This window comes from Vigna unguiculata, chromosome 7 (assembly GCF_004118075.2).
Source record: "Vigna unguiculata cultivar IT97K-499-35 chromosome 7, ASM411807v1, whole genome shotgun sequence".
Classification (NCBI taxonomy): Eukaryota; Viridiplantae; Streptophyta; class Magnoliopsida; order Fabales; family Fabaceae; genus Vigna; species Vigna unguiculata.
In genome coordinates, this window is record NC_040285.1 from 4,151,649 (window position 1) to 4,223,737 (window position 72,089).

General features: G+C 30.7%; 3 protein-coding genes and 1 long non-coding RNA gene across 17 annotated transcripts; 1 reads left to right on the forward strand and 3 right to left on the reverse strand.

Moving 5' to 3' along the window:
* Positions 1 to 3,877: 3,877 nt before the first annotated feature.
* On the reverse strand, positions 3,878 to 6,342 carry LOC114190026 (F-box protein At2g32560-like). The gene is made up of 6 exons (XM_028078774.1): positions 6,280 to 6,342; positions 5,691 to 5,863; positions 4,575 to 4,643; positions 4,289 to 4,467; positions 4,143 to 4,221; positions 3,878 to 4,014 (listed from the first exon to the last, which is right to left on the reverse strand). The coding sequence occupies exons 1-5, from the start codon at positions 6,333 to 6,335 to the stop codon at positions 4,156 to 4,158; spliced, it is 543 nt and encodes a 180-aa protein (XP_027934575.1). The 5' UTR covers positions 6,336 to 6,342; the 3' UTR covers positions 3,878 to 4,014; positions 4,143 to 4,155.
* Positions 6,343 to 16,109: 9,767 nt separating this feature from the next.
* On the reverse strand, positions 16,110 to 24,523 carry LOC114191803 (transcriptional corepressor LEUNIG_HOMOLOG-like). 5 transcript variants are annotated; one of them, XR_003606024.1, is made up of 14 exons: positions 23,634 to 24,523; positions 23,477 to 23,538; positions 22,607 to 22,779; positions 22,394 to 22,462; positions 21,490 to 21,671; positions 21,073 to 21,262; positions 20,880 to 20,989; positions 19,990 to 20,139; positions 19,714 to 19,869; positions 19,507 to 19,623; positions 19,212 to 19,409; positions 17,860 to 17,961; positions 17,669 to 17,740; positions 16,110 to 16,428 (listed from the first exon to the last, which is right to left on the reverse strand). XR_003606024.1 is itself a non-coding variant. In XM_028081199.1 (13 exons), exons 2-13 carry the CDS (start codon positions 24,078 to 24,080, stop codon positions 18,607 to 18,609), a joined length of 1,998 nt encoding a protein of 665 aa, XP_027937000.1. In that variant the 5' UTR covers positions 24,081 to 24,131; positions 24,232 to 24,523; the 3' UTR covers positions 18,530 to 18,606. The 5 variants fall into 5 exon arrangements, 4 of the variants coding, with proteins under 4 accessions (XP_027937000.1, XP_027937001.1, XP_027936999.1 ...); XM_028081199.1 differs by lacking the exons at positions 16,110 to 16,428; positions 17,669 to 17,740; positions 17,860 to 17,961 and adding an exon at positions 18,530 to 18,750 and having other exon boundaries at positions 23,634 to 24,131; positions 24,232 to 24,523; XM_028081200.1 differs by lacking the exons at positions 16,110 to 16,428; positions 17,669 to 17,740; positions 17,860 to 17,961 and adding an exon at positions 18,530 to 18,750 and having other exon boundaries at positions 21,073 to 21,256.
* A 6,883-nt stretch (positions 24,524 to 31,406) lies between these two features.
* Positions 31,407 to 33,572, forward strand: LOC114190921. The gene is made up of 3 exons (XR_003605885.1): positions 31,407 to 31,932; positions 32,221 to 32,279; positions 32,382 to 33,572. It is a non-coding gene; the product is annotated as an uncharacterized LOC114190921 (long non-coding RNA).
* A 1,945-nt stretch (positions 33,573 to 35,517) lies between these two features.
* LOC114191503 (transcriptional corepressor LEUNIG_HOMOLOG) lies at positions 35,518 to 58,277 on the reverse strand. Of its 10 annotated transcripts, none has more exons than XM_028080699.1 (18): positions 57,863 to 58,277; positions 57,677 to 57,734; positions 57,445 to 57,542; positions 57,119 to 57,228; positions 56,715 to 56,995; positions 56,555 to 56,630; positions 56,349 to 56,460; positions 55,395 to 55,444; positions 55,034 to 55,303; positions 50,247 to 50,321; positions 49,881 to 50,108; positions 39,985 to 40,132; positions 39,794 to 39,903; positions 38,363 to 38,512; positions 36,743 to 36,898; positions 36,542 to 36,661; positions 36,234 to 36,431; positions 35,518 to 36,033 (listed from the first exon to the last, which is right to left on the reverse strand). In XM_028080699.1, exons 2-18 carry the CDS (start codon positions 57,706 to 57,708, stop codon positions 35,890 to 35,892), a joined length of 2,358 nt encoding a protein of 785 aa, XP_027936500.1. In that variant the 5' UTR covers positions 57,709 to 57,734; positions 57,863 to 58,277; the 3' UTR covers positions 35,518 to 35,889. The 10 variants fall into 10 exon arrangements, with proteins under 10 accessions (XP_027936500.1, XP_027936497.1, XP_027936498.1 ...); XM_028080696.1 differs by having other exon boundaries at positions 56,349 to 56,463; positions 57,899 to 58,276; XM_028080697.1 differs by having other exon boundaries at positions 56,349 to 56,463; positions 57,677 to 57,737; positions 57,899 to 58,276.
* Positions 58,278 to 72,089: the final 13,812 nt, after the last annotated feature.

Here is a 72,089-nt window from a genome sequence, read left to right on the forward strand (position 1 = left end):
AGGGAGGGGAAGAATATGTAGATATCACAGAGAATGCTAAATACACTCACAAGACAAAATCACATAACCCTAATCAGGGGTGGTAAATCATTCAGTAGAACCGTAATTAGTAGAACTCAAATCAATTAGAACAATCACACAACAAAACTAGGGTGTGGGAAATCAAAAAAATTAAGGGATAAATAAGCGATCGTGCTCATGATGCTGGCCGTTGTCGCCGTTGGGGAACCACCATTGTGCACTTCCTCTCTCGATCTTGCTCTTCCTAGCGTCGCGTGGTGCATTAGTTGTGTTGAGGAAGAGAAGATGAGTGAGACTAGACTGGGGTGGCTTTCTTGACAGTTTGATTTGTTGAGAATATTACTTAATATCTTTTTTATTTAAATTAGTTTTTAGGAAATATTTCAATTTTATAAATTAGTTATTATTTTAGATTAGGAGTGAGATATTTTAAATATTTTCTACTTGATATTTGTTACATTTTTTTCTCTATATATAGAGTATATCAATAAAATACAAAAAATGTTCCTCCGTATAACATATCACATATATCTCTCATATATCTCATATCTCTCATATTTTCAAAAGCCCTACAAATCCCAACATGATTGAACCTTTCTCCAACTCTCTCGCAAGACAGAAATGAAAATGAGAATGCCTCTTTCACGAAAACAAACAACAACATATAGTAAATTCTCTACAAATGGGTTGCTGTTGAAAGGGGGAGCTACTCCAACTCATATGAAGATGGTTTTGATGATGTCCAAGGCTACACTTCATGTGCATTACCAGTTTAGAATTATTCATGTTTTAGTTAGGTTGTGCATTAGACTGTTTGTATGAAATTATCATATGTAAATCAAGCCTGCATTAAGTTGTAATTAACCATCACACTCTTGCTTGTGCAATCATGAATTGATTAGCTGTTTAACTAATGGATTAGCTGTGAGTACTGCACTAAGGCAGTGAAAATACACTCACGATAATCGATTAGGTAAATTCCTAATCCATTAATGACAGCAGAGAACTCTGTATAAAAGTTGTTTTCTGAAATTTGTTTCGGTTTGGAAAAAATTACAAGTCACTGAAAAAAATTCTGAGAAACATCCCTCTGAGATTCACAGAGTTCTTAAGCATTCTTGAAGATCATTCAAGTGAAGATTCAAGGAGATTGATGGTTGATTCTACCTTGATGGGTCTAGCTTGAATCTAGGAGCAAATTGACAAATCTGCACAATAATAGGTGTATTTGTTTCTTGATTCTTTTTTATTGTATTTCTGATTACAGTTGCTTCATTGGTGAAGTGTAGGCCTAGGTGCAATTGCGTGGATGCATTGCTCCTAGGGGGAGTTCTTGATTGGTAGATCAAGTTCTTTGGTTTTTTGATTTTAGAATTATATAGATGTTCTTGTAATTCTTGGATCCTAATTGTATTAGTGGAATCCTCCTAAGTGGGTTTACTTAGGAGAAAACTGGACGTATATTCATCTTGAATCGAACCAGTATAAACTGTTGTGTCTTGATTTATCTCTTCTCTTACAATCTTTTTTAATTGCGTTAAACAGTCCATTAACACAGAACTGCGAAATTGATTAATTGGGTTATAAGACTTAAAGATTCTTTCAAGATTCCACTTAACCAAGTGAAAGACTCATTAATCAATTCTGATCCCTTTCTAGGTTGAGCTATTAGACAGTTATGATTTTAACAGTTGCGAGTTGGCCTGTGCAAACCCGCCCTTTGAACTCGTCAGGTGGCCATCTTTCTTAGGTCGGTCTGCAACGGGTTCGCAAGTTAAATCATATGATTGGATCCACCATTTTCAAAATCAGAGTGACGAGTCGGCCTGACATGGATCAGGTCCGCGTTGAGATCCTTTAAGTGTTAAATGTTGAATCCAAAATTTAGTTCTCTTTTAAGATATATTTTATAATATAATAAATATTAAGTTAGTTTTGGATAACTTTTATAATGTTATATTAAAAAACCAAGTATTTTTTTTTAGATATTAGGTTTCTTCTACCTTGTAGGAATATTCTTCCATATTCACTCCTAACTCAAATAAATATAATAATAAATTAAATTTTTGTTAAGTTTCAATAATAAAATAATGAATTAAGTTTAAGTTATTTTAAAAGTAATGTACTCATTTGTAACTTTTTGAATATATTTCATTCTATATATTTCTCTTCAACACATGTATAAAGACATTTTAAACGAGAAACTCTTGTAATTAGAGAATGAGAACTTTCCATGACAACTCTTATCATTATTAGAAAATAAAATTGCAACTAAAGATTAAAATCTAATTATAAATACCTTTTATGAAATAATTACACTCATTAATATTACTACAATCCATTATACTAAGGACTCAAAGTCAATAACACTTGTAAGAATAAATTTGTGACGGAACTTCAGACTTCAAAGCAGACACAGTACCTCAATGGTTGACCCTAACAATGTTATCTGAATCTATACTCCAAAGTAGACAATACCTCAGATACAATGATTGATCATATTCTTCTTGTTACGTGAAGTCATAATGTGTGTATAACCAAATGTGAATGCCATGAAATTAAACACATCTACTGCATAATTGTGTAAATGACATGTTATAGTTTTATAAGATGCACACAAAGGTTGGAAAGCTTTAAGTATATATTGTGAGTTATGCAACTTGAGAATGATGAAATGAATACTAAAACATGTACACTTTCCCCTACCTTTGTTGCTATTTTGTGTTTTAAATCCATGCTATAAAGAGAGTACGGATTGATATGAAAGGCTTTTACAACAATGACTAAATTTTAAAAAGAAATTACGAAACTTGACAGATTTTGAAAATATTACAAAGAATAGGCAAGACGTGTAGATGGGTCATGATTTTACACATAGAAGTCACGTACCCCCTAGTTTCATAAGTCAACACGTCAACACCCAAATGAATTGAAAGTTGTGTGGGGTATGCGACTTCAACAAGAATGTCATAAGGGGGTATGACTTCCAATTTGAAATTGAAAGTCGTTATAGTTGATTTTTTTTTTCCGTAATGGATACAAAAAGAGAATTGAGGCCTAGAAAAATTTTTAATGGAAGATCTTTGTGATAATCTTGGGATAGCTTTCGTGAAGTGAGGATAAGGAACATTATTAATTCAATGACATAGAAGCAACTATTTTTGAATCCATTGTTGCAATGTTGGTCTCTAACAGTAGATGGGAAAAAACCAACTCTAACATAAGTTGTGTCCCCCCAATTTCAAATTGAAAGTTGTTTACCCCAAAGATGACATATTTGTGAAAGCCAAACGACTTCTAATAGGATAAATCTCGTGTGCACATTGATGTATTGACTTATGAAACTTGTTAGAGGATACACGACTTTTATGTGCAAAATCTTTTATGTGCAAAATCGTGACCTCTCTACACGACTTGCTTCCTATTTGTAATATTTTAAAAATATGCCTAGTTTTGAAATTTCTTTTCAAAATTTATCCATTGTTGTAAAAAAATCGCCAAATCACTATGCTCTCTTATCATTGTAAATTTAGGTTGATTTCACTTTTAATTCTAATAACTAACATGAATCTATATAAATGGTAACAGGAGCTTGATTATGAAATAGGGTAGATGTGCCTCCCAAAATTTACAAAAAAAAAAAATTACTATATAATTATATAAGTAAAAGATTTTTTTTATTTTATTAAGTACCTTCAAATTTGTATATATTTATAAAAGAAAATTTTGATATCCCAAAATATTTAATGAAAATTCATCAGTAAATAATAGTTTTTTCTTTTATCGAAGGGTGATGTTTGAGTATTGGTTAACAAATATATTTTTTAAGCACAAATTATATAGCTGAAAAGTATGTCTCCTTTCAAAATACAAGAGAAAGAGTTTCTTCTTAAATTCATGTTCCAACCTATTTTAGATTATATATATATATATTACAGCAGCAATGTTTCTTCAGCAACAATCAGCTTCAGCAGCATTTTAGTCACAAACTTTCTGCATAAGGAGCATTGCAATGTATAAATATAACTAATGAAATGAGATTCTGTACAAAATCATAAATCAAACAAAAAAGACCACACTGTATGATTTACTTTTTATTCGTTATATATATATTGTCATACCTGAGATTTACTTTTAGAGCCTTTGGACATGTCCTATTATTGGAGGCCCCGTTGGAGACAAATGTAACACATGTATCATCTGTTAAAAACCGAAAATCAGTTTAAACAGTTAAATAACGGAAATTTGTGAGAGTAAAATGATGTACCTGAAGTTGAAGTAAGAGGTTGTTCCATTTTTTAATCTCATCTTCGTTCTCAAGCTTTCTGATTCCTCCACAGTAGCCACCTATTCCATCATTTTGGTCTTCCTTCTTCCTTCTGCACAGTTTTATTCGTCTCAAGTTTGATACTTTAGGAAATTGCCTGAACTCCACTATCAATGTATCTATGTCACACAATATAAGTAACAATCTTGTTATCTCTTTCATCAAAAAATTAAGTTTAAAATATTTTCAACATTCAATAAAAACATGGAATCAACAATTTTCTTACCACTGTAAACACACTCACAACAATTTTCATTACACGACTCCAAGTGCCCAATCACACCGTAAAACCAATCTGCAAACATTTCACAAAGCCATTCAATTTCAAATATTTGGAATTACTTTTTCTATTCTTAAATATAATAAAGAAATAGTTGTTTAATAAAATTAAATATCATTATAAAAAAAAAATTGACACAATTAAAATTAGTCCATGTCTCAGACTTTGTTACAGTTTGGTTCTTAAACTTTAGCAATGAATAAAGGAGAATGCTAACCAGTGCTCTTAGGAAACTGGTTAAGGAATAATAAATGTGCTTTGATATCATCATTTTTACATTGAAAGCTGAAATAATTAAATACAGTAATTAAAATAGTATAAATGCACATAATAAATTTTATAAAGACAAAAATACCCTTTTAAATATGTAGACAATAACTTACTGTTACAAAACAAGTTTTTGGAATTTTTAAGGTCTCTACTAAAAAGAAAAAAAATCAATTATGTCTTAAATTGACACTTTAATTATTCTTTTTTTGTAACAATTTTTAGATGTTTAACGGTATTTTTTGTTGATTTTTCTGTTAATTTATACTTTCTTATATTTTTTTTAAGTTTTAGATGTTTACCACTATTTTTTTGTTGGTTTTTTGTTAATTTAAATTTTAACAACATTAAAATATTTATTTTATTATTTAATTAGTTTTTAAATTTTATTTGTGAACATTAAATAAAATATTAAATACACATGTACAATATTTATGCACATTTTTGTCTTTTAAAGAAAATAAAGTTGCATTAATGGTTATTAGGTCAGGTTTTATTTAATATTACACTTATCTATGTATTTTTGTAGGATCTAATGTATATTAATTATCCTTAACCAGTGTCCTTGTGTTTCAGATATATGATTGAGCTGTTTACACAATTGTAGTGATGTTTAAGCTTTAATGACCATTTAACACAAAACAAAATTTAATACAATTGAGTTAAAAGGGTCATATTTATTTATTTAAAGTTTGAGAACCAAAATATATCAAAGTTTGGAAGAGAGATAAAATTATAATTTCACATCTGAGTTTAGAAAATAAAACATATTGGCTTAAATTTAGAATGATATACCATAAGGAGATTGTGCATTTGGTCTCCATTGAATCTCAATATGATCCTCTGGTTTCAAGTTTTGTAAAGAGTGAGAGACATGCAGAAGATATGGAGAAATCTGAAGTGAGGGAGCTCTCACCATATCCCACTCGATGTTCTTCCCTATAAGTTTCCAACTTCCATTTTGATCCCTAACATAACATAAATCATATCCACTTAATCCTTCACAAAACAAACCTCTTTTATGGATCTATGAGTAAAAACAATTTATATTTGATATTGCACATGCATCAAGCTTTTGAATTTTATAGTAAATAATGTTCTTTCTCTATTGAATTGAAACAAGAAGAATATATGTTCTCTATTGATTATATAATGCTACTAAAGTATTTCATACATGCTTATTTTCTAACGGATCCGTTTTTCTTTTCTAATTAATGTTATTTGCTCCATAAATTTTTTTTTAATTTGAGAAACTAAAATAATATGCTTTTTTTTTTCAGTTTAAAAGATTCAAAATTCATTTTTGTCTCAAAATTTAGGACCTAAAAGGGTAATTTTCAGTTCATGCATGCATACTTCAAAGATGTCTCCATTTTGCACACACCTTGCTTGAAAAGTATTAGATCGTGAGTCATAGTTGACCAGGGCATTGTTAATCATCAGTCCCTGGAAAAACACAATATTCATTATATATATAATAAAAGTATTAGAAAATTTAGACCTGAAATATAAAATCTAGTTAGTTTTTACTTTGTAAACATGAGCACGAAACCAAAACCTACCATTTCTAGATATAAATACAAAGACATCATGAAGTTGCTAATCTTAAGAAAGTTATATAAAACACGGTTTTAAACTGAATTTTTTTGTTAAAATATGTATAAATTTAGTTTATGAACAAAAATTCAACTTTTCAAAATAACCTGAAAACCTAAATCCTAAACCATAAATGTAAATCCTAAAACTTATTTAATTTTGTTATAAAATTTAGACTTAAAATATACAATGAAGTTAGTTTTTTACCTTGTAAACCTGAGCTGGAAACCAAAACCTACCACTCTCAAGAGAGATATACAAAGACATCATGAAGTTATTTGATTGTTCACCATTGAGAAACTTGAAATCTTCTAAGTATGAACAAAGACACATGTTAGGCCAAACACCAATGAAGGAACCCATTGAGCCAGTTTGATTGGTGTGTTGATTCTTCAACAAAACTCCATTTTTTGCAATTGCTATGTGCCATTTCCACTCCTTGTAAACAGCATCAGAAATCACTCTACCCCATTTTTCTTTTATGTGATTTTCCCAAAAGCTATCACTTTGGCATTTTCTCTTCAAGAAAACACAAACCTTTGACATTGTGAAAAGATCTTTTGGAGAAAGACACTTGAGAATGAAATCCAAGGTGGATTGAGGCAAATCCAAGAGGGACATAGGAAGAGGATCTATTTTACTATTATTCTCCATCTTTAACATTGTAATTAGGCTAATAATATTTTCTGATATTAATAGAAGGTGAAACAATTCACCCTTGATTGAATGTGGCAAAGAGGACCTATTTGATTATTATATCAACCAAAAAAATTGGGTTTTTTTTTTTTTTTAATAGATAAAGATATGATTATAAATACAAGCACATAGTCTCTTCAAAATTCAAAGGAGTATAAGTATGTATATAATATTTGATGGGGAAAACAACAACAAACAATATACCAGAGAATGCAGCGGATATAATTTCCCCTAACTTGCAAGAATCTATGAGGAGCAATAATCAAAGAGCAGCAATAATAAATCACCAAAAGCACAAATAAAGGCACCAAGATTTTTAACGTGGAAAACCCCTCAAATCAAGGGTAAAAACCACGAGTCGTCCAGACCAAAGAAATAGCTTCACTATGATCAACAAGAGTACAAAAGAGTCTCAATCAATAGCACAAATTAGTGCCAACACCCAACCAAATAACAAAGCAACAAAGCTTTCAAATAGAGAAGAACAAGAGAGGAAAACCTCTACAAATCACTGCTGCAGTGCGAAATTAATATCTCCCAACTCAGACCTCGTATCAAAGATCCGACCGGTCAGAATGAAGAGCAATGAGTTCCGAACCTGCTGTAAAAATTTCAGCCCGATCCAACGGTGAACGAATCCGCAGCGCCGAATTTACTGCGACAGCTCTATGAAAAACGTGAACAGAATTTTCCCTCTACCTCTCCCTCTATGTGTTAGGGCTTTCAGTGTATTCTGACTCTATTGTTCTGCCTCTCTCTTTATTTTATAGCCTCCTCTCCACTAGGTTTAAGTGAGACATGGGCTTCTCAAATTTTGGGCCTTTTCTCCACATAGGAAGGGAGCCCAATACCCAACAAATCTCCCCCTCACAACTATGTGGAGATAACCGCCAAACCGGCGATCTCACAACAAACTTCAAACTTTCCTCTTGGCAATGCTTTAGTCATCATATCAGCACCATTATCATCTGTATGAACCTTTTTCAACTCCAACAACTTAGCATCCAAAGCATCACGTATCCAATGATACCTCACATCAATATGTTTGGATCTAGAATGAAAAGTTGGATTCTTACCAAGATGGATAGCACTTTGGCTATCAACAAACAATGAATAGTTATCTTGCCTAAAACCAAGCTCCTGCAAGAATTTCTTCAACCATAACACCTCCTTGCATGCTTCAGTAATAGCAATGAACTCTGCTTCTGTAGTAGACAACGCTACACACCTTTGTAGTCTTGATTGCCAAGCCACAGCTCCCCCTGCAAACTTTATCAAATAGCCCGAAGTGGACTTTCTGGAATCAATATCCCCAGCCAAATCTGAGTCTGAGTAACCCATCAAAGTAGGTTTATCACCTCCAAAACAAAGCTTCATATCAACTGTACCATGAAGATACCTCAAAATCCATTTCACAGCATTCCAATGCTCTCTACCTGGGTTTGACAAAAATCGACTAACTGTACCAACAGCATGTGCAATATCTGGTCTTGTACACACCATCGCATACATCAAACTGCCCACCGCAGATGCATAAGGAACTCTACTCATATTGGTCTTCTCAACTTCATTTGAAGGACTCTGTTTAACACTCAGTTTAAAATGAGTAGCAAGAGGAGTACTCACAGCTTTAGCATTTTCCATCTGGAATCTCTGCAACACCTTCCTAATGTATTGCTCTTGTGATAGATAAATCTTCTTTTCTCTCCTATCACGTGAGATATGTATGCCAAGAATCCTTTTAGCAGCTCCCAAGTCTTTCATGGCAAAAGACTCGCCAAGTGTCTTCTTTAACCTGTCAATTTTGGAAATATCTTTTCCAACAATAAGCATGTCATCAACATATAATAACAGGATAATAAAGTCATCATTAGAAAAACTTTTAACAAAGACACAATGATCAGAAGTAGTCTTCATGTAACCCTGCTCACACATAAAAGACTCAAACTTCTTATACCACTGCCTTGGAGCCTGCTTCAAACCGTATAGACTCTTCCTTAGTCTACACACATATTCTTCCTTGCCTTTAACAAGAAAACCATCAGGTTGCTTCATGTATATCTCTTCCTCCAAATTACCATGAAGGAAAGCTGTCTTCACATCCATCTGCTCAACCTCCAAATCAAGAGTAGCAGCTAAACTTAGCACAGTTCTGATGGATGACATTTTCACCACAGGTGAGAAAATCTCATTGAAATCAACACCCTTTTTCTGTCTGAAACCTTTCACCACTAATCTGGCCTTGTACCTTGGAAGTGTAGAATTTGAATCTTGTTTCACCCTGAAAATCCACCTAGTTTCCAATGCCCTTTTGCCCTTAGGCAATTTCACCAAGTCGTAAGTGTGATTATCATGCAAAGATTTCATCTCATCTTGCATTGCATCCAGCCACTGTTTCTTCTCTTCACTATCCAAAGCCTCTTCAAAACACTCAGGTTCTCCACCGTCAGTCAAGGTTATGTACTCATCACAGGAATACCTTGTAGAAGGTTGTTTTTGTCTATTAGACCTCCTGAGTTGGACTTGAGGTGATTCAGGTATATCACCAAGATCGTCATCATCATCATGTTCCTCTTGAGCATCATCAATTGGAACCTCTACTCCACTTCCAAACTGTCGATCATCAACATCACCATGTTGCTCATTGTCTTGAGCTTCCGTTTCAACATTCTCCAAATTGTGAGTGGGCAACCTCATCGGATTACCATCAGTGAGATTACTGTCTTTCTCGGGTGTGGTCTTCTTCACCTTATCAATGTCTTCAATGGTCTGATCTTCCATGAATTGTACATCACGGCTTCTAACAAGCTTCTTCTCAACAGGATCATAAAACCTGTAGCCAAATTCATCCTCACCATAGCCAATAAAGATACATTGCCTTGTCTTTTTATCTAACTTGGATCTTTCATCCTTAGGAACATGAACAAATGCCCTGCAACCAAAGACACGCAAATGATCATATCTAACATTCTTACCAAACCAAATTTTGTCTGGCACCTCAATATTCAAAGCAACTGCGGGACTGAGATTAATAACATGCACAGCTGCAAGCAATGCCTCTCCCCAAAAGTGCTTAGGCAACTTTGCTTCTGAAAGCATACATGTAACCCTTTCAACCAAGGTCCTGTTCATCCTCTCCGCTAGACCATTCAACTGAGGAGTTTTAGGAGGAGTCTTCTCGTGTCTAATACCATGCTGCCTGCAATAAACATCAAAAGGTCCACGGTACTCACCACCATTATCACTACGGATGCATTTCAGCTTCTTGCCTGATTGCCTCTCAACCATAGCATGAAATTCCTTGAACTTTTCAAGTACTTGACCTTTCCGCTGAAGAGCATAGACCCATAGCTTCCTGGAACAATCATCAATAAAAGTAACAAAGTAAACTGCACCACTAAATGACTTTACCTTTAATGGGCCACAAACGTCAGAATGCACCAATTCAAGTAATTCTGACTTCCTTGAGGGTGGATGCTTCTTAAAAGATACTCTGGTTTGTTTACCAGCCATGCAATGAGAACATTTCTCCAATTCTGCATTTCTCAATCCCATAAGCACATCCTTTTTAGCTAAGCAGTTAAGCCCTTTCTCACTTATATGACCAAGCCTCCGGTGCCACAAAGATGCCTCCATATACATAGCATTCACACTGTCTTTAGCAACCAAAGCTTTAGTCCAATACAATTTAGATTGTTTCTCCCCTCTGGCCATAACCAAGTTACCTTTAGTGAGCTTCCATTTACTAGAACCAAAGTGATTGTCATAACCACAATCATCAAGCAACTGCACAGAGATTAAATTAAAACGGACATCCGGAGCATGTTTGACTCCTTTAAGCAACAACTGCACTCCCATGTTGGTTTGCAGGCAAACATCACCAACACCAATCACTTTAGACTCACCATCATTACCCATCTTCAACACTCCAAAATCACCAGAAGTGTAAGATGTGAAGAACTCCTTCCTAGGTGTAACATGCAGTGTAGCACCACTATCAATAATCCACATGCTCTCATCAGATACAAGATTAACGGACTCAAAGTCACGAAGAAGAACAAGATCACCATCTGTAGCAGTAGTGACACGATCATCATCATCATGATCATTCTCTCTCTGTTTGCCCTTCTTGTCTTTGTTCTCCTTTTTCCACTTAAAACAGTATTTCTGAATGTGTCCAGTTTTATGACAAAAATGGCACTCTAAATTCTTGTATCTTGACTTGGACTTGCTCCTACTCTTCTCTCTACCACCTTTATGTTCCTTTTTCTGACTTCTCCCCCTAGCTTCTGTAACAAGCATCTCAGACTGAGATGAAGAACCATGTGCCTTCCTTCTCATCTCTTCATTAAGAGCACCGCTCTTTGCCATCTGAAAAGAAACAACACCATTTGAGGCAGAGTTCGTAATTGAAACCCGAAATACCTCCCAAGACTCTGGTAGAGTATTAAGCAACCATAATCCCATAACTTCGTCATCAAACTTTATGCCCATTCCTGACAATTGATCTAGGAGCCCTTGAAACTCATTTAAGTGATCAGAAATAGAAGAATTCTCCCTGTACCTCAAATTCATCAAGCAATTTAACAAATACAATTTATTATTGCCCGACTTAGAAGCATACAAAGACTCAATCTTCTCCCACAAAGCTCTGGCATGTGTCTCATTAGCAATATGATTATAAACATTATCTTCAACATATTGCCGAATAAAACCACATACCTGTTGGTGCTCAAAGTCCCATTCTTCTTCAGACATAGAATCTGGCTTCTGTGTAGCAAAGACCGGAAGATGCAATTTCTTGACAAATAATAAATCTTTCATCTTGCCCTTCCACAAATGATAATTTGTACCATTCAAAGCAACCATCTTTGCATTTGCCTCCATCATTCAAGCAAGTAAATATAGCCCAACCAAGAGCTCTGATACCACTCTGATGGGGAAAACAACAACAAACAATATACCAGAGAATGCAGCGGATATAATTTCCCCTAACTTGCAAGAATCTATGAGGAGCAATAATCAAAGAGCAGCAATAATAAATCACCAAAAGCACAAATAAAGGCACCAAGATTTTTAACGTGGAAAACCCCTCAAATCAAGGGTAAAAACCACGAGTCGTCCAGACCAAAGAAATAGCTTCACTATGATCAACAAGAGTACAAAAGAGTCTCAATCAATAGCACAAATTAGTGCCAACACCCAACCAAATAACAAAGCAACAAAGCTTTCAAATAGAGAAGAACAAGAGAGGAAAACCTCTACAAATCACTGCTGCAGTGCGAAATTAATATCTCCCAACTCAGACCTCGTATCAAAGATCCGACCGGTCAGAATGAAGAGCAATGAGTTCCGAACCTGCTGTAAAAATTTCAGCCCGATCCAACGGTGAACGAATCCGCAGCGCCGAATTTACTGCGACAGCTCTATGAAAAACGTGAACAGAATTTTCCCTCTACCTCTCCCTCTATGTGTTAGGGCTTTCAGTGTATTCTGACTCTATTGTTCTGCCTCTCTCTTTATTTTATAGCCTCCTCTCCACTAGGTTTAAGTGAGACATGGGCTTCTCAAATTTTGGGCCTTTTCTCCACATAGGAAGGGAGCCCAATACCCAACAATATTAAAAGGAGTCGTGATGTAATTTTTTAAAACAAGAATAGAATGTTTAGATAGAATTTTGAAAAACTTAATTGAGAAAAATCATGATTGTGAAAAGTAATTTAATCTAAATAATTGTATGGCGTGCCGGTTTGGTAAAACTTTTTGAAATGAGTGGCATTTTTATTTATTGAGGAAAATAAATGTTTAAATATATAGAATGGTATATCGGGGAACTGAAAGGTTTATATATTAAAAAAGATTGCTACAAGACAATTAAGAATAAAAAAAAAATGCTATGTTATGTATATATCAAACAACGAAAAGTTTCTCAGAATTTTTTTTTTTACATCAAAGAAAGATATCCCGAATAAGTTAGAAAATGATGCCTTGTAAATCAATGTCAATATTCAAGAGGTTTGGCTAAGTTGATTCAACATGTGTATGTGTATGTGTATGAGTTAGACCAAAATTAAAATTTTATAAAAATAAAGTAGGCCAATTTTTTTAGAAATATAATTCCTGAATATAACTTTTTGTGTTATAATAAATTATAATTTTCTATTAATTTAGTTTTTCAAGTTATGAGGCCAAACACATTTATTTAGTCAAGGATTTAATACAATTCGAATCTTTTGGCAACAATGAGGGAACCATATAGGAGAAAATTTTGGGTAGAGTTTCATTATTTATTATTATAAGTTTTTTAATCCATATTTTATTAGTTTTATTTTTTTTTAAGTAAGAAATGTTGAGATATCTGAATGTGAATTTAAATTCTATATTAAATAAAATGAAAAAAAATTAAATAATATATAAGAAAAAAAAATACATAAACGTAATGTTTTAAATTTTTGATTTGAAAATACTAACGATCTCTTATTATATTTCAATTAAACTCATGTTTTATGAATATTAAATTTATCTTATGATTTTTTATCGAAAGAATAATCAAAGGTATCAGAACCAAAGAAAACAAGTAAAGCAACAATGATTAAAAGGGGTTAAATATGTTTTTATCCTTCAACTTTTAGTAAAATCTGAAATTAGTTCTTCTTGAAAATATCGAACTAATTTAGTTTTTTAACTTATAAATGTGTGAATTTAGTCATTTTAATCCAATTTTATCAAGTTTATTTTACGTTTTAAACATATTTCATTATAGTATTTTTGTTTGTTTACATCAATATTAGTTGAGAAACACATTTAAAACTCAAATAAACTTGAAAAAAAAAAGTTAGTTTAAAGGACTAAATTGGTTCAAGATTTTAAAAATGACTAATTCCAATTTTTACTAAAATTTTAAGGACAAAAACATATTGATCCTTAAAAATAAAAATTATTATAGCGTTCTTCACAAATTGCTTTCCTCTAAACCCCGAAACTTCAATATATCATAGTTTATTTGTTTTTTCGTTTATATAGCCGAGGAAATGCAAAGGAGTGAAGAAAGTGATTCTGAAATATTAAACTCACTACTGTTTCTGTGTTTCATCAAAATGAATTAGATAAAGAAAAAAAGAAGGACATTGCTTCCTCCACCCATGTATTCTTCCAGCACTCCATAGACATGTTGAAATGATAATTTTATCTTTAATAAAAAGATTTTTTTTTTTATAAATTGTATAATTTAAAATATCTATTTTAAAATATCTAAGAGACTTTTAGGTAATGCGATTTCGAAAACATAAAAAAAAAAAAAAGAAAAACCAGTGTTGAGAAACTCCATTTTTCACCATAACTTTCCAACCACACACTAAGTTTAACACATTGTGCTTAATTAACACTCTTTGTCAACCATTGCACCATCCACTATTAGCCATCACCAAGGGACAATAATGGAGTCTCGTTGCAAATATAAAAAATAAAGGAGGCGAAAGATTGGGGTGTAGAGAGAGATTATGAGGGTGTAAGAAGTAGAAACCAGAAAAAATGATTGAGTAGTTTTGTAACAATCCTACTACAAATGAGACAAAGTTGGTTAGCGAAAGTGAGGGCTAGCTAACTATGAACAAATAGAAATTAAAAAAAGCATTGAATGTTTGCCCTAAAGTTATTACTAAGGGGTGTGGGTAGTCATTTTCAAGATTTAATTCAAAGCTTATAGTCTCCCATGTAACACCTAAGAGAAGACATGGTTATAATATCATAAACAATGATATTATGAATAATAAAATTTACAATGAAAAGAGATTTACATAGTATAAAGTTTTATATATCCAAACTAATAAGACAAAGGAAAATTATTTTTTAACAAAGTTTTGTCGACAAACTTTTGACAATAACCCGTGATGAGATAAAAGAAAGATTTGATGTGACTTAGAGAAAGAAAAAAAAATGTTTGGTGTATATTGAAAAGTAAATTTTGTAAAAAAAAAGAATTGTTAAAATATCACAGTTTCTAGAAAATATACAAAGATCCTTATAAAGAGATGTCTAAAAAACTTAAGAAGTTGCATGAAAACTCAAGTTCAACTTCATTCTTCAAATGTATAATTTACTTTGAAACATGTTTATTTGGAATACATAATACATAATACTAAGTGAAATTATCAGTGATGATAACACTCTCATGTTTTGACAAATCCACTACATAAATGCTTCAAGAAAACTTCACCGGTTAAAGGGTTTCCACAACTACAGTTTCAACGGGCAATGAATGGAAGCAAACTCCTGTAGTTGCAGGTAGCAAACTGAGTACACAGGAAAGTACTTTTTGGGCTTGGAGTTATTGAATGAAAAATTATATTTATATCCACAATAAAGATTAATAAATAAATAAAATGGTGTGTAAATAATTTCAAGCGATAAATAGAGACAAGTTTTAAAGAGCCATTCTAACCTATGGAATTTTCACATTAACTAATGGTAAAACTAGTTTAAAGTGTATAAATGGATATAAATTTTCTTTTACAAATTAATTTTATAATATTAAATTAAATTTAAAATTCACTTATTAACATTAACAAAAGATAATCTATTATATGTGAGACAGACTAAACCACATTTTTTATGCTGGATGAGAGAACTCGTTTTTTGCATGACAAATGAGGTGAGTCGATCCATATTGTCATTTATCATTTATGTCGAATGTGATGGTGTTGTCACGACAGTGTAAGCTACTCGTCAAAACTTACCATCAAATCTTATACATGATAGATTTTTATAGAGTTTATCAGAAATAGATGACACAATTATGACATGAGTGAAACTTGAAAAAATTCATAAAATAATGAATTTATGAATTTTTTTTTCAGATAACAATTTTAATAAACTTAAAAATCCTTGGAGAACATTTCGACAAAAAGGTTTAAAGTGTTACTGTGACATCCCATTTTAATAGATTACATTACTAAATAAAACATCACACAGTTATAATAACGAGAAGCACTCAGATGAACATGAAGCGTACGAAAGGTAACTATTACAGTCATCCTGAAGTACTTAAAAGGAAACTTAGGCATACCACATAGCCCTAAGCAAAAGGAAATTTTTAAAAGTTTAACAGTCTTGCAAAAGGGTTGCCCTCAAGGCAACTAATACAAAAGGCCTCATGGCCATGAAACTACTCCTAAGACATCCAGACAGGGAATCTAGGCCGCACCACTCCGTTTCTCAGATCCATCTCAAACCTCCCTCTCATCTGCTCCCACCAGAAGGTGATCATCGCAAAAGAGGAAACATAACAGAAACAACACAAAAAGCAAGGGTAAGCTAGTGTAACATGAAACTTATCATAGAGTAAAAGAATAAGTGCATAAACATACACAAGCATACAACACAGAGACACATAAATCATATGATGGCAAACAAGCAAGACACCTATGACTCTATTATCCGGATACATATATTAAGATCGGATTCACTGGACGCTTGCACTTGTGGTGGCCTCTACTACTCTGCAGAGCCATTGTCAATGGGTTTCACCCTACCACACACAAGGTTAGCCTTTAAGCATCTAAGGCCATTATCCTGCCAAAGACTAGGGCCTCCCGCTACTCTCACCACTTGGGTCAGTTTGCTCTACTTGAGACTCACTGACCCTTTAGAGTTTCGGGATGCAATCCTTACTTGAATCCTTACCTTAATATATACATTACACGCCACCATAAAGTCTCCCCACGAGACTCATGGAATTATGCCTATTTCACACCAATCTCATGTTTCATATCACATAACCACCACTTGTTACCTCAACATTAATTTCTCATGCTCATTATCAACCATCCAAACACAACTTCATACATTACTCATGCTATCATACAGATTTTAGTGCATATAACTCATACAACTCATGAAATCACACCATAATCTTGCATGTTCGAGAGAAATAGCCACACTCAAGTAAACATGAATTCAAAAACATAAAACTACCCTATTCTCGCCTGGGCTAGAAGACCTCGCCTAAGCTAGGCCATCTCGCCTAGGCGAGGCCTGGAATAGGGCACTCTGCGAGCATCTCGCTTGGGCGAGACCAGCTCGCCTGGGCGAGACCGTCCTTCGCCCAAAAATAAAACACCTCGCCTGGACGAGGCTGCGAACAGAGCACACCAGCTTCTCCTTCGAGAACTCGCTTGGGCGAGGTACTCTCACCTGAGCGAGACAACTCAAAGACAAGGGCCTTTCTCCTGGGCGAGCTGCTCGAGTAGAACCTGGGTGGGTCTCAGACACTCTCGCCTAGGCGAGACGAGCTCGCCTGGGCGAGATTGACAGTTCTTGCAACTGTCCACATACATGCAACAGAGTAACAGTTCAATCCAACAACCAAAAACACATGCACCCAGTTTCAATCGATTACACATACTTCTCAAGCATATAAACATGCAACAAACCAAAATGGCACCCAAAAACAACTTTAAACGGTTAAAACTAGCTTCCCTTACCTTGCTTAGATGCTAAAACGAAATAAACCCGCAACTAAGAAGTATTTCAGCTCCAAGGGCTAGAGCAGTGAGCTGAAACATGGAAATCAGCACAAAACGAGGTAAATAAACGGAACCCTAACTGACCAACATGCTCAAACAGCGGGAAAAAAGGGAAGAAAGTAGACCCAAGGCTCAAGAGTTCGACTTACCAGGAGGTACAGGGTCGATTTTTGTTAACTCAGGATGGAAGAAGATTGTGCCCTAGCAGAGCACCTTGTAGGGGATCAGAGGGGAAGAGGAAGCTGCTGTTTCTGAAAAGGGAGACAAGATGCAAATGAGGCAACTGAGTGGGGTATAGGGTCCTACTGAAGGGCTGGCCCTGGACCTCCGAAAAGGCCAAGCCCAAAACTCTATGACACTGAAAAAGGGCTTACAGTTATAAATGCAATTTATATCGTAGATGTTTCAGAATAGATAATTCAAATAAATTTATTATGGCAATTTAGTATTTCGAAGTTTCGGAAACTTATGTGCCAAAATTGTTTCCATTAGTTCTCGAAACGTCCATTCCAGTTTTTTTTTTTTTTTTTTTTTTTTTATCGCAAGTGCATTCCCAAATTACTTTGTATACTTGTTTGCACCTCCCATAAAATAAACAAAAATAAATGTTACTTGTTTGCACCATGGAAATGGAATATAAATAAAAATAAATGTACAATAGATAAATTGTGGAGTGCATGAAGCAAAGACAAGATAATATTATACATAGGACTTCCAACTAATTAATATCATCAACTATATATATTCATCACTGATTAATTCGTGTAATTTGCTAATAAGTAAACAGACAATAAACTTGGACAACATACATTTTGGATATTAAAACGAAAGGAACTAATAATAATATCATTGTAATTTGATGAGCCATGTTTGTTTGAAGCATAAAATAGTAAAATTTATTTCCAAATCTTTACAGATTTGTCATGACTGGCAGAAGCAATCATCCCTGTGACGGGTGATTGTGCTAATGCAGATATCACACACTCATGAGCTGGAATTGTCATTATTTTATTCTCAACCATGTTCCATAGCTCCAATGACTGCAAATCATCAGTAAATAAAATGAGAACATATAAATTATTAATTTCCATAACACACTATATAGAGTGTTTGTGACATCTCTCTATAAAAAGGAAAAGCTTGTATTGAGAAGGGGAGTGTGAAACTAATCAAGAGTTTTATGTGAACATGTTTTTTCTCTAATCTCTCTCTTTGATTACCTTCCTTCTATGATCCATATTATTAGCCAATGCACAGCCAAAGATACAAGGAAGGATTACTCTAAGAGTAACTATAAGAGAGTTACTTTCTATCTTCACCTTCTGTTTATTTTCTTAATCTAACAGTTTTAATAAGTAATCACTTTTAACAGTTTTATTTATGAGAAAAAGTGAAGGGTGAAGTAACTTTTTTATTATTACTTTACATATATAAAACAAATAAATAATAAAAGAAGTGAAAAGGAATAGCAAACAACAAAGCTTCATAGGCATATACATACCTGGTATGCTCCAATAACCAAGAGAGTTGAGTAGATTGGGTGAAAAACACAAGAACGAAAGGCTTCCCCATTGCAATTAAGTTCATGAATGCACTCCCCAGATGCAATTGACCACACTTTCACACATTCTTCACTCACAGATGCCAAGTAATCTCCATTTGGATCCCAACACACGAAATGTACCTCGGCAGAGTGTCCCTGGAAATGCATTAAATTATCATTATCACACAAAAAATAGGTCAGAAGAATTTTATTACTTTCTCAGATATTTGCAGTTTTGTGTCCATGTTAAAACCTGAAATGTATGCATCTGCATACAAGTCTCAACATCAAAGAGAGACACAAAACTCCCACTTGCTGCAGCCAGAAGGTGACCAACCCTTGGCTGAAACCTCACCTGGGTAGATCCTCCCTGATTCATTAATTTAATATCGTTTAGAGTTGAGAAAAACCCTAATTCATAATAATATCTAGAAAACTAAAAGTAAATTTTGTAAGTGACCTTAAAACCTTGGATGGAAGAATATTGGTTAATATTCCAGAAACGAATCTCATTGATATCATCACAGGAACAGAAAAGATCATTTTTCGTTGGGTGAAAATCAAGGGACGCCACATGTGAAGTATGACCAATATGTACCTGTAAGGAAAACAATGGCTGCAGAAGTAATAGTCAATGGTAAGTCCAGTAGCAACTGAACCAATAACAGAAAGCAGATCTGATTTTCATAGCAAGAAAAGAAAAGGAAAGGTCTGCATTCAGAAGAGAATAACTTACATCAGCAGCATCCCACAAACGAACAGTTGAATCAGACGAAGATGTTGCCAGCTGAGTTGAATTCGGTCTGAAGCGAACATCAGTAACAGTAAGACTGTGTTCCTCTGCTGTACTCTCTGTTTGCAGTGTCTCCATGTTCCACACAACAACCTAGTAACAAGAAATAGGATGATAAGTATAATTTACATGGACTTTAAATTTACAATTACCAAAAATAGCTAAACAAAATAAAATTAGAGGACTATGATCAAAATTTGATACATTTGAAAGTGCAAGTAAACACATTAGACCTGCCAGAAATCTTTACACCATAATCTATAAAACAAATTTACAATTTGTAAGGGTGGCATGGATTGGATTTTTCAAAATCCAGTCTAGATCCAATAAAATAGATTGGATCCATAATCCATTTCCATGTTAACTAGAACAACCAAATTTGATTTTTTTTTTCCAGTCCAATTCAAATTGGATTAAATCTAGATTCAATTCAATTTGTCAAATAAATTAAATTCAATAAACCAATATAATATAACTAACTATTAGGCCAATTAGACATACATCGAGCCGATCTAGCTCGACTTAAACTCATACTGACTTATGTCCACCTAGTCCGATTCATTTAGTTTGACCTTTGTCCGAGTCAACTTGACCTTTCGTCTTGGCCCACTTGATAAGTTTTGACTAGGTTGACTAGACTTTCGTTCTTGACCAACTTAACTCAAACTTTGGCTTGGGTTACTTAACACGACCTTCGACTGGGTCGATTAGGGCCAACTTCACTCAATATTCTACTCTAGCTGATAAAGAAAATATTCCATTTTACATTCCACGAGCAGAAATATAATTGATGATGCTAGTGTCTTGTAAAAAGAGAATGAAATATGTTCTACCTTTTTGTCATTTCCGGCACTAGCCAATAATTTTCCATCTGAAGAGAAATGACAGCAAACAACTTTGCTGTTGCTGTTGCGCATAGAACCAACTTCACCGAAGGTAAAGCCTGAGAGGGAAAGCAATATAGCCAGCACCCTGATCAACGCCAATGGTAAAAGCTTATACAGATGCATCAGAACATGAGATTACCTTGCGAAGCATCTGTATGATGCTCAGAAGGGTTCGTTCCATCACCATCATCCTGTGAGAGAAATGATTCCACATTATCGTCTAAGGAGTCAACATCTCCAAAGTGTTCCATGTCATCATGTGAGTGAAATGATTCCACACTATCCTCTAAGGAGCCAACATCATCAAAGTCTTCCATGTCATCCTGAAACTAGAAGGATATGAATAATTAAGATTCAAGAACTATCATCAGTAACTTAAAAAGGTTCAGGTAAGTATATTAATTTCTATAATACTTTAGGAATCATGTTAAGAATAACTTATGATCGATCAATGGGTGAACATAATTAAATTATTTTTTCCTTGATCCTGTTAAAAGCAAAGGAATTTGGAACCTTGAGTTATGCAAAATTGTGACAAGTAACTCCAAGAGTGTACCTGAATTTGAAGTGGGAAGAGCCTCTTCCATGTTTCAATCTCATCCTCATTCTCAAGCTTTCTAATTCCCCCATAGTAGCCTTCTATTTGATCACTTTGTTCTTCATTCTTCTTCCTACACAACTTTATTCGTCTAGAGTCTGATTCTTCAGGGTATTGCCTGAACTCCACTATCAACGTATCTATCACAAAACAAGATCAAATGCAATTTAGATATGAATAAAATTTCGTATGGTTGTCCTAGTACACTTTTACTCTGGAAAATGTAAGAAGTCAGTAAATTTTAAGATGGAATTTGTTTATTTTATCATTATTTTACTCTCATTTTTTATTTCTCTACTCATTTACTTACTAATCAATTCTTATAAACTAAACTGGCTCATTAAGTTCTAAGTATCTTATCAAATTGAGTTTATATGAAAATAAATTATCTTATTAAATGTTTAAAATATTTTATTATTTTGATCAACTCATTCCTTTCATTTTCAATCACTTGTCAACTTATTTCTTCCCTCTCCAATAACAAAGCTAACTTTCGAGTTGAAAAAAATTAATGAAGAAAAACACGAGTTGATAGATAAGAAGACAGAAAGACAAAAATAACAGTTAGGTCATCTCCATAATGACAAAATGCTTAGATAAAAAAAAATATTTTGAACACTAAATAAATGAATTTTTTTTAATAAAAAAGTAGTTTAAAGTAATCAAATTTATTTATACTTAAATTTTGTTAAGTCTAAATTAAATGAATTTTGATTTAATTTGTAGATATGAAAAAGTGAAAATCATTGATAGTTATTTTGAAATAAATAACCGATATTTAATTTAAAAATATTAAAAGCATTTAAAATTATCACATGCATAGGTTTTTCTTGACAAAACACGGAATCAGAAATTTTCTTACCGCTGTAATGACACCGACAACAATTTTGATTACATGAGTCCAAGTGACCAATAACAGCATACCACCAATCTGCAATACATTCCACAACTTGTTTGACATCAAGCTATAAAGAAAACAAGGTAAATCCATTCGGAATTACTTTCTCTATTCTTAAATATAAGAAAAAAAATAGTTGTTTAATAAAATTAAATTTAACTAATTTTAGAATAATACCATAAGGAGATTGTGTATCTGGTCTCCATTGAATCTCAACATGATCCTCTGGTTTCAAGTTGTGTGAACAATGAGAGACATGGACAACATATGGAGGAGTATCAACTGCGGGAGCTCTCACCATATCCCACTCAATGTTCCTCCCGAGAAATCCCCAATCTCTATTTTGATACCTAACATAACATAAATCACATCCACTTAAATATTTCACAAAAAACAAAACTCTTGCTAAAGAAACTAAATTCAAGAGATATAGCCATCCGAATCTAGGTTATTATTTCACTCTCTTTGCCTAAGAAGCAAACATTATTGCACTTAAATCTAAGCTAAACCATTCATTTGGGTTTTTCCATAAACACCTTTAAAAAGAAAAGTAAAATAATTCATCTAAGTTATATTTATTTATAACTTAAAATAAAAAATTTATAGAAACTATGTAAAAGTGTTTCTACAAATTAGTTTATCCATAATTTGAATTATATAAAAAAAAATTAATTTTAACTTATTTTTTTCTATATGTATGGTGAGTGTAATTTTTTTTATAAGGGGCGTACATAACAAGGAACTTTTCCTGTAGCTACATTATATTAATAAAGAAACAAGATATAATAAAATGATTAAATTTCACTGGATGTATGTGTAAACACAATTTATACTTGATAGTTCACATACATTAAATTGACCTGATCAAGTTTTTAATTTCTGAAATTTATATAGTAAAATGTATTTCTCTATTGAAACCAAATTTATTTTAACTATTTTTTTGGTTGTTAAGAGGTGAAAATTGATGATATATAATGTTACAGTATTTGATACATTATATTCAGTTCATGCATGTATATTTCAAAGAGGTCTCCATTTTGCATATACCTTGCTTGAAAAGTATTAGATTGTGAGTCATACTTAACCAACGCATTGTAAATCACCAGTTCCTGAAAATACATAATATTGATCAATATATATATATATATATAAAAGAATATTAAAAAAATTTAGACCTGAAATATAAAATGTAGTTAGTTTTTACCTTGTAGACCTGAGCAGGAAACCAAAAGCTACCAGTCTCTAGAGAGAAATACAAAGACATCATAAAGTTGTTTGAGTTTTTACCATTGAGGAGCTTGAAATGTTCTAAGTATGAACCAAGACATAGGTTAGGCCAAACACCAGAAAAAGAACCCATTGAGCCAGTTTGATTGGTGTGTTGATTGTTCAACAAAACTCCATCTTTTGCAATTGCTATGTGCCACTCCCACTCCTTGTAAACAGCATCACCAATCACTCTTCCCCATTTCTCTTTTATGTGATTTTCCCAAAACTCATCACTTTCACATTTACCCTTCAACAAAACACACACCTTTGACATTCTGCAAAGGTCCATTGGAGAAAGGCACTTGAGAATGAAATCCAAGGTGGATTCAGGCAAATCCAAGAGGGAGATAGGAGGAAGATTTAGTTTAATACTCTTCTCCATGTCTAAGATTATAATCAGGCCGATAAATAGAAGGTGGCACACACTTCACCCCTGTTTGAAGGTAGAGAAGAAGACCTACTTTGATTATTACATGAAGCGAAAAAAATGGGTTTATAGCCAAAGCAGTTCAGCTAGAATCGTTAGAATATACATTACGATTGGAAAATCTCGATTCGTTACAAAATTCTTCCTCTGTGATTCATATCATAACATGAATCGGAACTGAACCGTTTGATTAACGATTCAGTTTCCGATTCGATTGGTGAGGAAGGAAATCAGGAATAAACACAGAGGAAAAGAAGGAACAGCAGAGAGAAGATGAACCAATTCAGAAGATAAACAGTGAAAAGAGAATAGAAGAAGACGAACTGTGAGAAGGGAGAAGATGAACACATAGAAAGAGTGAAGAGAGAAAGATCAACAGTGAGGAAGTAGTGGAGAATAGGTTCTGATATCTTTAAAGTGTAAAATGCTTTTTCATCTTTTCTTTTTTTTTAATTTCTTCCACTGAACTTTAATCATACCAACTTTTATTTGTTTCTAAAAAAAAAATAATATTAAAGAATGCGATGTTAAATCTGTCGGAAATAGTCTAAGAATTAAAAATCTCATATTAAATATAATAAATAAAAATAAATATTATATAAAAATAAATATTCATAATATCGTCCTCTTAAGATTTTAATATAAAATTAATATCAAATAATTTAGATATATAAAATCAATATCATATATAAATATATATATATATATATATATATATATATATATATATATAATCTTTCGATTCGTATAAAAAAATATAATCCAACACATCAATAATAACATTAATTGTCACATCGAAGAGGTGTTAACTAATTTATTCAACAAGAGTATGAATTAGACAAGGTCAAATTTTGAAAAGTAAACTAGTCTATTTTTTTTAGAAATATAGTTCTTGAATAACTTAATGTTTTAATAAATTGAATATTTTAGTAATTTAGTTTAGAAGTTATGATAGCAATCAGATTTAGTGAAGGATTTGAATATAAGTGGTTATGTGTGAATGTATGCATTCAGTAAAGGGATTTAATAGAAGTGGTTGGAGTGTCCAAATTAAGCATTTGGTCAAGGAATTTAATTGTGTTAGTTGGTATGCGGAATATAAGCTTCAATTATTCTGATAATACCGGTGTGAAAGTCAGTAAACTATGAGTTCTATCATTTGGGATTAAACTAAAAATATGATATCCAAACATATTTATTATTTTTTGACTAGTGTTCTTAGAATACTGTTTAACATTTTTATAAACTAAAAAATAGTTAAATTTAAATTACTTTTTTTTGTGAAGATGAAATTTTGTAATTAAGTTTAATTCACCGTTAATTTATAAGTTCGGTTAGTTCATTTGTTTAATTCATAAGATGTTCGTTCTCTTAACTTATTTTATATATTTATTATAATACAATCAAAGCAATATAATTAAGTTGTTAATAATATTTAAAAATTAAACTATCAATTTATATAATCGAATAAATAAATATATATAGATTCGAACTATTTATACATCATTAAATAATATTATAATTTTTTAAAATATTAAATTGTCAAATTATACAATTAAATTAAAGAATTACAATAAAAAAGTTAAGAGAATGGTGAAAAAAGAGTAAAAAGGTTGTGGTTGGGGGACTATTTAAAACAACCGAACTTTTTCTAACAGAATCTGAATCAAACAAGTGGAAATTAGTTAAAATCCTTTTTACACCTCTAAATAGGAATAGTAGAATCATGCTATTTCATTTCCTAATAATATAATGGGGTTTCTGTAATTCACAAATTGCTTCCAGCAGTCCCCAAACTTCAATGTATTGTCATTTTTTGGCTACTTTTTTTTCTGTATTCAACTATTCAACGTCAAGTAAAAAATAAAGTAAGTAAAACACTTATTTCATACCTCTAAATAAGGTTTAAAAGAAAAGTTTACTAATATTTTTTAAATTAATTATGAAATTATGTTTAAAAAAAATCCTAACTTTTTTACTAATATATTTTTATTAAATTAATTATAAAAATTATGTTTAAGAAAAAAATTATCTTAAAAAATATTTTATTATTAATATAGTTTATCTTAATTAATTATAAGTTTATGTTTGAGAATAAAATTTAATTAAATTATTATTAATATCTTTTAATGTTGTTGGTGTTAAAAACGGTAATTAATGAGCTAAAATATTTATTTAGTAAATTATAATTTTATTTAGAAAATAATAATTATCTTTATTCTCTTATAATTTATCTGGATTTTTTTAATTTGTTTTTTTGTTATGTAACTTCTCTTGTCTCTCCGTATTTTTTTATTTTCTAAGAGTCCTTTAAAAGTTATGGCATATTATATATCTTGAATCTCATACTGTCAGTGTGTACCAATTTTTTCAACCTCATTTTTGGTTAATATATTTTTTTTTCTATTTGTTTTGTTGTTTTTATTTTGTTTTAAATTTGTATTAAAATTAGAAATGTGTTTATTTTACACGGTTTTGTTTTTCGGTACTTTTTTATTTATGAATTTCAAGACAAGAAATTGGAATTTTTCTACAAAACTATTAATTAGATGATGAGTTAATCTTTTGGTAGATAATAGATTAATTGAAGTATAATTCAAAGGTGGATTTTTTGTAAAAATAAAAAGAATTCAAGTTAAGGGAAAAGAACTTACTATCGAGTTGAGAATAACCTAAATTTTGTGAAAAATGTATTAGACACAAAAAGAAACAATTTGATGAAAACATTGAGAATGAAATTATAAAATCTCTTCGAGAATTATTTAGAATTAATTCTCACAATTACCACGATTTCAACAATTTAAAACATACGAAGATATTTATGTTTTTTTATGTAGTGTTAACAAACTAAAGTCATTAGATTGTTCATTTTTGAAAGAAAAATGCTTAAATTTTGAAAAATCTTTAAAACACGATAATTTATTGGATATTGATGAATTTGATTTATTTTCAGAATTAAATATCTTAAAATAAATTATAGATTTGGAAAATGATAAACAAATTGACATTCTTAATTATATAAAAAGAATAAATTATTTTCCTAATGTATATTTAGTTCATAGAATAATATTAACAATTCTAATATAGATTGTTTCAAGCAGAGTTTCTCAAAACTAAACATAATAAAAACTTAGTTAAGATCAACAATGTTTTAAGAAAGATTTAATGAATTATCGTTATTATCTATTAAAAAATATTAAATAAAATTAATTATGATAATTTAATAAATAATTTTGTATAAAAAAGTTCAAAAAAGTAAATTTTAAATGAAAATTTTCATTTTTTAATTTTCTTTAGGTCTCTTCGAGTCGCACCGCCTACAAACCCATAATTTCTTCATGCAACTCATACTCTTGAAAATTCCAATTTTAATCTCTTGTTTAGGATTTTTATTTTGAACTAGTATTCTGACCCGTGCGTACGCACGAGACGTATTTGTTTTATTTTGTATATTAAATAATAAAATAGTGAAAGTATTATGTAATGAAATATTATGAAAATTAAGTTATATTATTGTAAATGTTGTTATTCAACTAATGAAATAGTAGATCTAAGTGATGCAATAATAATTTCAGTTTTAAATATAATAAATAGAATTGATATCACAATATAATATTGTTAATTGAGCGAACATTTTTTTACTTTTTTTTATTTTAAATTTTTTTAGAATAATAATATAATTGCTATTATATTTATTTAACCATTAAAAATACTAATATTAATATTAATATAAATTATAAATTATAAAAATTTAAAAGATTAAAACTCTATTTCACAAAAGTATTTAGTATAACAACATTTTCTATAATTGAAAAAAGCATACTTATAATAATAACACCATTATAAATAGTAATAATAATAATAAAAAAAAATAATAATAATGATACCACTAATAATAATAATATTTATGCTATAAATATTAATATTAATATTAATGCTAACACTAAGGCTAATGTCAACTATAATAATTTATAATTATATACAAAGATATACATTAACAACAAAATAAATAAAAATGACAAGTAATTGAGATTTCGTAGTAAATTAATTTAAGATGTATGTCTAATATAATAATAATAATAATAATAATAATAATAATAATAGTAATAATAGTAATAATAACAATAATATCATTATAATAATATCTCGTAGTGATAAAAATAATAATAATAATACAATAACTACATATATATATATATATATATATATATATATATATATATATATATATATATATATATATATATATATATATATATATATATATAAAGATATATACATTTGTTGTGTCCTCTTTTGTTTATATAATTTTATCCTCTTAATTATTATTTGTTAAATTAAAATAATTATTCATAATAAAAATTATTTGTATATTTTATCATTTTAATAATTTTAGTAACTATTTTTATAATTCAAATAATTACACAAATATAAAAATAAACAACAAAACAAATAAAAAGTGCAAGTAATTGAAATATGATCCTGTAGTAAATAAATGTAAAATTGATTAACCACAAAATAAATATGGTGCCAATTGTTAAAAACAGATCTGTCTAATTATCTTAACCACAAAGGGATCTAAATTGATTAACAAGCTTTTATATGGTTTAAGATGAATCTTGAATAAATCTTTAGGTTTTAAAGCTCAATTAATCAATTTCGCAGTTCTGGGTTAATGGACTGTTTAAATCAATCAAGAAAGATTATGAGAGAGAAGAAAGAAGCAAGACACACAATTTATACTGGTTCGATTCAAAAAGAATCTACATCCAGTCTTCTCCTAAGTAACACACTTAGGAGGATTCCATTAAACAGAAAGGTTCCAAGAATTACAAGCACACCTATGTAATTCTAACCCCCAAAACCCAAGAACTTGATTCAACAATCAAGAACTCCCCCTAGGAGCAATGCATCCACACAATTGCACCTAGGTCCACACTTCAAACACTGAAGCAACTGTAATAAGAAAACACAGAAAACAAAACAAGAAACGAATACACCTAAGCTGTGCAGATTTGACTTGATGCTCCTTGAATCAAGCAAGATCCATCATGGTAGAATCAACCATCAATTCTTCTTGGATCTGTACTTGAGTTATCTTGCAGAATCTTCTGAAACTTGTGTCTCTCAGATGGCTCTATCTCAGATGAAGACTGCGTGATCTTTCTAATTTTTCCAGACCCAAAACAGATTCCAAAACAACTTTTATACAAAGGTTTTTGTTGTCACTAATTCGATTAGCAATTTACCTAATCGATTATCGTGAGTATACTTTCACTTACTTTGTACCATACTCACAGCTAATCCATTAGTTAAAAAACTAATCATATGCAGAATTACACAGCAGGCTTGAAATACATTTGATAAAGAGAAGTTAATTGCCTAATGCATATCCTAACTGAACCAAGCTATGTTTTATCCTAGATCAGTAGACATCATCAAAAATGTTCTTCATTTATGGATGAAAGCCTCCCCCTTCCAACAATTAAGAGTTAAATAAAATAGACAATCAATCAAGTAAAATATCTTTAATTCGTTTGTTTTTGTTAAAGATTGACATAATTCAATAATGGTTGACAAATCCTTCAAATTTGAATGGGTATGAATATCAACATTGAAATATTGGAGTGAAATCTTAAACTAATTATATATTTATCAATATACCTTTTTTTTTTAAGTTTAAGAGAAAAAAATAATTTATCATAATCTAATAAAAATTGAGATGTAATTACTAACAAAAATATATAATAGTAATAATATTACATATTACAAATAAGAGTAATAACTTTACTACTAATAATGTTAATAATACTAATAGTTATAATATATAATAGTAACATATAATAATAATAACTATTATTATTATTATAATATTAATATTTGTTATAATTTTACTACTATCACTATAAATAATATTTATAATAATATATTATTAATAATTAGAAATATTAATACTTATAAAAATAATAAAAATAATAATATATTTATAATTAATATTATAGTTAAAATTATATAGTAAAAAAATTTGAACTCATCAATAATTTATTCAAAATAAAAATCTCCGGTTATTGGTTTTTGAATGTAAATAACCATATTGCATTCAAGAAATTCATCTTTCATCTTATTCCAATTTTTATTTTGATAATATTTGTTGTAAAAAATGAAACATTAAGAGTTAAATAAAATAAATCAGACAATTAATCAAGTAAAATATCTTTAATTTGTTTGTTTTTGTCAAAGATTGACATAATTCAATAATGGTCGACAAATCCTTCAAATTTAAATGGCTATGGATATCAACAATGAAATATTGGAGTAAAATTTTAAACTAATCATATATTTATCAATATACCTTTTTTTAAGTTTAAGACAAAAAAAATAATTTATCATAATCTAATATAAATTGAGATGTAATTACTAACAAAAATATATAATAATAATAATAATATATATTACAAATAAGAATAATAACTTTACTACTAATAATGTTAATAATACTAATAGTAATAATATATAATAGTAACATATAATAATAATACTAATATTTGTTATAATTTTACTACTATCACTATAAATAATATTATAATAAGTTACTACTATCACTATAAATAATATTATAATAATATATTATTAATAATTAGAAATACTAATACTTAAAAAATAATACAAATAATAATATTATTTATAATTAGTATTATAGTTGAAATCATAAATAAATGAAAAAAATTAAAATAAATTGACTTTTGTAGGATTTGAACCCGTGTCCTTTTGTATTAGAGTTTTAAAATGACGAAAGCTAATTTCTATGACACGTGTCAATAAAAGAAAATGGATATTGTAGTAATTTTAGTGGTATCTTCTTTTCTTAATATATAATAGATTTCGAAACGCGAAATCTAGATACGTTCCAAAATATACAACCTTAAAAACAAATTTTTGTATATTTTAAAATATAAATTTGTATTTTAGGTTATATTTTGGAATATAGAAATATAAAATTTATATTTCACATTGCATTTTGAAGTACAAATATGAAACTCATCTATCATGCTCAATCTTCACACTCAGTCGTTTCTCATTCATTATTCATTCATATATTATAGAAAATAATACTTTAACTTGATTTTTTTAACCCGTTTTTTACCAGCTAAAGTGTCGGTGATACGTGGAATTTTTTAAATTGTTTTTGAATTAAAAAAAAATAGTCGTGATGTGGCAGTTCTGAAATGTTTATGATAGAGTGGGTTAGTGGGTAAAGTATTGTGGGGCCCGTGAGGAAATCAAACGCGCAAACGAATTCCAAGAATTTGATTTTTTCACTTTTCAGAAATCAAATCCAAGCAAGCGGTGTCGAACACATGTTCCAGAAGCGATGGTGGTTTGCAGAATGCGGTTGACGAGAACACTACTTCAGCGAATGAAATCAAAAGAAAGTAGTTGCGGTGCCGAACAAATCTTCCAGAAGGGGTAGTGGTTTGACGAACCAACTCATAATCTTCTACAGAAAATCCGAACTTAGTAGCGGAAGAAGAACGACAACCACTTGAGGAGCGGAAGAAAAGAAGAGAAAGAGGCTGCAATATTTTTTCAGGTGAGGTTTTTTTGTGTTGTTCGTGCGTGTGCGGAGCGAAAGAAAAGAAGAGCACAACCTCGGTGGTTCGTTTTTCAGGTGAGGTAACCACTTGAGGAGCGGAAGAAAAGAAGAGAAGGGGCCTGCGGTATTTTTTTAGGTGGGGTTTTGTTATGTTGTTCGTGCACGTGCGGAGGAAAGAAAAGAAGAGCACAACCTTGACGGTTCGTTTTTCAGGTGAGGTTTTCTTTTCGCGGTCGTACATTGGTGTTGTTGTGTTTTGTGTTACTGCATTGGACAGAAAGATTGAGTTTTTTTTTTGTCGCTATTATTAGTAGAAAAAAGGTTGGGTTGCTTGAGCTCATTTTTTGTATACGCGCACGGCTAACGGAGATGAAATGTTAATTTATTTTTTGGGCAGGTGATTCGGTGAAAGGGAAAGTGAAAATTGTTTGTGAAATTTATGTTATGTTTTTTAGTTGAGGTGAATTGATTTGTTGTTGTCTGTTTATTGCTTTTGTGTAGGTTGTTGAGTCAAAATGGCTCGAAAGGAGAAAAAACTGGACACCTTGGAAGAAGAAATGGTTAGTGCTCTGAATTATTATATGGTGTTCGATGTTGTGCATGATAATATGGATGTTGTGCATGATAATATGGATGTTGAACATGATTTAATTTCTTAAAAGGGAATGGAAGGTTCAGTTGATTAATTTTGTGGACACAAAGCACATCGTGGAGATGAACAACCTGTTGACGGATGGATATCGGGGGATGTATAGGACTCACACTTTTTTGTGGGGAAATAATCACTATTAAAGGTATAACAAACATGATTCTAAGTGTAATAGGATATGTTATGTTTATTTAATCTATCTTAAGCATTTCAGGATTTTATTTGAATTCTTTAGTCAAATATTATTATAAAATGAGTTTAAAATGTCAAATAAACTTAACAAAATTTAATTAAAAAGACTAAATTCACATATTTCGAAAGATAAAAGACTAAATTGGTTCAAAGTTTCGAAATAAACTAATTTTAAAATTCACTTAAAGTTAAGCCTAAGTTTTAACGGGTTGGAGGAAGGGAAGCTAAAGGAAGAAATATCCACCTAGAAATTAACACCAGTCCAATTAAATGGATTTATAATGGGGGAATTTTTTCTTACATTCCTGTAAACAAGGTAAAAAGTTAAATTTGTCCTCTTCTTCTCTCTTCCCTCCCCCATAGGACCTCCATGCTTTTCTTCACCTTCATCTAATCTTCTTCTTCCACCTCCACCCTATCTTTTATTACCACCTCCAACTCCACCCATTTTCTCCCACCTTCATCTACATTGGTGAGGCAATTCCTTCTTATACATATATTTCTTCCTGCATCCCATCAATTTTAAAAATGACCATTTAATTCTTATAAAAGTGACTTTCGGATTATGAATTTGAAAGTAGTTTTTCATAATAAAATTTTCGAAATAAAATTTTCGGATAGATATTTTTCAGAATAAAATTTTCGAAACAAGATTTTTAGAATAACATCTTTGGAACGTGTGAAATATATTTCGGAACTCATTTTTCAAAAAATATAATTTGCATATAATAATTTTTGAAATAAATTTTCCAAAACACTCCTACATGAAATGGAAATGGGTTCCGAAAATTTCAGAAATATATGAGGTGAAGGAAACAATGATCTTGAATTTTTCTATCAACCTTAGGATAGTTTAGCCTATTCTCTGGTGGAATGGTATAGTCTCAATCACACATTCCTCATTTCTTACGAACTTAACAACAAAGTTAAATGCCAATGAATTTAGTTCTTGCACCTTGATAACCCAAAAAAAAGGTTATTATTCTTGGTAGATTTTGAGGGATTTGTTGATTTAAGATAAAATATTTTTATTCACTAAAATAATAATAAATGTAAATAATATTTAAAGTGCTTAAATCTTTGAGATAAATATTAAATATAAATGTTGGAAATAATCTTAAATATAGTCTTGGGATAAATCTTAAAGATGATCATAGAGATCATTTTGGATAATTTTGGAAATAATCTTGTAGGTAATCTTGATAATCTTAGAGAAAAGCTTAGGAATAATCTTAGAGATAATCTTCCTCCATGTCATTGGGTGACTCCACATGAAAGATTAATCTCTCCCTTGATTGATTTTCTTACAACTTCATATCGAATTATGATGAGGTTATGTACAATTAAATAGATGTTCTTTTAATTTATTTATCGGAAACTATTTTCATCTATTTTTCTTGAATCTGATTATTATTGTTTTTAAGATTGTCTCATAAATTCAGCCTTAAATTTTAATTAAGATTTTTGTGTGTTTGGTTAGTTATGATAATTTTATTTTTTTTTGTAAGTGAAAAACTAAATCTTAAGATGTTTATACTTGAAATATAAATAAAGTAATACAACACTTGTATATGCACGAAGCAAAAGAAGTGTTAATAGGTTCTCGTATTAATCGAAACAAGCGAGAAATTAAATGAATTAATTTATGTTTATTTAATTAATTTAAACATATATATCGGTTTGCATAAAAAGTTAGAAGAACAGATTATTACTTTAGTCATGGTTGGATAGAGTTAGCAAGTATAACAAAAAGTTTAATCATATACTCTTGGAATAAATGAAAGTTTTAATTAAATGAAAGTTTTAATGAGATAATTGAAACTTATTTAATTAATATGAGGTCTTTATCTATAAATTAAAAGAATAATAATAATTTAATAACCATTGAAAAAATTCAACTCACTATGAATAATTAAACAAAAAAATATGATATTAATTTATTGTGTTGAATTTGGTGGAAGGCAACTTGGATTATCTTAACCTTTCTATTTTCGTTCATTTTATATGTGATGCAATGCAGTAGAGTGGTGACATTTATTTGATAATTTCATCGACAATTTATCAAATTTGTGATATTTCCCACACCTTACGAAGGTGCAAGATGAAAGAGTCTCATTTTTCTTTTTCATTTATAGCAAAGGTGTGAAGAAAGTAATTCTGAAAATATTGTCCTTAATATTTTTATCCCGAATGGAGATTTTTGAAAGTAATAACAGAAAATAGTGAACTTCAATCGAGAATATTTTATTAACACTTTGTAATTATTCGGAAATGCATTCACTGTCATTCATTCTAAAATACACAATCTTGATTTAATTTTTTAATTACTTAAATTATTCATTTTGAAACAATTTAGAATTTAAATTTTCATTTGAGAATAATTTTTTGGGATTAGTTTAGACTGCACTCCAAAATGTTCTTTCTGGATTGACTCACAACTGAAAGGTTATTTTTAGGATTAAATATGTTTTTATTTTTCAAATTTAAATGAAATTTGAATTAGTTCCTCTAAAATATGTTTATCGTTCAATTAAACTCATTATTGAGTCTGTGTTTCTTCAAATGGTTTCAGCGGACAATGCATAAGTGACGCCAACGTAATTCATTAACGCTCAGAGACAATTAATAAACTTAAAAATCCTTCCCTAAGGAACATTTTGACAAAAATGGTTTAAACCGTGCCAAATGCAATTTATATTGTGGACGGTACAGAATAGATAATTCGAATACAAAAAATATTTTGGTAATTTAATATTGCGGAGTTTCTGAAACTAATATGCCAAAATTGCTTTTGTTATTTTTTGAAATGTCCATGCCAAAACTGCATTCTGAAACTACTCTGTATAAACAAAAATAAATGTTACTTCTTTGCATCTATTATTTAAACAAAAGTAAAATTACAATAGATAAATTGTGGGGTGCATGAAGCAAGGACAAGATAATATTATACACAGGACTTCTCCAACAAATTAATATCATCAGTTATATATTCATCACTGATTAATTGATGTAATTTGCTAATCAGTAAACTTGGATAACATACATTTTTTATATTAAAACGAAAGGGGCTAATAATAATTATAATAATGACAAAACCTTCATTGCACGATAACTGGCTATTAACCAAGACTTTTAATTGAAATATTTTTAAGAATAAAAAAAATAAAAAGATTAGGAAACTACCCATGAACAGAGAAAATGTGCTACTGAGCCCCTTATCACAATAGATACAACATCAGAGAAGTTGGGAGTGGTGGGAATAAGTGGAGGCTTCTGGTATCATTGTAATTTGTTGAGCCATGTTTGTTTGAAGCATAAAATAGTAAACTTTATTTCCAAATCTTTACAGATTTGTCATGACTGGCAGAAGCAACCATTCCTGTGACGGGTGATTGTGCTAATGCAGATATCACACACTCATGAGCTGGAATTGTCATACATCTATTCTCAACCATGTTCCATAGCTCCAATGACTGCAAAGTATCCATGAATAAAATGAGAACCTATAATTTATTAATTTCCATAGTAATCACTTTTAACAGTTTGATTATGAGAAAAATGAATAGTGGGGGAAGTAACTTTTGTATAATTACTTTACATATATAAAACAAATAAACAATAAAAGAAGTGAAAAGGAAAGGCAAACAACAAAGATTCATAGGCACATGCAAACCTGGTATCCTCCAATAACCAAGAGAGTTGAGTAGCTTGGGTGAAAGACACAAGAATGATACATGTTTCCACTGGAATTAAGTTCATGAATGCACTCCCCAGATGCAAGTGACCACACTTTGACAGATTCTTGACTCACAGATGCCAAGTAATCTCCATTTGTATCCCAACAGACACAATGTACGTCTGCAGAGTGTCCCTAGAAATGCATTAAATTATAGTTATTACAATATATTTATCACAAAACAATAGGGCAGAGGAATTTTATTATTTTCTTAGATTTCCGAAGTTTTGTGTCCATGTTAACACCTGAAACATGTTCATCTGCCTATCAGTCTCAACATCAAAGACAGACACCAGACTCCCACTTGCTGCAGCCAGAAGTTGACCAACCCTTGGCTGAAACCTCACCTGGGTAGATCCTCCCTGCTTGATTAATTTAATATCGTTTAGAATTGAGAAAAAGCATAATTCATAATATCTAGATAACTAAAAGTAATTGTAGCTGACCTTAAAAACTCGGGTGCAAGAATATTGGCTAATATTCCAGAAACGAATCTCATTGTTATCATCACAGGAACAGAAAAGATCATTTTTCTTTGGGTGAAAATCAAGGGACACCACGTGTGAAGTATGACCACTATATGCCTGTAGAGAAAAGGTTGGCTGCAAAAGTAACAGTCAATGGTAAGTCCACTTACAACGAAACCAATACTAAAAAAGATACTTCTTTTCGCAGTGCAAGAGCTATATAAGATTTAGCACCCAATTTTCATGTACAGCTTAAAAGATCCAAAACAATATATTTAATTCAGAGCAACACATCTTCACAACAAGTTTTATCCACAGGGTAAAAAACAAAACTTATAAAGAAGGACACCTGAACATACAACAATAACAATAATCAAGCCGATTCTAACGTGGTTAATTCTTTTTTTTTTTAACTACGGTTCAAACTACAATCTTTTGAAAAGCTAGCAACCATAGAAACAAACCATCAACGTAACTGCCAGAGAACAGTTCTCACTTCCAAAATATAACTTTCACAAAATACCATGGGTTCTCAATTACAACACATTTTTAAAGTCCAGCAATCATTGGTCAAGAAAGATAGGTTTACTGAAAGCTGGGCGTCTTGACTTGCATACATGTATGTCTTAGTTATTTATAGTATAATTAGAATCAATCAAATTAACTAAACCAATTTCAGTGTTCACCATACAATCAGCTACCTATTTATCAATGTGCAAGATATGTTATTATTTTAACTACTGATATGTACCATCAGGGCCCATAATATTGGAGACAAGAACTAATGAATTATATTTTGCTAGAATCTGTTGTGGAGGCTTGGAGCCAGGCCAACATAGAGAAAAGGTAAAATCAAGGCTTTCATGCAATCTCTTTTAGTTGTTGACTCTGAAACCTGAAGATAAACAACACTTTCCAAGACATAAAATTATATAAGGTGTCTGTGTCTATTGACATAGAGGAAGAGATTTAAGAACTACGTTGAAAATCTAAAGTACAGCATAGACTGAATGAACAAAATTACACAGTAAATAGAATATAAATCCATGATTATCAAAAGGAAAAGAATCTACTTATTCCAAAAGAGTACTGATAAACACCACTGAAGGACATTTTTTGAAAATTAAATCTGATAATCTCAGTTGTTAGATTAAGTGATTGAAGTGATAAAGTGTACAAAATTTTAAGAAATGTAAAAACTTGTTGATATTTTATCAACTAACTTCATTTTAATGGATATTTTACTCTTTGAAGTATATAAGTAAATGTAAGTTGCAAGGTTAGAAGTCTATGAATGCCTAATTGATCTAAAATTTGGTACGTGATCATGAAGATATAATCATTCAAGAAAGTTATCATGAAAAGTAAACATTCAAGACTTACACTTTTTCATGGAGTAAATGAAATCTTTCATTTTTCCAAAGTTCTCTATTACTATATTTTTATGTGCCTAGACATCATATGTTTTCTGACAATAATCAAACTACAGTCTAGTCTCCGTTCACAGGGCATTTCGTTTAACAAAAAGCCGAAAGCAGATATAATTTTCATACCAAAGAAAGAACATGAAAGGTCTGCAATAAGAAGAGAATAACTTACATCCGCAGCATCCCACAACCGAACAGTTGTATCAAATGAAGATGTTGCCAGCTGAGTTGAATTCGGTCTGAAGCGAACATCAGTAATAATAAGACTGTGTTCCTCTGGTGTACTTTCTGTTTGCAGTGTCTCCATGTTCCACAGAACAACCTAATAGCAAGAAATAGAACGATAAGTATAATTTACAAGGTATTACTAGGACATTAAATTAACAAGGACCAAAAATAGCAAAAAAAGTAATTGGAGAACTAATATCAAAATAAAAATAAAAATTTGATACATTTGCAAGTACAAACAAACATACCAGATCTGCTAGAAATATTTCCATCATAATCTATAAAACAAATTTACAATTTGCAAGGACAAACAACCATTTTATTGACCTACTCAAAGGCCAGACTCTTTATCTGAATAAAGTATTAATGCAACCGCAGGGATGATAAGTTCACCAAATCAATTGGGTATATTATATCTCTTCATTCTTTTCATTCTCAAAATCTTTCTCATTTTGTTGGACTAAACCTGGAGATCCCACAGAATACGAAGACCACAAAATGCCTGCATAAAGCTATCTTTTTTTATTGAATATAGTATCTCATAAAGGGGTATGAATTTTAATTATCTAGAAATTGTACAAATGAAAAAATTCAAAATGTTTTTCTGGGTATTTTTGAGACAGACTAATTTTTGCAACTCAAAAAGTGAATTAATTGATGGTCTATGTTAAGTATCAAACAACCACCAATCAGACTTAATATAATAACATGGCGCTATGACTAAATGGTTGAAATTTGGCCCCACCTTATTTTCTAAGTAATTGTTTAATTAAAGCAGCACAAATTTATTGCATTAGGGGGTGCAACAGACATAAATCACTCAAGAACATTTCCTGATTAGCTTATGCTTTCAGAACATACTCTTGACATTAAAAGTATATGCAGCAAACACAGGGAAAGGACAAATAGATACCTAAGCTTTTAATCTTTAGCTTTTCAACTTAATTGGAGGGTGCTATTGGGTAAACTAATTAATGCTTGTTCTTGTCCGAAGTGTTACATGCTGATGAGAAGAGTAAAAGTTGCGTTTTCTCCCTATGGGAAGGGAAGGTACACCAAGCCTGTTAAAATCACAAGGCACATATGCCCATTTTATAAGATTTCGCATGAAATGTCTGCCTGTACCTTGGCATTCATACATTTCATGCGATTCATGAATATTGAAATGCAACAAATAATTTAAAATAGGTAATTAATCTTGTTAAGTTTTAAACTACAGAAAGAAAATATATATATATATATATATATATATATATATATTCAATTTTACGTTTCACAAGCAGAAATATAATTGGTGATGCTAGTGTCTTTTAACTATTTTGAAGCTCTGCCATTGCTTTAAACCTGTTAAGTTAAAAAAATACATATATTCTACCTTTTTGTCATGTCCAGCACTAGCCAATAATTTTCCATCTGAAGAGAAATGACAACAAACAACTTTGCTGTTGCTCTTGCGTATAGAACTAACTTCACTGAAGGAAAAGCCTGAAATGGGAAGCAATATAGACAGCAACCTGGTCAACGTGAATGGTAAAAATTTATACATGCATAAGAACATGAGATTACCTTTTGAAGCATCTGTAGCATGCTCAGAAGGGTTCCGTTTCAACGTGCCAAACAAGTCCCTTCCATCACCATCATCCTGTGAGAGAAATGATTCCACATTATCCTCTAAGGAGCCAACATCTCCAAAATGTTCCATGTCATCCTGCAACTAGAAGGATATAAATTATTAAGATTCAAGAACTATGATCTGTTAAGAAACAATATTATTTTCAGAGAACTATGAAAAGAAAATCTAAACTTCCTTAATTCAGCAATTGTACAAAATAGTTAAAAAGAAGCACTTTTCACTAGACTATTCCGGTTACAAGAATCTTAAATCTAAAAAAACTGCCCACTTTTCCCTTCTAGCTTCCTAATGGGCTCCTTTCATCTAACTCTTATTTGTAAAAACTACCTAACAATATCACCATTAAGATAGTTAAAATTGAGATTATGATCAGGATCGTGAACAACTTACAAAATCATAAATCATAATACAGATAGTAGATTTTACTCTATTCAAAAGTATCTTTTATATATATTTACCAAGTTGACATACATGACAAGTTGCCACATACTCCACTATTACTCTTTCCTACCAATCCAATAAAGGGATTGCACAGCGCTTCAATAAGTGAGCTATACTCCTGAAAGTCCTCCATTAAGCATAGAATGATACTCATTGTAACTCGGGAATCCACTATGATGATGCTGCCAACACTAATCTTCCTTTGTAATATAGCCACTCATGTTCCAAAGATAATGGGGGTACTGGTTTGGACCCTTGGTTAAATCCTCCTAGATTTTTTACGAAACCAGGTACAGATTAACCTCGCCGTCAATAGATTCAATATCCTACATAAAAGGTTCAGATATGGCTTGCAACTCCTTAACTCCTTCTTTCCTTGATAAGCCATCTGCTACTTGATGTGTTGCTCCCACCTTATATATTATTAGAGTATTAGAATAAAATACTATATTTTGTACAACTGTATGTTTTATACTGTAATATGTTTAGATCTGTTGACAGCTGTAAAGGTGTGGTTACAGAACCACTTACCTATATATACTCTAAATGTACATGATACATGTTAGTTTTTCGTTCTCAATAAAGTCATTGTGTTCAATTCTCTTCTTCTCTCTTCTGTTCTGGTTATCTAAGATGGTATCCAGAGTTTTTTTGCGGCAATCCATTTTTTTCTCTGCCTTTTGCTTGGTTCGATGCATTCGCGTCTCTCATTCTAAGCTTCCGCTGGTTCTGATTTGTTGATAGTGTCTCTCTCCTACGATTTGATAGTCGATTGTTCGTGTTTCTCATTGCGATCTGGTCCAATCGGTGAATCGTTCTCTCTCCTCCAATTTCACTATCAATTGTTCACGTTTCTCGGTGCGATCTGGTCCAATCAGTGAATCGTTCTCTCTCCTCCGATTTAGTCGTCGATTGTCCGCGTTTCTCGTTGCGATCTGATCCAATAGGTGGATCGTTCTCTCGTTCACTGTTTATTGATCGGTGCTAGGTATTCTTCTCGCGCTCGTCTTTCTGCGCGGTTTCAATCGATGGTTGACGGTGTTTCGACTCTCTGTTTTGCTTATGTGGTCTCTTCTCATGGCTTTTCACCTTCGTTTCCAACGTCGATCGCGAAAAAACTTGATGATTCTAATTACTTCCACTGGCGTCAGTATGTTGAACCAATCATAAAATCACACAACTTACAGAGGTTTGTGGTTAATCCTATTGTTCCTGCACGTTTTCTTACGAAATTTGATCGTTTAGATGGCCTGGTTAATCCTGACTACGAAGCTTGGGAGGTCCAGGATCAAACTCTTTTGGTCTGGTTGCAGTCTACTCTTTCTAAGTTTATGTTGTCCCACGTGCTTGGTTGCACTCACTCGTATGAAGTCTATGAGAAGATTCATGAGTATTTCAACCTCCAAACCAATAAGTTACGTACATCTATGAGAGGTGTTAAACTTCATTCTAAGTCTATGGATGAATACTTGTTGAAGATTAAAAACTACGTGGATGAGCTTGCTGGTGTAGGTGCTCTTGTTCGTCATGAAGAGCATGTTGATGCTATTTTGGAAGGTCTCCCTTCTTATTATGCATCAATAGTTTCTGTCATTGAAAGCAAGAAATGTGTCCCTCCTATAGTAGAAATTAAAGCCTTGCTATGCGGTCATGAGACTCGGTTAAACAAATATGTTCAGGACACACAATCCTTAGTCACTCCCTCTCTTCATTACACTCAAGGCTCCTACTCCCGTGATACTCATCAACGCAGTGGTTTTTGTAGTTCTTCTCGTGAAGGAAATAATTTTGCACGAGGTTGTGGTCACAAGTTTGCCAACTTTCAGTGCCAAATCTGTCTCAAATTTGGTCATACGGCAAATGTGTGTCACTTTCGGTCTGATTCCTCATATCAACCTCCTGAATCTCTGATGTTCATTGATCCTGCCACACAGCAGTCCATTCCCTACTCTACAAGTTCTTATAAAGCCTCTCATACTTGGACAAATCCAAACACGACATCCACTCCTTCTATTGGCCCTAGTGCCATGGTTGTCCAGTCTGATTCTCAAGGTAAAGCTACTACTTCATGGATCCCTGATTCTGGTGCTAGTCTCCATGTTACCGGTGAATCTCTAAACATTAAATAAATGCAACATTTTGATGGACCAGACCAAATTTTCATAAGCAATGGTGCAGGTTTGAGTATTTCTGGTGCTAGATCTTCTATGTTTGAATCTCCTTTTGATTCTCGTGTTCTTTTTCAACTCAATCATTTGTTGCATGTTCCCTCTGTAACCAAAACTTTGTTGAGTGTCAGTCAATCTGCCAAAGATAACTGTTTTCTTTGAGTTCCATTCTGATAAATGTCTTGTAAAATCCAGGGATCGAATAAGGTTCTTCTTCATGGTGGTGTTGGACCATATCGATGAACTCTACTCTATCCATAATATTCATCTTTTCTCTCAATCAAACCATGGCAGTCACCATCTCTGCTCTCTGCTGCGTCCCCTTCTTTTTCTACTACTTTAAATCATGTAAATAAAGTTGTTTATGACAGTACTAGTGTTCATTTGTGGCACACAAGATTAGTTTATCTTAACAACCATATTATGCATCTTGTATTCAAACATTGTAATCTCTCATTCCCTAATAAAGTTGATTCTATTTTTTGTCAATCTTGTTGTGCAGGTAAATCTCATAGGTTGCCTTCTCATGACTCTAAATATGTATATTCTCCTTTGGAATTAATTTTTACTGATTTATGGGGACCTGCTCACATTACATCTCATACTGGCTATAAATATTATGTAACTTTTGTTGATGCTTTCTCTAGATATACCTGGATTTTTCCTATCAAGACTAAAATTGAAACTCTGTCAGTTTTCCAGACTTTTAAACAAGTGGTTGAATTGCATCTCAATTGTAAAATTAAACAAGTTCAATCTGACTAGGGTGGTGAGTTTCGTCCTTTCACCAATTATTTAGCTCATCATGGTATTGTTCATAGACTCATATGTCCTCATGCTCATCATCAACAAACATAGACACATTGTTGAGTTAGGTCTTACCTTATTACATCAAGCATCTCTTCCTTTGCATTTTTGGGATTATGCATTTACTACTGCAGTCTATCTTATCAATAGATTACCCACTGTATCTCTTCAGTTTGTTGTTCCTTTTTCTGTCTTATTTCATAAAAATCCAGATTATCATTTTTTTTTTAAACTTTTGGTTGCTCATGTTTTCCTCTGTTACGACCTTATAAAAGTCACAAACTTGACTTCAGATCTGAAGAGTGTCTGTTTCTTGGTTATTCACATCTTCACAAGGGATACAAGTGTTTGGCTTCTAGTGGGCGCATCTTTATCTCTAAAGATGTTTTATTTAATGAATAGAGATTTCCTTATTCTGAGTTGTTTCCTCAGTCTCCTAATTCTGTTAAAGATATAAATCAGTATTTTATACTACAGCCTAACTTGTCACCACCTGAATCTTCTATTTCTCCTGTTGTGGCTTCTCCGATTCAGGTTTCTGCTAACAGAACCTCCCCATTCAGCTCAAGTATCTCGTTGGAGGTTGAATCTGTTTCTTCTCCTGAGACACATCCTGGTTCAGATTATGTTCCTGCACTCTGTAAAAACATTCATCCTATGCAAACCCGATCTGAAACAGCTGCCCAATAACATCAAATTCATCAATTCATCCTTCTCTGTTGCTTTTTCATTCTGAGCCCAAGACAGTTAAACAAGCTCTTAGTAATGCTAATTGGACAACAGCAATGCAGTGTGAGTATGAAGCTTTACTCAAACAGAAAACCTGGGATCTGGTTTCTCTCCATCCTGGCAGAAAAATGATTGGCTGGAAATGGGTGTTTAGGGTAAAGGAAAATGTTGATGGCTCCATCAATAAAAATAAAGTTCGTCTTGTTGCTAAAGGGTTTCATCAAATTCATGGGTTTGATTTTCATGAAACCTTTTCTCCAGTCATTAAATCGGTTACTATACGTGTTATTCTCACAGATGTTGTTTCTCATAGGTGGAAATTGTTCCATCTTGATGTTAATAATGTCTTTCTCAATGGGATCTTAGATGAAACAGTTTACATGCAACAACCACCAACATTTGAGGCGTCTGATCAATCCTTAGTTTGCAAACTGAATAAGGCTCTTTATGGCCTAAAGCAGGCTCCAAGACAATGCTTTACACGGTTGCAACATACTCTCCAGCAATTGGGTTTTGTCTCTAGCTCTTGTGACACATCTCTGTTCATTGATCAGCATAAATCTGATGTTATCTATCTTCTGGTGTATGTTAATGACATTCTTGTCATTGGCAGCTCTCTAAGTCTGATTCAAATTATCACTGCTAAACTTCATGCAAACTTTTCTCTGAAACAACTTGGTCAGTTGGACTACTTTCTTGGTCTTTAGGTCAAACATTTAATGGATGGCTCTATTCATGACTCAAACCAAATATATTCGTGATTTACTTCAAAAAATAAACATGGCAGAAGCTCATCCCATCTCTTCTCCTATGGCATCCAATTGTAAATTGTCTAAACAAGGTGCAGATTTATTCTCCGACCCAACTCTGTATAGGTCTGTTGTTGGAGCTCTCCAATATGCTACTATCACTAGACTAGAAATTGCCTTTGTTGTCAATAAAGTGTGTCAATTCATGGCTAACCCTTTAGATTCTCATTGGGTTGTAGTAACGCGTATCCTGAGGTATCTTAAAGGCACTCTGTTTCATGGTCTTCATTTTCAACCTGCTATGCTATCTCATCCAGCTCCTTTAACAGCATTGTGTGATGCTGATTAGGCATCTGATGTGGATGACAGAAGGTCTACATTTGAACAGCTGTATTTCTGGGTCCAAATTTGATTTCATGGTGGTCTCGCAAGCAACAAGTTATTGCTCGATCTAGTACTGAAGTTGAGTTCAGAAGCTTGGCTCAAACATCTGCTGAACTCACATGGATAACTTGATTACTTACTGAACTCAAAGTTTCTTTTCAGACACCTCAACTATTATGTGACAATCAGAGTGCAATGGCTATAGCACACAATCCTGTTTTTCACAATCGTACTAAACACAAGATTGATGTTTTCTTTGTCCGAGGGAAGATTTTGGCTCAAAAATTGACTGTTTCACATGTTCCAGCTCTTGATCAGTGGGCTGATGTGTTCACCAAGGCCCTATCTTCTACCCGCTTTACTGTTCTACGCACCAAACTTAATGTGAAGCATTTTTCTGCTGAAAAATCTTCAACTTAAGTTTGAGGGGGGCTATTAGAGTATTAGAATAAAATACTATATTTTGTACAGCTGCATGTTTTATACTGTAATATGTTTAGATCTGTTGACAGCTGTAAAGGTGTGGTTCCAGAACCACTTACCTATAAATACTCTAAGTATACATGATACAAGTTAGTTTTTCGTTCTCAATAAAGTCAGTTTGTTCAGTTCTCTTCTTCTCTCTTTTGTTCTGGTTATCTAAGATATATGACTTCAAATTCATACCCTAATAGTTGGGGAAACCAATTACATTGATTATAAGTTGTGATGCATTGTTTTAACAAGTGCCTTTTTTTTTATTTGTATACACTGTGAATTTATGTCCTAACAAGGAGGCCAATGCTGAATGGCCAAGACCAGAGCCATAAGTTCTTTTTCATATGTAGACTTTGTGAGAGAGGTGTTTGCTAGTGCTTTGCTGAAAAGAGCTATGGGTCTTTTGTCTTGGAATAAGACGACCACCAATCCTTTCCCAGAAGTGTTGCATTCTATGGAAAAAGACTTAGAATAATAGAGCACCCTCAAAATTGTAGTAATAGCTATCAGCAACTGTGTAAAGGCACCTAGACTGTCTTGAGGCCACTCAAAAATCTTTTTTTTTTTTTGAAATTGTCAAAGGCATGGCTATCTTGCAATAATTCCATATAAAACATCAATGATACTTGTTAGACCAAAAAAAAACTCTCAGGGCCCTACTGCTCGTGGGAATAGGCCATTACAGTATAGTTTCAGTCTTTTGAGGATCCATGGAAACTCCTTGTTATGAAATAACATGACCAAATACCCCAGTATAATTTTGTCGTATATCAAAATATCATAAAAAAAGCACTATAACATATCGACTTAGAAATTGCTCTAAAACTGATTTCATTGCACAACGAAAAGTAGTTGGTGATTGATTAAATAAAAGGCATAACCAAACATTCATAATGCCCTTGATGTGTTCTAAAAGTTGTTTTGTGTGTATCTGGCTCATACATCCTAATTTGGTGATATCCTCCTCTTGAGTAGAAAAATATTCAGTTCCATATAATTCTCCAATCATTGAGTAGGGATCTTATTTGAAAAAGTTGCTTTACTTAGGGTTCTGTAATCAGTACAGACTCTACAACTTCCCTCCTTTCTCATGACTAAGAGCATAAGGCTTGAGTATGAGGGTACAAGATTTGTCCTTGCTTAAACAGGAATTCAGTACTCAACTGCTATAATGGGAGGCAAACCAAAGTTCTACAAATACCACCGCATACTCATTTAAGATTTGTTGAAGTGGCCTATCCTCAGTTGCAGAAACCATAATTGCAGGTGCTTTTCCTTGTTGCTTCTCTAAATTTTTAGTGGCTTGTGTTCAACTATCCAAAGCATGCTTCCATTTTTATCAACATCAACCTTTTTGATCTTGATGAGAAAAAGTCATGGTAGGGGTCCTCCAATTGACCTTAACCCCCCTAAAAGTACCTAGGTCATGCCCAAAATGACATCTACTCCCCCTAATTCAAACAGAAAAAACTCCCGTGAAAAAAATGTAATCACCCATTCTCACATTCAGGTCCCTTGCATTGGCTGAGTTTGCTTTTCCTACCCATCTCCTAATCTCACCTTATTATAAGAATTTGTTGGATCAATCTTTAACCCCAGGTTGTATACTAAACCTACTGATATGATCTTGTGACTGGTGTCACTGTTTTTCACCCTAATATTCCCTTGTGATATCATTGTTTGCAGTTGAGTCATATCCCTAACTGCACAAGTTGAAAACTCCAACCATTAAGAGTCTAACTCAATTATCAGCCTCTTTTCTTTCAACAAAATCTTCTTCAACTGCCACTAATTGCACTATCTCCCCTGCCTCATTAATTAGTTCATTTTCAGCCAAAAGAACAAACCCCAAAACTCTTTTCTGGATGGACACCAATGACTGGATCAAAAGCTCCACCACACGATAACAAAGATTCCCTTCTCTTGATGTGTTCAGGAAATGAAAGATTCCTGGTTTCCCTAATCCTTGTCCCTGTCTAATCCGAACCAGGGTTGGCCACTGATGATCCGGATAATGATTTTTCACCCCGATGTTTGACAAGACCCATTGGACAAGTGTACACTGAGTGTGGTTCCTTGAGGATAAATTCGAGACACAATTTCTCTTCCACCTTAATATCAGAATCCTAAATTATGTTCACAATACAAAGGTCCACTGATGTGTTGTGTATCCTTCATAGCCTCCTCCATGTCTCGTACAATTTCCATGGCTCAAAGCAGGTCTTCTCGATCATGTGGATGAACCTAATTTTGTATTTGTATATTCTGATATAGCCCTGCAAAAAAATACCCAACCAATTGATCTTTTGATGTTTGATTTGATTGAGATACCAGGATTTCAAATTCTTGGATGAAATCTTTTACACTCCCAATCTATCTAATTGCAGCCAATCTCTTAAAGAATATGCTTTGCCCACAACCCCTCCAAATCTCCATAACAGTGTTGTTGCAAGATCTTCCCAAGAAGGGTTCTTGGGATTTTGTCACCAGAATCTGAACCAATGGTCAGTGTTTCCTTCCATGCCAATTAAGGTTATTCAAATTTTCCAGCCTTTTGATGTTCCTTACTTCAAAAAATTTTCCGGGCTATCCATCATAGTAGATCACTCCTGTCAAACATGGGCAACTCCACCCATTTTATCCAAGGGCAGATTTGTTCTTCCTCGTCCCTTTTAATTTCAAGAAGCAATTTCTTTCGTTTCTTAATTTCAAGAAGCAATTTCTTTGTTTCAGAGTTTGATCATGCGTAGCAGCATACTCATGTGGCGAGCTATACAAGCTCATGGTCATCAAGAATGTATTATGGTTCTCAAGATCCTTCGTAAAAGGGGCTCAATAAAATCACGCAAGGCAGCATGAAATCACCCAACATAAAACACAAGACCCTCAATCGCCGTGGGGCAAGGAGTGTTCAGAGATATTGGCAAACACCGTAGTGATATTGTGTGCCATTGGTATAAAGGACACAAGCCTCACTCCAAACTGATGGACATGTCTCGTGTACCGAAAATAGGTTTGAGTGAGACATAAATAAGTGGATTTAATAGCACTATAGAATTAAGCATCAATCTTTATCCATCGTTCTCGACTTTTCTAGGAACACATTCGGCAGCAGTGGCACAACCCACTTAATCATAACCCAATTTTGGAAGCCTAAGTAGAATAGTTAAACCCATCCATATTCTCAATACTAACAATATGGTTAGAAAATATGGAAGAATCTGTTCTAGACATTGATGTGGTGTTGAAAGAATTTTTCTTTTTTTCTGGAAAACAGGAGAAGAAACAATATGGTTAACTGGATTTTGGAAGCCTAAGAAAAAACAACAAAGGAAACCTTGCCAAAGAAAAAGGTGGTTAGGAAAACTTGCCAGAGTCAGCACTGAAACATAGTGTTGAGAATAGAGAAAATAGGCTTTGAGATTAATTTCCCTTGTGTATAAACCACACATAGGATAATCTATTTATAATAGAGAGAGGTACAATTAAAAAGAGTAATTGAAAATAAATAGAGTAAATAGAAGATATTGTTTGATATTGTGATTAACGATATCTAACAATATCTTAAAAATATCAAATAATATCAAATAATATCTAAACAATATCTAACACATAGAAAGGAAATATGTGAGAGTTTCATGAAAAAAAATCCTTCAAATACATTAGGTCTATCAAGTCAACATAATTTTGAAAAAGGCTCTAGACACCATGTTAAACTTTATGGAAGAGAAAAACACTAAGTAGAAACTGAATGTTTATGAGACAGCACAAGTACCTTTATTTATATTGAGAAAGAAGAATCAATACAATAAACAGAGAATTCTCTGATAACAAATATATGATATGGGAATAAATAAAAAAGTTCCTAATAATACATAAAATCTAGATATTCCTGATTATATAGGACTAGCTCCTTATTTCTATAATTATAACAGTCTCATAAGGATACTTAATCATTAAAGTTAAAATAATACTACAGTTTTTTTACAACAAATGTTTAATTTGGAAGCAACAAGTGAAGTAGATTCATGCTCCTCAAGTAATACAGATTATAAAATTATCAATTTGATTTACCAGTTGATTTGTGGAAGATGCAAGACCACCCGCTCCATCAGTACCATACATCATCAAGCCTTTGGATACACCGGCAACATTCTGCAAGTTACCCGCCATAGCAACTCCATCACCAGGAGTATGAGTCGATGGCGTTGATGGCTGAGAATTAGAAGGGCCAAGTGTATTTCCTGTCCCAGTACTGTTTGCAGGTCCTGAAGATGTAGGTCCCTTCCTTTTCCGGTTATTCTAAAAAATGGTTGGCAATTGATTATTGCATGCAAGGGAAAAAGCATTTAAATATAAACTGCTAGCTCGTATAACTTTGGTCAAACAAAAAGGTAAAGGTATCTAAAACTGATATAATTTTAAGCATAAAAGTAAAACCTGCATCAATTGTTGTGGATGCAAAGGATCCTGTTGTTGCTGGGAGGTGGATTGTTGGATCTGTGGCATGTTGATCTGCATCAAAAATGACAAAATAATCATATTAACGCAGAGAAGATGAAATTTCTATTATAAAGCCAAAATTGATTCTTTATCAAACTTCTATTAACAAAATTTCCTATTTAGGCAGAGTAACAAGCTAAAATATTTATGGGTACCTTAAATAGAAAATTCTTTAAACTTTCTCATGGCTAGAGTATATCAAGAAGACAGAAACTCTCTGACTTGTTCCACAATTTGTCACTCCAGTAGTAAGTGCAACTAATTGTTTCAATCAAGTCTGTGCCATGCCACATTACATGACTACAAGGAATATTTATTTAATTTTCAGAAAAAATGAATACTTGACAACTTCACAAAACTAGGTCTAGTTATTCATATTAGGAAATAGTCAGTAACAAAGTATACGCCCTAGAATTAGGATCATTTTATTGTATTTTTTTTATTTTGATAAGGAGTCCTATAAACATTGGGATAATATGAATCTAGTTTCTTTTTCTTCTAAGGTACTTCCAGTAGATACTTAACTCGTTTATCTATCTTCTAAATTGTGAATAACATTCCACATTTTCCAATTTCATACATTGTCACAGCACAACAGTTCAGTTCAGATATAGGACTGCATCTTCTTTTATATAGGCTACCTGAATGCACTCTCAATCATACTACAAGTCTTACAATTTGAGTTTAGATCCTAACTCACTTGTAATGTGAAAACTGCCCAAGCTTTATAAGCTCTATGTAAGCCACATCTCTAGTCAATGTGAATATATCAACCGTCTTGAGGTTGCAATCAAGGAATTCAGATAGAGGCCACAACTAAAACGGCATTCCAACACTTCAAAAAATCATCTCTTGTCAATGTGGACTCTACCTTAATTGACTAATCTACATTGATCTCTTGTAATGGTGAAAACAATAAGTCCATTAAACTAAGAATATCACACCTCAAGTCTGACCACTGTCGCAGAGTCACCCATATTGTTTTTGACAGGTTTGCTATGCATTAAATATGTGCCCCTTGAACTATGAATGTAACACAGAAGACTCCGTCCGGCTCCCTCTTAGCCCAATTACCTGACTTTTACTAAGCCACTGCTAGCTATCCTTCCGGACTTCCTCAAGTGGAATGGGGATCACCAAACCTCTAGTTTCATTGCTTTTATTGTACACAATGGTAATTCCCATCATAGTCCTCTCTCCCTACTTCAAGTTATTTAATTTTTGTTACTATGATTAAAAGGTCAAAAACTGTCTCAACAACTTTGTACTGGTCATCTCTTTCACCTCTCTATTGATAACGTTTGTTAGGCTCTTTGGTCTCCCTTTCACTTATTATCTATTAGTCATCAGACTCCTATTTCTTCATTGTGCCATTTCATTCACTAAAGACACTATTTTGTTGATTGACTGGAGTTCAGAATGGATGGTTGGCATCAGATAATAGTGGTATGGGCTATATCACCTTCAATCCTCTGTTGACTCTACTCTTCTTATTCACTTCTTATTCACGCCCAACAGGGTCACCTTAGTTTTCAAAAGTTATAGAAAATATTGTTGGGCTTTGCCACATTATCTAGTTTATCTTGTGTGTCATGTTAATTAGGAAAACATAGGGATGGCAACGGAACGGCACGGAAACGAGTTTCATTATCTCATACTCATTACCAAGGTAAAAAGATTCATCCTTATCCCCAACGTGTATAAAATTTTTGTTTCATTCCCATCCCCATCGAGTAACAGGTACCCCGTACCTGTGCCCATACCCACTTTCATATTGTTTCAATGCCAAATAATTGTTTTCATAAAAAAAAATAATTACATCAAACAAAGCATAATATTATCAAATATTAAATACCAAAAAAATATATTTTCATATCTTCGATGTTAAATATTTAGAAAAAAATTATAATAGTATAAATTTCAAATCAGAATACCAAGTACCAAAGAATAATAAAATATTTCACAGTTAACATGAATAAAATTTCACAACCAAAACATCTATAAATTTTGCAAACATTAATAAAACAAAGTCGATAAAGTTAAGAAAATATTTAAAAAATTATAAAAATAAAATAAATATTCAAGTTTAAAAATATTTTAAATATCTCTTTATTAATCTAATCTCTTTTACTATAAAAAGATAAATATTATATTGAACAAAATCACACATAAGAAAAATATTAAGTTAATAATAATTAAAATTTAAACATAAATATTTCATTTTTTGAACTTGAATCAATCTATGTTAGATATTGTAAACAAGACTTATGACAATTACTTTAAATTATTATATTATAGTAAATGAAAAATCTTTAATCAATTACTGTGGTAAAATTACACGTATAAGAAAGAATTATGAAATAAAAATAACTATAAAAAAATCATCAAAAAAATATTTTACATAATAAAACTAAACAACAAATAAAAATATTAAAAAAAAGTAAAAAAGATAAACCAATTTGATACACCATTGAATAAAATGTACAAAGGAAAAAAGTATAATTAAGGATATGATAAGATGGAAAATACCTTAAAAGATATGAGAATTTTTTTCAAATATCATAATAGTTGGATTGTTGAGAGACAATGTAAGTTGCTTTAGCAAAACAAGTTTTTCAAATAAAACAAAAATTAAGGATCATAGAGAATAAAAGAAGATAAGTTTTCATATTACCTAATAAATGAATGACTTTCGCAATTGAACACTTGAGAGTCAAACTTTTTTTCGAGAAAAAAGATAAACAATAAATACAAATATTAAGGAGTAAAAATAATCAAATTTGAGTCCTAAAATATATCTTATTCACAGAAATTGATAATATACTAACTGAACATAACCACACAAAAAGAAAAAAAGTGTAATCAAGGTTGTGATAAGAGAGAAAGTACCTTGGAGATATGTGTGGATTTTGTAAATATATAACAAGTCAAACAATTAGAAGAGAGAAGAAACACACACACACACACACACACACACACACACACACATATATATATATATATATATATATATATGTATGAGGCTACTTAATAAAGTATGGATACTTTAGTAATTTAAACAAGATCAAGATGAGGACGAGATATGTATTGGCACAAGTATGAGAACGGGTCGGGGAGGGTATATACCCATCCTAGACTCATACCCAATTGAAAAAATTGGGTATTACCCATACCCGTATCTGGTAAATACGGGGATTCCCCGTCAAAATGAGAACGGGAACAATACTTTAGTAATTTAAACAAGAAAAAGATGAGGACGATATATATATATATATATATATATATATATATATATATATATATATATATATATATATATATATATATATATATATATATATATATGTATGAGGCTACTTAATAAAGTATGGATACTTTAGTAATTTAAACAAGATCAAGATGAGGACGAGATATGTATTGGCACAGGTATGAGAACGGGTCGGGGAGGGTATATACCCATCCTAGACTCATACCCAATTGAAAAAATTGGGTATTACCCATACTCGTATCTGGTAAATACGGGGATTCCCCGTCAAAATGAGAACGGGAACAATACTTTAGTAATTTAAACAAGAAAAAGATGAGGACGAGATATGTATTGGCACAGGTATGAGAACGGGTCGGGGAGGGTATATACCCATCCTAGACCCATACCCAATTGAAAAAATTGGGTATTACCCATACCCGTATCTGGTAAATACAGGGATTTCCTGTCAAAATGGGAATGGGAACAAGTTCGAACAATACCCACAAAGACGAGTTAATTTGCCATTTCTAGGAAAATATGGTTATAGATCTTTTTAAAAGTTGTCTTAGTAGTTAAACTGCACCTCCTTTAATTTTAGTTCATTATATGGTGTTTGAAGCCAAGTTGGTACAGTCTCTACCTTTACTAATGACTACTCGTAGTTTCTTTTAATGAAAAATTAAGTTGGGATGTTATGCATTTTTCTATCCTTTTACCATTAAATAAATTAATTTTTGTTCCCATTTGCCTCTAAACAGTTATAATTCTTGTTAATACCTTCCTCAATTATTTCAAAACTTTATGGTTTCACATGACATTCTCCACCAAACATGTACTTTAATGATAGTGCTTTGCTAGGAATCCAAAAACTGAAAAGAAGCAAACAACAATCTTATCAACTAAAATGGGAGATAATCCAAAGGCTTCCCCCTTTTACAACAGAGCCACTGATTTATTCCCACAAGAATTACTGACTGAATTCCTCTACTTACAAATAGGATGAGCCTGTCCCATAACATCCTATAATTAATCTCTTTTCCTAAAAATAAGGAAAGATCATAAGAAAAATGAATAGACAAAGATAAAAGGATAGCTAACTTATTCCTTATTTTCTTGATAAAGATAAATAAAAAGATAGGTAATTTATTTCTACTTTTTCTAGGAGAAATAAAAGAATAATTAACTTATTCCTAATTTCTAGGAAGTCTCCTAACATGTTCAGGCATCTTATAACATAAAGACTGACAAGTATCATTCTTTGGGGAGAGCAGAAAAGACATTCTCATTAAAAGGTACCATAATCTAATCAGTTGCACAAATAGCTATGTACACAAAGACATCCTACAGATCATCCATAAACACAGCAATGCTCTAGACAACACTATCATATAGAAAACTCTTCGATTTAAATGATCAAATTGTTCTAGATTTACCACATTCAGGAAACATGATGTCAAGAATGTAAAATAAATGTTACCTTAGAGGAAGTAGATTGCATTGGAGAGCCTATAGATCCATCATTTGCAATTGATTGACCGTCTTTAGCATTCAAACTTCCCCTAGTTAGTCCCCTTAATCTTTGAGGATCCATATCTCCATAAACTGGTGAATTGCCAATATTTCCTTGTGCCTGTACCTGTGCAAGGAGCTGCTGCTGTTGTTGAGGTAAAAGCTGAAACTGATTTGCACTCTGAAGGAGTGGTTTCTGAACTGGTGCTCCAAAACCAGGACGAATTTGATCAATGCCCTAGATCATATTACAATTTATTTAAATTGGATCAGAAATAGTGCTAGATATGTAAACAAAAAGTAAACTGAAGTCTCGTAGCAGAACTTACAGTTAAAGGCCATCCTTTCAGTGTGAGACTACCTACACCAGCATTTAATCCTGAAATGGGAGAAGAAGAGAACATTGAAACCAAGTAATATGATTAGCGAATGAAAAATGCATAGTAATTATGTGAACCTCATAAAACATTTTAAAGAAAATGATCTTCAAAACCTTTATGACAACTGAACTAGCGCAGAAACCCCAAATAGTGGAAAGCATAATAAACTAAAGTATCATAAAAGGTTTTGAACAGCATAAAAGTTTGGGTAAGTTCGTAAAGCTTCCATAGACTCAATCATAAACTTGCAAGATTACCAGTTAACCTCGTAAAAAATAATATTAAAAAACTTATTAATAACAAATAGGCATAACACAATACTCTTAACACAACAATGTCAACTTTTCAACTTCCACAGTAGAGAACAGTAGCAAATCACAATAATAAGGTGTGATACTACATCAGTACCAAATAATTCAAACTACATAAATGACCAACTCATACATAAATTGATAAAAACATAAGTTACTAAAATGTGAAAAGATTTTGAAAAGGCATTAATTTCTTCAAATGATTTGAACCTTAGTAAAATGTTACCCTTACTTGAGTACAAAAGCCACGCATGAGCAACTAAAAGACAGTTATTGTTGGGTCATTTAGGGTCAAAAGTTACATTTCATTTCAAACTTGATAACTTTCTTCTTGACTAAAGTGTTTATGTGATTTTACATAAGTTCAACTAGTTCACCTGAGTTTATCCAAACAGAGGTTCATAATGAGTTATCTCATTTTCTCTACCTAGACTCACGAACTTGCAAGAGTCTTCAAGTTAATTAGAGGCTTTAGTAATAATGGTAACCAAGCCTTGTTGCCTGTTTTACATTTATATAGATGGTGGAAATACAAATATGTTTTAATTTCATTCCATCTTTAAATTGCTTTTCTCTTGTACTGATTTTACACCTGTGTTTGCAATGCCAGGCTTTGACTGCATTCCTCCCTGCCCGTAAATTGATGAAGGGTCCATAGGCAAGGATCTCTGCATGGCACCCATGTTGACTTCACCTTTGATATCCTGCTGAGGAAGAAAATGGAAAATCAGCATTGTAATTTTATAGAGAGAAGAAGTAAAAGAATTAAGATGAAGACTGAGCAGTAGAAGCACATACAGGTGTTTGCTGTGTTCGAGCCTGGATTTGCTGCAAAGCTGCCGTCACACTTCCTGAATTTCCTTGAACCATCTGACTGTTAGGGGAAAAGGCACAAAATTAGTAAACCTGTACAAGACAATTGCATTTCAAGTTAAATAAAATTTACCAATAATATTACCCAGGATGATTTGTTGATTTCAAAAGGGCCATTCTGGCATCTAAAAGTGGTTGGGATGTCTCTGTATCCATGGGGTTAGAGTGCTTCATCCGCTCCTCATACATTTTTGCAGCCAAAGCGCTTGCAGTAGATTGCCCAAGCACTCCTTCTGTAGTGATAGAATTTACAGGGCCTCCAAGGGGAGGATGATTAGAATCCCTTCTTTGAAGTTGAGCTTGACGAATTAATTGCAGCTGCTGCATTTGCAGTTGCTGTTGTTCTTTCACTTTATTCTGTTGTGCCTGCGAGTCATCAATAAAGGAAAGGCAATTACTCTTAAATGTAGTGAATTATCAATTAACCACCAAGTTGGTGAACCTAATGAATGATTTTATCTTCAGAACTAAAGGAAGAAAAGGAGGTACCTCCAAATATGCTGCAGCAGTCTCTGAATGTTTCTCATTTGTCCGTGCAATAAAAATATCCCAAAAAACAGACCACCACTCAAAAAGAAAACCTCCAGGAGCATCAATTGCTGCAATTGCAAAGTGTTAGCTATAATCAATTGCTGTACAAGTACCACAAAAACATCCACCCAGAAGATGTACACAAGCCCTGTACGGAACTGTAGGAATCAGGGTATCCAAAAACTCACATGTAGAGGTCGGGGCAACTGAGTATTTAATAAAAACAACTAACAAAGAATAAAAGTAATTAAAAGCATTAAATCACCACATCAATTAGCTCTTACCGACGGGATCAGGAGAAACCTTCCCTTCTGTCATGAATGCTTTAGCAGTGTTATGCAACTTCTTCTTCACCAAATAATCATAAATATAAACATCAAGCCTAGCAGCATAATCGGAAAGAAACACCATATAAGTAGTAAGAACACAAAGTAGACAACAATAGTCAATAAATGCAATCAGCTACGCGGATCAGTAACTCCAGTGCCTCTATCAAACATAAACTATTCTACTCACATCTTATCTGCTTCCCAATTACTCTGCGCCATGATTCCCCGTTCAGAAGCAAAATTAACTGCTAAATTTGACAAGATATCAAACAAAACAATTTCAACAAAGTCTCAAGGCAAGAAAAAACAAAATTAACTGAATTACACAAAACTCAAAGAATAACAAAATGCACGTAAATCGCGAGAAACCGACCTCAAAACGCAACAAATAGATGGATCAAACTCGTACATTACCAATCCGAGACTGCATGCACCAATGATCACCACCGACAAAGAATTGCGCTCAGTTTTGAAAACCGCAAACCGTGAACAGTCGCATCCGATTGAAGGAAACGGAGCCACTCATAGAAATCACGTGAATTACACAATTGCTGTCACCGAATCGTGGAGAGAAAGATCGAAAGCGAAGAGAACAGAAGAGAAAGGGAATTAGGGTTCGCAACGCAGTGACAGTCAGGCCTAGTCGAGTTTCAACTATGAACTGGTTCCAACAAGCTTTTCAACTGTGAGTTATGGTGAAAGATGAAAGAGTTTGAATGAACGATGTTCCGAAGCTGAGGCTCGTTAACAAAACGAAGCTGAGGAGAGGTTCGGGTGTAACAAGCTTCCGTACTGGAGTATTGATTAATATACAGCTTAGAAATTGTAGATCGACAAACTTTTAGATTCTGCATCTCAACCGTTGATAGTGTTGATGGACAAGTGTACGGCTGATGTTATGTGATTCCCATCACTGTCAAGTATCCACTGTCGCCATGTATTATGCATGATCTCATGAGAGAGTGTGTATTAATAGGTTTTTTCTGCACCCATCCTTTATTACTATATGCACCTCCATAATTCTTAGATAATATTTTATTCTTCATAGTTTATTTCAACTTTGTCTTCTCTTTCTCTCCAATTTTTTGGCTTTGAGTGTGTTTATATTTCATTGCTATACTATTTTAAAGTTTCTTTACCCTTTAATAGGTACAAAAGGTATCAATGAGTAATATTAATAAAAAAAATTTAAATTTCATTGCAATAAGCCTAAGGATTCCAAAGTTTGTTAGTATCTAATGGGTACAAAAGCTATGAAAGAGTAATATTACTAAAGTTTTTTTTGTTTTCATTGTTTAATTTGCAGCTTCCGAATTCGAATTACTCAATTCAAAAATGAACTTTTCGTAAATACAATAAAAATTGTATATGTAAAGAAAAATAAACACTTTGAATTGGATGATCTATAGTGTGTGAATTTTTATTTTTGGATAAAACATTTTTATAGTTTATAATTTATAGTTTATAATTTATAGCTTATAATTTATAATTTATAATTTATAATTTATAATTTATAGTTTATAGTTTATAATTTATAATTTATAATTTATAATTTATAATTTATAATTAATAGTTTATAATTTATAATTTATAAATTTATAATTTATAATTTATAATTTATAATTTATAGTTTATAGTTTATAATTTATAGTTTATAATTTATAATTTATAATTTATAATTTATTTTAATTTATAATTTATAATTTATAATTTATAATTTATAATTTATAATTTATAATTTATAATTTATAATTTATAATTTATAATTTATAATTTATAATTTATAATTTATAATTTATAATTTATAATTTATAATTTATAATTTATAATTTATAATTTATAATTTATAATTTATAATTTATAATTTATAATTTATAATTTATAATTTATAATTTATAATTTATAATTTATAATTTATAATTTATAATTTATAATTTATAATTTATAATTTATAATTTATAATTTATAATTTATAATTTATAATTTATAATTTATAATTTATAATTTATAATTTATAATTTATAATTTATAATTTATAATTTATATTTATAATTTATAATTTATAATTTATAATTTATAATTTATAATTTATAATTTATAATTTATAATTTATAATTTATAATTTATAATTATTAATTTATAATTTATAATTTATAATTTATAATTTATAATTTATAATTATTAATTTATAATTTATAATTTATAATTATTAATTATTAATTTATAATTTATAATTATTAATTTATAATTTATAATTTATAATTTATAATTTATAATTTATAATTTATAATTTATAATTTATAATTTATAATTTATAATTTATAATGTATAACTTATAATTTATAATTTATAATTTATAATATATATACACACAAAAGGGTCATGAGATAAAAAGATAGTGCTAAATATTAAACGTATTTCACTATCAAGTGAGACTAGAAAAAATTACTTTTTTTCCTTTTTAAGAATAAAAGGAAAAGATATAAAAAATGAGGGTAAAGATAATAAGTTTTTGTTTAACCTTTTTTTTTCTTCTAGGTAATATAACAAAATGAAATCAGGTAAGGGAGAGATAAATACAACATGTGAAAAAATAAAAAGACAATTAGAATAAAAAATAAAAATTATCTGAATAATTTATTTTCTTTATTATATTTGATTTTATATTTTACAATTTATTAACATTAAATGATATACTATATAATAGTAATAAAAAATACCTAATTTTGCTTTTATTAAGTTTTCAATAAAAAATAATATAATGATATATCAATATGACGATATAACTATATGACAATATAACTATATAACGATATAATGATATGACGATATATTGATATAACGATATGATCATATAACAATATGACGATAAGATAGTATAACGATATGATAATATATCAATATGACAATATGACAATATGACGATATAACAATATGACTATGACACTATAACAATATATCGATATGATAATATAACAATATGACGATATAATGATATGGATAATATAACAATATGACGATATAATAATATAACGATATAATAATATGATGATATAACGATATAACAATAAATTAAAAATTTATAAAATCATAAATTATAAAAGGTATAATTACTTATTTAGTCCTATAATTTTTTTTTGTTTAATTCATTTTTGTTCCATTATTATCTTTTGGTTCAATTTAGTCATCCAATTATTTTAAAAAATTCAATCAGGTCATTTCCGTTAGGTTGACGTTAACACTATATCCGAACATGTCACGTGTCAAGTCATGAAATTTTCAATTTTTATTTTATTTTATTTTTAATATATAATTGTCATATGTCATGTTACGGTCGTGTCACGTGACCGTGGTAGTGATTATTTTTAATTTAGTCTTCCATTTAAATTTTTTATTCAATTAGTCTCTCTATTCGTTAAAACGATCCAACTTGGTCCTCTTTTTCTTGGAAACAAAATAGTAATTAAGTTTAACTACAACTTATTTATATATGTTAAAATATTTTTTAGAATTTATACATCATATCACTCTACCTAAATACTCAAATTATTTTAGTTTTTACAAATATAAAAAATTTTAAGTGTAATATAACATGTGATAGCAACAAAAGAGTTAAAATAAACCAAACAAAATCGGAAGAGTAAATCAATAATTATATTTTCTTTTCTTCACTTGTCTATGTGATTTTCCTTGTTGTTTATCTTCCATCTCTTTCTTAACACCCATATCTCAGGTAACTTCTTTCTTACTTTTCTATAGCACAAAATTTCTAAAGTATTATATATATATATATGATTGTTCTTTTTCATTCTTGGACGGAGGAGTTATATGTTATTTTTAGTTCATTCTCAAGTCAGACATTTATATCATCATTTTTTTAATGTTCAATTTTTATTTATTTATTTTTAAATAAGCTTATAATCACACACTTATAAAGTATTTGTAGTGTTTTCTAAATTGGTCATAGTCGGATATATATATATATATATATATATATATATATATATATATATATATATATATATATATATATATATATATATATATATATATATATATATATATATATATATATATATATATATGAAAAGTATTGCATTGTGAATTTTTAATGCTACATGTAGCGAATCATTAGATTCAATGCAAATCAAATGAATGAAATTGTGCTTTCTGATTTTTTATGCGATCAATCACAAATTTGTCTATTGAGTAAGAATTTGATTTGATCTTTTTGAATTGAAAGAACTTCACATTACTGATAAAGTTTATATGAGAAGTCGGTTTAATGCACCTAAGTAATTTTAGAAATATTTATTGTGATTTCAAATAACCTAGATCAAGGTTCTAGAATAACTTTGAGGGCAAGTATTTCCTTGGAAGACATATAAAAACCTTAAACTTACAAATAGGAGAGAGACTCAGAAAAATAATTAATATATGAATGCTATAGTTAGAAATTTCTCAGTAATTTCGAATAACATATTTTTGTTACAAAATTAAGGTGAATTGAAAAAAAAAAAAAGACTCTTTTTAGTTTTTAAGCCAATTCAAGTTTATGATGAATTTTATTTATAACTAAATTTGAAAAAACAGATGTCAAACATGATGTAATGTTAAGTGAAAACTAAAGGTTTATTTAGTAAAAAATGTAAGTTTATTTGCATGTTTCAACTGAAATCCCGATACATCTAGAAAAGTTTAAATAAATCATACATGTATCATATTTAGATTGTTAATTGAATAATATACAAAATAATTATTTACAATGACAAGTTTAAATGGAAAATAAAAAAGACAATTACCACTATTTTAAGTTGATTTTTATTTTTTAAGATAAGAAAACTAAAATTGTAATTTAATATTCTTTTAACTATATGTTTTACCTATTTAAAACCGGTTTCACTCATTTTATACATCACTAATTTTCCACCACAATTAACTGAACAGAGGATAAGTTCCTCATCAAAACTCTAGTTTTGACAAACTGACTTCATTCTAGAATATAAACTAGTTACCCAATACATTAAAAAGAGAGAGAGAGAGAGAGAGAGAGAGAGAGAGAGAGAGAGAGAGAGAGAGAGAGAGAGAGAGAGAGAGAGAGAGAGAGAGAGAGAGAGAGAGAGAGAGAGAGAGAGAGAAAAATAAGAATTATGTCATATGTTTGTAAAAATCAAACTAGAAAGTACTTATTAAAACAATTGAACATTCAATTAAATAAAATCTTTTAGTACAATTTAATTAAAATAGTTAAATTTATGAAATACTTATTTTTATGTTGCTTTTTATGAGTGATAACCGGTCTTCAAGATATATATATTGATAAGAATTCAAAAGCGGGTTTATTTTGGGAATCTGATAATTTTAGTTATCTTTTAGTGGTACTTTTTATTTATTTTTAATAGGTAAAGATTAGTTGTTAGTTTTTTTATTATTAAGTGAAGTTGAATTTTTGACCTCTTACATTAATTTTTTTAAAAAAATTCAAATCAATTTTATTTATCCAAATTATTATTAAGAGAATTTTTCAAATTGTTAGTAGAAAAAAGATTTAATATGTTTTTGGTTTCTCAAATTTCGGTAAAATTTGAAATTAGTCTATTTTTAAAATTTTTGACTAATTTAGTCCTTCATCACTATAAGTGCATTGATTTAGTCCTTTCATCCTCATTTTATGATAATATTTTTGTTAACATTGAAGTGAAAATATGTCAAACAGTATAAACAATTCAAATACTATCATGAAATGTGCTTGAAATATGATATAAACTTAACAAAATTTAGTTAAAAGAACTAAATACACACATATCTAAATATTTAAAGATGAATGACTAAATTGATAAAAAATTTTGAAAAAATAACTAATTCTAAATTTTACTAAAACTCGAGAGACAAAAATATATTTAAAGCATTGAAAAAATTAATCTTACCTGACAAATTGTAACGTGATTCCAAAATATCTAAATGAATCAATTTATACTTTCTTAAGGATTTATTTTTCTTCTATAATTTGTTTTGGATCGGAATGTGGAATTTTAGCTTTCAAATTAGTTTTCAATTATTGGGTATATATATGTCAAACTTAAATGGGTCAGTGTTTAATGGTTTTCATTTTCAGGAAGAAAAGTATTTATCGTGCTGCTTCTATCAGACTCATTTCTATGGACATTTATTGAGCAGTGGAATTTCGTGTGTGAACAAACTTATTTGTGATGTAAAAGATATTTCTCACAAGATATAGAAATAGGCGAGATCCATATAAATTTTAGTAAGTTTTAATGTGTTTTGTTTTTCTTAAAGAATATAGTTTGAATTTACCCTATTACTTTTTATAGATTTTTTTTAAGGGCTCACATTCACGAAGTCTACTTTAATATAACATGGTCTTTAAACAAGTTATAAATTTACTTTTAATAATCTTATAAATTTAATCCTTTATATTGGTCAACATATTGTATAAATAAATAAAAAATATCATTTTAATATATTATAATATATTAAATATCTATATTTATGTATAAAGAGAACTTTTCTTTCTGGTCTATATTGTTTTCTAATTTTACTCTTTAAATGAAAGTTTTTAAATTAAAATGATTTGACTATGTTTTTAAAATTTAATTATTTTTTAATTAAAAAATTACTTTCAAAATAAAAATTATTTATAATAAAATTAGAAAATATTCATATTTAATTTTAAAATAATAATAATAATATTACTTTTATTATTATAGAAAAATAAATAAATGCATACGCTTCACACATGTGTTTTCAGGTAATAGTAATAATATAAATAAAATTTTGTTATTTATATTTGTTTGAAAAGTAGGACTTGTATACAAAGTCACTTAATATTATCTCCTTTTGAGATAAAACAATATTTTTCTCTTTGTCATATGTCTTGGAAATGATCATATTAGAATATCTAATTTATTATTATCTTTGACAAACTTATATATGATTTTTCTTATAGTTTCATTACTTGATAGCAAATAATCTATTCTTAAATAATGATAGTAAGATGACATCTTTTTCTATATGCTTAATTTTTTTTAATAAGACAATAGTACTTAAACTTTGATCTTACATAAATGAAACTTATTTAAAGATTTCTTTTAACTCAACATTCATTTAACATATATTTGTTTTTTTTTTTAGAAAAATTATATACACAATTTACATTTAAAGGGTCGATCTATTTTGATAAAATTTTTATTTTTTATTTTATAGTTTTTTCAATCTTTGGAAAGAATAAATGAATTTGATAAAAGCTCATTCAATAATATAATTTATCACGTTATTCAAATTATTTGGTGAATGTTCAAAACATAGTGTCAACCATCAAGAAAATATATTGCAAATTTTTATAGAAAAATGAGATGTTTTGAATTCAAAACAACATTGAATATCAATCTTTCGACTATTCTACTCTGAGAGTCTTTGTAGTAATGTTTATCTTATTATAGACTTTGAAAGGGAGGAACATCTTTCTAAGGTAGTTCATCTTGTTGAAACTCAATCTCATAAACATTGATATTGTATTTGAATGAGACAATTTAAGAGAGTAATTTATTTATTTATTTAGAAAATTTGAAATTTTTTGAATTTAAATGATTTGTTTGGATGAGAAAATTAATACGAAATTGAAATTGAGAAATTTTAAGAAGGTGTTAAACAAATATAACAATAGAATTTAAAATTCACTAAAAAAATAAGAAAAAAACTCAAATTTTATAAGTTGGGGGATTCCTCATTGGTTAAAATGAAAAAACTCGACAAGTCAAAAAGATCAACTCATATCAACTTTCACTTTGGGTTGAATCATCTCGACATCTAGTAGAAGTCAACTCAGCTCGACTATAAACTCAGACTAAATTGATTTGATCTTTAATCAAAACTAACGATCGAGTTGAATGAACTAAAGCCAAATCTTGTAAATATAATTATATTATCACAATGTTTACACAAAGAACTCCACTATTAAATATTTTTGTTAAACATACTTTGGATATTCTCATTTTTCCTCCATGTTGGTGAGATTAAAAAGTCTAATACAATTTAGAAGCGCTAGTTGACCTTTATATATAGTGAGAGCTTTTTATGATAATAAATATAATTAAGTATTGAAATGTTGATTTCATTGTTGGTACTACCATGTTATCTAAGTAACAAGAACACACCTTTACCAAATGTCTAATGGCTATAGAGTCTAGTGTGCAAGCTTTGTTAAAACGTAGATATTTAAACAAAAATCTACATGATTGTTAACTAACAAATAATATTAAGTTTTGGCACATTTAATAAGTTTGTTTAGGGTAAATCAACTTAAGTTACTTCCATAAAAAACAAACTTAGTGACTTGATAGAGAAACATAAAAAGCATTATGATGTGAGATGACACATAAAGAAGCATCAAAGATATATTATCATTAAACATAAATAAAATATAGAATACTATTTCTAAGGACATAAAACATTTTTAAGTTTTTATATTATTATTAAAAATTCTAAAAATAAAAAAGATATTTTATAACCATTCATGTTATACTGTCCAATTAATATATAAAATTTATTTATAGTTATTTTCAATAAAAATAAAATGTCAAATAGTAAGTTATGGAGTGAAAAAGCAAAATGAATTCTATTTACATTAAATAATAAATATATTAATTAAATTATCTACATATAAAACTTAACTATCGTACTTTAAAATATTATTATCGATTATTATTAGGGATGTCAAAAAAATTCTTACCCACGAGTGCGGATAAAACCCACAACGAGTAGGAATATATATTGAAAGTAGATATCTACGAACAGTGGGTATGAGTATTTTTTATATCTGCATGTTAAGGGGGCGGATACATGTATCATAGTATCCGTACATACCTGTGGGTACCCGTACTCACTATACTCTAATTTAAATTTAAAAAAATTATTAAAATATTAACACATTGATCTTGAATGGATTATTTTTTATCAATTGATTTTAAAAAATCTTCATGTATTTGTAAACTGTCATTCAACACTATTTAAATGAGTTAGTTTCACTTTGTTTAAAATTTATAAAGATTATTCATTGTATTTTTATTTGAATTTATAGTTAACTTTTTTTATTAAATATTAATTTTTTCTTTTATAAATATCCGCAGGTACCCGTGAATATCTGTAAATATTTAAAAAATATGTGGGTACCCACATAACAGATACTTGCACAGGTACGTGTACGTACGAGACGGATATTTATCCAGCATGTAGGATATGAGAGAGCTACTATCCGTACCCGTACCCTACCCGCCTCATTGACATCCCTTTATTATGTTGAATACAATAATTAATACTTTTCACTTCAAAATAAAAATAATTAATGATATGATAAAAAATGAACTATACGATAATGTAAGAAACTTAAAACTAATAAATATTTTTGAAGGATTAAGAGAATAAAATATATTTGTAGAAATAAAAATATATAAAGATTTAACATAAGTTATTTTTTATAATTAATTGGATTTTGACCTTTCATGTCTATTTTTTCAATATGTTTATTCTAAAAATAAATAATTACCCGTGCATAAATAAATAATGTTTCAAAATGTAATTATTTGAAACATTTATTTTTTATATTGATGTAACCTACAGGTTGGAATTCCAAATAAGTTCAAATAATAATAATAATAATCTTACACTTTGAATTGGGGTTGTTGTTACTCAAAGATTTGAAATGTTATACGTGGCTATTAGAACACCAAAAGCATGGATTCCTAGTTTTAAGGGTGTTCATACTTTCAACCATGCATTTAAATCGACTTCTCATTCTTTTATTGAGGTTGGAACTGATTTTATTTTAAGAATAACAAATATTCAAAATCATAAAAAGTCAAACATTATACGAAGAAGGTAAAAAAAATATGAAAAAGTGAAAAAGTTCGGTAGAGTTAAACTTAATTTAGTTAAACCAGAAAGAGGAAACATGTAATAAAAATTGAACCTTGAAGTCTTCTTTATCTTTTCTAAGAAGAAGTGGACTTTAAACTTTGTCGGATTAAGTTAAACTTAAAATTCACTTATTAACATGTTACCTATTATTGAGTCATAATCGGATCACCCATTAATGTTTTGTCCTATATTCGAGATGTATATATCTATTAAGAAATAAACTTTAAGTCTAACTCAACCTGACAAAATTAACTTGTAAGTGAGGCTTGCACTCACTCATATATTCTAAGTTGGTCTTATCTCTAGTCGATGTGAGACTTTCAACAATACCTTGGCGTGAGAGAATGTGTTGAAAATCTTTCATCGACTAAATATAAAACTAATTTAAAATTTAAAGTGTATATGTGGGTGCAAATCTCACCTTTTATGAAATTGAGACAGACTTAAAGTCTATTTTTTTTATGAAAAAAATATATAATTTTTTTTCAAAGGTAACAAATAAGTATAACTTAAAAGGCTAAACACTTATTTTTGTTATGATCATATTCTCTTTATAACTTATACCATTATACCATTATAAGTAGAGATATAGCATTATAAGTACATAATGATCTCATGTAAGTTGAGACGTGTTTATCATATACTTCCAAAATGTATTGCTAGATTTGAGTGAAACGCGATAAGTCTGTTTCTTCAACATCCATTGATGTTTTCAAAGAGCGTTTGTGGTGGATGGACTTCATATTCATATTCATATTCGTGTTGAAAAATCAATCTATGCCTATTGCCAATTGATGCTTGATTTGAGAGGTGGTTTAGAAGCTGTGATTCAGATTGGTTAAACCTACCCAAAAGTTACCACAATACCCTCAAACTTAGTATTGATTTTTCTCTTTATTTTTTTTTTCACTTTGTCAGTAATAAGGATAGAGAAAAATTTAATATGAAGGTTTAATTTATCGGAATGTCCCATTTTTGTTTCAAAATTTTTAAATTTTAAGTTGTTTTAATTGTTTTTTTAATTGTATATTAAATTGATCTTTTCTGTTATGTATTGAATTAAATATGAAGACTCAATTGAAATTTTAGAATCAAAATTAAGATATTTCGAGAAATTAAAATGACAATTTTAAAACTTAAATTTTATAATTAGAAAAAAAAAATTAGTTAGATATATATTATCAATACTATGGTAAAAATGGTAAAAAGTGATCCATATTAGTTTTACATTGATTGTTATTTATTACTAAGTTCCTAATACTTAGAGTTGGATATTCAATTGAGTTTCTTATTTTAAATCTATATTTGCATAATACGTATTAAAAGTAGTCTGTCTCTGTGGTCGGCATATTAAATATGGGTTTCAATTTTAATAGATTATAACCTCTTCCAAAACCCATGCTGGTTATATAACTATTTGTTTGCATATGTAAAAATATAATTAAAAACAATTAAGCATCGTACACTATTATCATTTTTATTAAATTATGTAAACAATATTTTTAATTATAAATTTTAAGGCTGAAATAGATTATTGACAAAAGATAGATTTTATATGGTTAGTTTTTCATAATCCCACTACTTATCTATTTTATGTAGTTTTAGATATATAAAGACTTAATCAGTAGACCAGTAGATAAATATAGGACAATTTATTATATATGCATTATTATACCTTTTAAGATTGAAATCATTTCTTATTTTACTTTATTGTCACATAACTATTAGTAAGTTATGTAATTAGGATTTTGAAATAAAAATAATCTTCTTAGATCACAAAAGTACAAATTAAGGACTGATATCATCAAAACCAATGGGAATTTTTTTTTTATTACACAATTTAAAATTTAAACCAAGTGGAACATTATTTAACAATATTGGTAGATAAAAATTAGAGGAGAGTAGGGAAAATGGTTGTGTGTAGCTCTAAGTACTACGATGAGCAAATAAGTTATTTTGTCAATTGGATATTTAAATTGGAGGGGTTTTTTTTTTATTCTTTAAAAAAAAAAGTCTCTCAATTGCAGGATGTGAAGGTGATGATTACAATAAAACGTGAAAGTTGAATGTGAATATTTATATATATAAAAGATGAATATAATTGCAAATAAAATTTTAAAAATACGAAAAATTTAATTTAATTTCACAAAATTAACTAAGTTAAATTTATTATATATATATATATATATATATATATATATATATATATATATATATATACTTTATATTTAGTTGGATATCTAATCAATCTTTCTCATACTAAAGACGTTGAATGTAAAAATGGAGAGGCTTGCACGTCAAAATCTCAACCGCAATAAATTGAGTGACATTATATAATGTCATAAATTATTTTAATACGATATTAAATTAATAAAATTTATCTTTAGTTATATGTTGTGGAATTTAATGTTGTATATAATGGAGATAAAATCTTAAATGAAACATTAGAAAAAAAAATAAAACCTAATTTGTAGAAATACATCAAACTTATTTTTACATAAAACTAGTTTTAAATAGGTATATGCAAACACATATTTCTTCCATCAACGTGCCATTTCAAGTTTTTTGCATCTTCTTTAATGGAAAATAGTCGTTTGAATCTAGGTATTATAGGAAGGTACCACATCATCTTAGCACGTGGACCATCTTTGTCTTCATCGCCACTATTTCCATCAATTTTCTTTTTAAATCACGATAAACCACATGTTGGACACACCTTTAGTGAAGCAAACTCTTCTTTGTATAAAACACAATCATTTGGGCATGCATGTATCTTTTGATATTCCAAATCCATTGGACATAAAACTTTCTTCACCTCGTAATTACAGATAGGTAACGTGTTATTTTCTGGAAGCATCTCCTTTAACAACTCCAACAATTATGTGAAACTTGTATCCGTCCATCCATGCTTTGCTTTTAAACTGAATAATTTCAAAGTTGCTGACAGTTGCGTAAAGTGAGTGCATCCTGGGTACAATTCTTCCTCTGAATCGGACTTAAGTGAATCATATAAATGAACTTTTCTAAAATTCTCCTTCCCAACATCACGTACCATATCTTCTAAATGATCATTCATCCAGTCATCTACATAATCTGTTCCTCGTGACGTCGTAGGCTTGTCTAATACTTCTCCATGCCAAGTCCAAAGTGTATAACTTCTCATTATACCAAAGATGAATAGATGATCACGCATTGTTCCCAAGTCATGACATATTTGATTAAGACAACAAACACAAGGACAAAAATATGTCCCGTTACTTGAGATTGCGTGTTCTTGAACATATTGCAAAAACTCAGAAACCCCCTTTTCATACTCTTCACTTATGCGACGCTCATTCATCCAGCTTCGATCCATACTATGTTCGTAAAAAACGCAATCAATCTCAAACTTTTAACTCTCACAAGGTGAGGCCCTACCTATTCGAAAAAATTATTTTTCATAATTTTTCTAACACATATACAAATAAGTCAAACATCATAAATTTCACAAAATTTCGACAACATTTCGCATTGGTCTCTGAAGTACACGAAATGAAAGTGATTAATCATGATCACAATCAAGTATGCATCCAGAGAACAACACAAATTAGCCTCAATCGAAATTTTGTGAAATTTATGCATAAACCTCAATGTATGCGTTATAACAAATTATGAAAAATAATTCTTCCAAACTGTCCAATCGGACAATTCAAGATTTATTACAAACGATTAAAAATTTAATCATTTGTACTAAATCTTAAACGGGAACTAAGGTTTGCTCAGTATTTAATTAAAATTATAATAAATCTTCATATATATAAAACAACAATGCAACCATAGTATTAAAAAATCAAATAAAATTGAAAATATTTTAAATAAAAGAAATCTAACAATAAACATAAATTTCTTTCAAAATTATGTAAATATTAATAGAAAAATTCAAAATAAAAATGTAGACCCAAAAAACTAACTAAAAAAATATTCAAAATGTTAAACTACAACGGTAAAAAAAGAAAATCAATTTCATACATACAATATGAACACACTAAAAAAATGCAAAAAGAAGGATAAGTAAAGCTAACCTCTTGTTGCAAAACCAAAATCGAAGTTGGAGGAGAGTGGTCTTAGGGGCCGAACGTGCTACTGGATGGCCAAATATGGGAAAGAAAAACACTACCAAATGGGAACGAAAACGATAAATATTGTGCTCAAAACTCAAAACCAATCCACAAAGCAAAATCCAACAACTTTCAGTGGTGGAAAATGAAAAACCGTACCTGCAATGGCGTCGTCGCGGGCACGGAGGGGAGAATGTGCGAGGCCAATATTCCGTTTCACACACCACGGAGACGAAGAATAACATTGCAAAATGGGGACGAAAATGAAAAATATTCGGTTCAAAACTCCTAAATCAATCCACAAATCAAAACCCAACAATTTTCAGTGGTGGAAAACGAAGAAACTAACCTGCAATGGTGGCTCTCGCTGTCGCCGGCACGGAGGAGAAGAACGCGCAACGTAACAGAGGGGAGGAGAGGGGTTCGCGCTGATTTTAGGAAAAAATTAACGTTTGTGTTGTGCCAGGCCGACGTAATTTAACGTCGGGGAGCTCTAGGGCCGACGTAATTTGACGTCGGGGAGCTCTGGGGCCGACGTCCTTTTGAAGATGACGTCGGGGCGCTGGTGGA

Bases quoted from the DNA above. Each gene is read 5' to 3' on its own strand.
- LOC114191803 (XM_028081199.1), bottom strand. From the start codon at position 24,080: ATGGAGAAGAGTATTAAACTAAATCTTCCTCCTATCTCCCTCTTGGAT. The intron at 21,263-21,489 runs GTACACTCTTGG...ATATCCTTCTAG, and splicing joins TCTTCCCACTTCAAATTCAG to TTTCAGGATGACATGGAAGA. The intron at 18,751-19,211 runs GTATGTATATGC...GATGATTTGCAG, and splicing joins TGGTTATTGGAGCATACCAG to TCATTGGAGCTATGGAACAT.
- LOC114190026 (XM_028078774.1), bottom strand. From the start codon at position 6,335: ATGATTAACAATGCCCTGGTCAACTATGACTCACGATCTAATACTTTT. The intron at 5,864-6,279 runs GTGTGTGCAAAA...ATGTTATGTTAG, and splicing joins TCTAATACTTTTCAAGCAAG to GGATCAAAATGGAAGTTGGA. The intron at 4,644-5,690 runs GTATATCATTCT...AAATGTTTGCAG, and splicing joins AAATGCACAATCTCCTTATG to ATTGGTTTTACGGTGTGATT.
- LOC114191503 (XM_028080696.1), bottom strand. From the start codon at position 57,708: ATGGCGCAGAGTAATTGGGAAGCAGATAAGAT. The intron at 55,304-55,394 runs GTAAGTTCTGCT...AATATGATCTAG, and splicing joins TGAAAGGATGGCCTTTAACT to GGCATTGATCAAATTCGTCC. The intron at 38,513-39,793 runs GTAGAATATATG...TCTTGCTATTAG, and splicing joins GTGCTGGACATGACAAAAAG to GTTGTTCTGTGGAACATGGA.